This window comes from Ylistrum balloti, unplaced genomic scaffold (genome assembly GCF_031769215.1).
Source record: "Ylistrum balloti isolate Yb309-2 unplaced genomic scaffold, AGI_CSIRO_Ybal_v1 Utg369648, whole genome shotgun sequence".
Taxonomy (NCBI): domain Eukaryota; kingdom Metazoa; phylum Mollusca; class Bivalvia; order Pectinida; family Pectinidae; genus Ylistrum; species Ylistrum balloti.
In genome coordinates, this window is record NW_026781905.1 from 753,717 (window position 1) to 825,805 (window position 72,089).

The 72,089-nt window shown below is 35.5% G+C and overlaps 2 protein-coding genes across 2 annotated transcripts; both read right to left on the reverse strand.

Annotated features, from left to right (window-relative positions):
* Positions 1-3,466: 3,466 nt before the first annotated feature.
* LOC132556180 (multidrug resistance-associated protein 1-like) lies at positions 3,467-31,480 on the reverse strand. The gene is made up of 30 exons (XM_060220573.1): positions 31,406-31,480; positions 30,020-30,196; positions 28,665-28,793; positions 28,167-28,283; positions 27,630-27,691; positions 27,056-27,196; positions 26,543-26,794; positions 23,847-24,033; positions 23,213-23,533; positions 22,367-22,504; positions 21,555-21,701; positions 20,101-20,185; positions 19,516-19,585; positions 17,986-18,112; positions 17,338-17,514; positions 16,555-16,722; positions 15,249-15,438; positions 14,260-14,365; positions 13,528-13,675; positions 11,441-11,444; positions 10,999-11,058; positions 9,470-9,780; positions 8,837-9,036; positions 8,252-8,375; positions 7,689-7,790; positions 6,793-6,939; positions 6,353-6,511; positions 5,592-5,758; positions 4,725-4,919; positions 3,467-3,644 (listed from the first exon to the last, which is right to left on the reverse strand). The coding sequence occupies exons 1-30, from the start codon at positions 31,478-31,480 to the stop codon at positions 3,467-3,469; spliced, it is 4,464 nt and encodes a 1,487-aa protein (XP_060076556.1).
* A 17,971-nt stretch (positions 31,481-49,451) lies between these two features.
* LOC132555884 (uncharacterized) lies at positions 49,452-58,402 on the reverse strand. Its single transcript, XM_060220268.1, has 6 exons — positions 58,347-58,402; positions 53,002-53,129; positions 52,454-52,595; positions 51,454-51,559; positions 49,988-50,179; positions 49,452-49,565 (listed from the first exon to the last, which is right to left on the reverse strand). The coding sequence occupies exons 1-6, from the start codon at positions 58,400-58,402 to the stop codon at positions 49,452-49,454; spliced, it is 738 nt and encodes a 245-aa protein (XP_060076251.1).
* Between the last annotated feature and the right edge of the window lie 13,687 nt (positions 58,403-72,089).

Here is a 72,089-nt window from a genome sequence, read left to right on the forward strand (position 1 = left end):
AAGACAAATAAGTAGGTTAATTTACTGAGTATAATATATAATAATATTGGGATACACTCACCATTAACAACAAGACAACCGAACTGTAGACACCAAAATACAGAGACTCCTTTACACAGAAACATTTTGGTTTAACGAAGCACATTTATCGAGATGAATTGTAGATTGAAGTATATCAAAGAATCCATCAGATAAACACACATAACAAACAATATTCAATATTGTATAGCATGTCCAACGATATCGTCGCTTGTTTTTTCCTTGTTATTTGAGTTCCCTTGATCCGTTTCACTTTCTGCTGCAGTTGAAGTAAGCCGTGTCACTATACATCACATTAAGTGATACACCTTGCTGTGTCACCAATACTAATTAATTGTGATCTGGGTAGGCTGCCAGCTTTCTTTGTATATGCTGATTTCAATCACTGTAAACATAAGGAATGATTTTATAACGGCTGATTATTATTGAATTGGATGTTGTTATGATTTACAACTCTAGTATAGCAATTAAGTTATTATCTTCTGAACATAACATGACATTGAAATCAATTTCCTTTGATGTAAGATTATACGGAAATAACTTTAAAGTATCAGAGAAAATGGCTTTCTGTCAGCATAGCAAAGTATATAGGATCACCACAATAACGCGATAATGTTCCATGGTATTTATTTCTCCATATTGTGGCATTGGAATATCTTGGGATTATATTCAAACAAGTTCGAAACAGATTTCATAAACATTGCGTTATGCATTCACACATCATTTTTTGGAAAAACTTAATTATTTAGTTCAGCACTTCCGGTAGAATCTGAACCCGCAACCACATCACTGGTTAATTAGAAATATTTTCAAATTGATCGAGCTACAAAAAGATGTCTGTAGCGAGATATCTATTGCTACTAGTACTTGCTGTCAGGGTTACGGCTAACCCAAATTATAATACGGAAGAGAGAGAGAGAGAGAGAGAGAGAGAGAGAGAGAGAGAGAGAGAGAGAGAGAGAGAGAGAGAGAGAGAGAGAGAGAGAGAGAGAGAGAGAGAGAGAGAGAGAGAGAGAGAGAGAGAGAGAGAGAGAGAGAGAGAGAGAGATTGGCCAATCACATATTGTGTTATATCTGCTGTGAATTTTGGACATTATTTATTTTTTTCCGAGTTAGATAAGGAAATTAAAAAGCACCATACCTGTCATTGGTAATTATTAACTGCATGATGTATCTTTAATGTTGTTCTGTAACGCCTGGCTCATGGTTTGAAGTCATTGTTGTATTGATGTCATCATCATGATCCACACGAATAAAAAACATTATTTCAAAAGCGACATCGTTCTCAATTCTCACTTCAGTTTTTTAACACTGATAAAATTCTAAACCAGTCAATATCAAGATAATTTCTGCTTTGTGAAGGAGTTTAAAATCATAACACATATATCGTGAATATCTTAGAGAACGAAATCACATTCTATGAGGTCATAAACCCATTCATCTCCTCAACAGGGTCGAAATATTAGAATTTCATCAAATTGTCACTCATCACAATGGTTTGCATTAAAATGGCTACCGTCACAACCGATGACATCTGAGAGTTTAAGAAAACTAAACTGAGTCAGATTCTTTGCTTTTTATTGATAGTGCCTTATAAAATCTATAAAACGTCTCATTAATCATTCATTATCTTACCAAACCTCTTATCCTGTACATTTTTCACTAAGCACTACATTTGCACACATCATTCGCTCTTATTCGTCGTATGCCTGATCTCACTTTGACATCTTTATGCTAAAGACTGAATATATTATTAGCAAGGCATGTTTTATATTCTTGATGACACGTGTACCGCGCACTGTGTGACGAGGAATATAGCGACACGCCCGTTCCGCTTATTATCGGTGAAAACTAGTCCAAATAAAATCAAGCTAATGAACTGAAAAGCGCTTTAACAAAAATCGATCTTACAGCAATACAAATCGGTGTGAGATGATCTTTAATATCCTACAACTTGCGATAGCGTTTTCAGAAAACAGCTGCCACATATATTTCGCTGTATTCGGCAACGATTGAAAAAAGGTTAATTCAACAAAGGTACTTTCTGATTCACTTAAATATTAATTTTGTTTTATAAAAAATCCATTAATATATGTTTTATTATGCAATTTCATTTGTTCTAATGAACAAGTGTATTACGCTAACATTATGACTGAGTAGATAATTGTCGGCATATTGTGACCAGTTGGCGCATTTTCAGTGTTTTGTAGCACTATAAGTGCATGCGCCGTCTCCATCAAACAAACTCACTTAACAAATTAACTCGCATCGCATATATAGGGAAACTGTTCTTAAAGTGATCATACAGGCTGATGTTAAACAATATAGATTCCAAATGTCGAGTCACGTCGTGTCTCCCCCCCCCCCAATTCGACCCGTGGCCAGTACCTGGCGACTGTCCTACATAGGTCTCAAGCGACCCAAAGATGGAGGGCTAGTAATAAAGTTGGTCAGAAGCCTTAGCCACTCGACCACTGAGGTCCCATAATTTTAAGTAACTCGAGGAAGACAAACATAATTTGCAAATTAATGTGTTTTATAAACTATACGTATATTCCACGCATGCCGTGATGCCGTGGATTGCTTACAACACCTTGCACCTTATCGCCAACTGAAATTGCACATGTAGCTGTGCTTTCAGTCTAAATACAGGTAAATATAATAACAAAATCATTTCAGTTTTAAAATTTTATTTGGTTTAAACGACTGTAATGAACATCATATATGTAACGTATTATTCAGATGCAAATAAATTGTTCGTGTGAATTGTGCGCTATGATGTGGCTTCCTGTTAATTGAATATCACGGAAGCGTCAAATCATTAGATGCGATATATATCAATGCTGCTAGTGTCAACACTTTGGAAACCGAGAAGGGGAAGATCAAGTCGAATTTTAAAAAAAACAGAGATTTTTTCAGAAACGCTAGTTAGGATGCACTAACAAACAATGCAACCTGTTCGATATATCCGGTTACAGCAAAAATTTCGAGATATGCAATGTGTAAACAGCTCAATAACTCTATTTAAACTTACTTAATAGGTTATTGATATATCTGCCCACGAAATTAATGAAAATATCACCCACGAAAATGAACGATTTGTAGAACTCAAAACCTATATTAATAAAACTGTTCATGATACAACGATGCGAATTAAAATGAAGTTTTAACATGTTATTAAATATAGACACTTAATACACTACTCTAAACTATTCCTGCGATATTTCCATAGCGATTGTGTTTTCACAATAGCTGACGTTAAATTAAGACTTTCCTATCATTAGCAAATCATTTACCAGACACCAGTCGCTGCTTCCCTCGCAATAACTATATATAACTCAAAATATTCCCTTTCTTAAATAAGCACACATTGTCCAACAAGGGTTTACTGTCAGTACCAAATATATTGCCATATCCTCAAACATATCTAAATATTAGCCGTTTTTCCATTTTTCGTCATAATTCTATCATGGTTTTTGTCTGATTCAAACCAGTCCACAAGGCCAGCATCGTCTGCCATACCATAGAACACTGATCTTCGGTCCTCCAACAAGACCTGTGGGCGATCAAACTCAACGACCAGGCCTCTGTCTAGTACCATAACTCTGTTAGACATAATGTAAAATATAATGAACAATTCATATAGTTTAAGTGTTCAAAACCAAAATAGATAAAAAAAATCTTGAAATTTCTTAACTTCCTAGTCTTCACAAGGACTAAACTACTGTATAATGCAGTTAAACCTAAATTTTAAATATTGTCTGTAACTCTAAATTATTTAAAGGTGCTATTCACTTATGGGTCTTAAGTCCCAGCCCCACCGCGGTTTTCCCGGTTTTACTAGTGGGGGACTCTGTCGCTCGATTATAAATATACATCAAACCTCATTGTTAAACCACAATGTTAAAGCTAAGCAACTGAGCCCATAGGAAATAAAGGAATATTGATTTCATTTTTTTCTTCATTTTTACAGGTAGATGTTTTCTAGTTGTTCTATTTTCAAATTGTGCTAAAAGTCTTTCAGACATAGGTTTATAATTGTTTATATATTTATTTTCTATTTCAAAGAAAATCCAGACGTTAAATCTCACAGGCTGTGTTGACATATGAGTTCGATGATCGTAAGAATACATCCATGAATAAACGTGATATCAGTTGTACATGAAAGATTAATTATATCAAAGCCACAGGTAAAAAGTAATCAATACTTTTTAATCTATTAGGCAAGTAAAAGTAAGTCCAATATGTTGTTCGGTCTATGTACGACAGAAATAGCAAAGGAAATATCGATTTGTTAATATGATTTTAATTTAAAATCTAATTGGATGAAACAGGGGCAAAACTATGAATAAAATAAAGATTCACACGGAGACTCATGAAACTTAAAGGAATAGAACCTGGCGTTTCGGAAGCGTAAGCGTCTTCTTCTTCATCGATGACTTCTGATGTGTACATCTTGGTCAATTAAAGTTAGAAACTTCAGGGGTTCCCAAATTAGAACAAAGTAAAAAAAAAAAAAAACTACGCAGCAAACAAAAATAATTATTGTTGTTGCCTATCACAGTCTTAAATAGTGCTGCAACAGTGAGCTATAGAAATAATCTGTATATTGTTTTGATATTTTTGCTGTTTGGCTGTCGTACTCCATCACCTTGATTTTTAGTAGGAATCTGTGTTATAGTTACCTGTCGTAGTCCATGATAGTATTCAGTCTGTGAGCTATAGTAAGAACAGTACATTCCTCAAATTCTGTTTTAATTGTCTGTTGTATTAGCTCGTCCGTCTCCATATCGACGGCTGCGGTGGCTTCGTCAAGGATCAGGATTTTGTTCTTGTGAAGTAAAGCTCGACCAAGACATACCAATTGTCTCTGTCCCACACTGTGTATAAAAATAAAAATGATCAGTATTTGTTTGCAGCAAAAACATAACAGGAATTAAGAAGAGTATTAATAATTCATTATCTATTTGGGTTAATAGACCGCTGATACATTGGTACAGCATTACAATATCTTGGTTTTTTTTTTGAAACATGAATAGTTACAATAAAGATGTGAACGATGATAAGATGAAGAGTTTCGAAAAGGTGTTTTTTACTTAATCGTCAAAGCTCATCTTTAGCAATCTAGGCAAACAATTTCATGACTCTCAAATAAGTACCAGGTCACATGCTATTGAGCTTCAAACTTATCTAACGTCACAAGGAAATGGAATTTATTGAATTTTTCGGTTTAGCGACCTTTTCATCAGTTTCTTATATCAATTTTGACCAATCGCTATATCGCTTAATTGCTTCTATAGGTTCTTAGCATTGTTCACTTAGTTTACTTAATTACTGTATTATGCCACGTAACTAGTGATCATGCATTACTGTATCCAATGCTTCATTTGTATTTAAAAGTATTTTTCACTGTTGTGTCTCTGGAACAATTCAAATGGGATCTTTTCCGTGTTCTTAGTTAGCCTGTATCTCCCTAACCTTACCTAATGCATATAGTGATTACCTGAAGTTCAAATGTTTCCACTATACGGGCGGTTATTTTAATTTCTTACCTTAAGTTCACACCACCTTCGCCACATTGATAATAGATTGTGTCGCGTTGCTCGGAAACAAATTGTTTCAGATGAGCACTCTCCAACGCTCGCCAAATCTCTTCATCAGAAAAATTATCTGAGGGATCCAGGTTTGATCTGATGGAGTCGGCAAATATTACTGGATCCTGAATAAAGACATTACAATTCCTGATATTTAAAGAGCCGATGGAATGCAACAAGAAGTCATTTCTTGACTGGAAAATAATTAATTTTCGTGGGGGATTTTTTCCATTGAATTTGAAAGTACATTTATTACTCGAATTTAAACAAGAACTGTAAAAATAAGTTTAAGTATCCCTTTTCAGTAAATCAAGTGTCTATTTTTTTTTTAATTTTTGGACCACGAAAATTGACCCCATCGAAAATATATGATTTTACAGTGTTCCGAAATGCACGAAGTAAACGGCTGAATTATGATCAAATGAAAATCATAGCATGAATGTCAATGGTATATTCATAGTTCTTAATAAAAAACAACAAGAAAGTACCAACAGAATCTTAATGTAAATATACAATTTATGGAACAGATTTATATCAAGGTCTTTGAAAGTGAACAATGACAATGATATCAGATATTTCTATTGTCCTATGCAAATTGTCGCGGATTGACCAAGAGTCAGATGTTAAGTTATACGAAACTTGATCTATGAGTTATATAATTCACATCCAATTTACGGAACGTCTCTGAGGGTAATGGGATTTGACTGTTAAAGATATACCTGTGGCAGTATGGTAATTCTGGGTCGTAAATCGTGCAGACCGAGGTCGGCTATCCTCCTCTGGTCTATGGTGATACTTCCGGAGGCTGCTTCAGTAAGCCTGAACAATGCCAGAACGAGGGATGATTTCCCGGCTCCTGTTCGTCCAACGATACCCACCTGTTGTACAATAGTTCTTGCTTAAAATTCATCATCTACCTGCATGCAGCGCGGTTGTTAATAAAAACTTTCTGTTATTATCATGAAACCAACCAGCAAGGTAGATAAACATTTACCATTCATATGTTTTTATTCCTGTAAAGCAAAACATTCAATCTGAATTCTGTCTGGATAGTGTGGAATCTGATCCCTTAACTTTCCATCAAACAACCTCACCTTCTCTGAATTCTGTCTGGATAGGCTGGAATCTGATAAATTGACTTTCCATCAAACAACCTCACCTTCTCTCCACCGTGCATTACACAGCTAACTCCGTTAAGGACAAGCTCCAGGCCTGGACGGTACCTTGTTGAATAATCTTTAAACCGTATGGCACCATCTTCGGGCCAAGTCTTGTGAGGGCGATGGGCGGGGCTCTCCCACTCCGCCTTGCAAAACCACAAATAGATTCTTGCATTATTAAAGCGGAATTTTCCTAATTTAATCAAGAAACTTTTTTTATTCTTTTGGTTGTACAGACATTTTGAATGACGCACTGAAGGCTGTTTTGTTGAAAAAATCTGTTAAAAATTAATTTCACTTCTCTTAACAAAGAAAAGAAAAATATTTCGTTCTTATTTTTTTCATTTTTGACAATGATTCGTTTTGTTTTCGGTAATAATAATCTTCATTTATCAAGTATAATCCGCATTGATGGAACAGCCCGACAACTGGTGAAATAAAGAAATGGCACATTTTGGTAAGAGAGTTTGTCAGACTTGACGTTTAACTAAGTGTAAACATCAATGTTGTTGGTAAGGCCAATAGAGAATACACACCGAAACGTCAATATCATGTGATATTTTGAAATAACATTGGAATTTTACGGTTATGATTGCGTTTTATTATCGACACTGGATAAAACAACAATTGTATCGTGTAGGTGGTAAGCAGAGTACCCTAAATCCTCATGCTAACTCCTCACTATGTAAAAAAGCATCGGTGTGATAAAGTATGGTTTTTCCAATAGATTCGTACATGAAAAAGGTTACATTTAATATTTGTTTTCAGCTGTGATTGACATGATTATGTAAACCATGTTGCTTTCGTTTGTTAATATTTATTTATCTATTATTTATTTATTTCATTTATTTATTTATTTATTTTATTCATTTTATTTTATTCATTTATTATCTACCTCAGCAAAAAGTTCAGTGTACTCTTCCACTCGCTCAGCCGATACAATATTCATCTCCATTTCACTAACACTGTAAACACAGACCGCAATACCAGTCACTATCTGTAGGAAAGAAAATATGACGGCTTGATTAGAAATAAAATGGGTTATAGAATAAATTTAGATATGCCTTTATTTTTCTGAATAAAAGTATATGTATTCCTAAACAATACACTTTGTTACGAGCAATAACCCGTGTACATAAGAGCGCTCACCCATTAATTCATGTTACACAAAACAAATGTAGTAAGAGTTGTGTCCCTTAGACGTCATCAAAACCATCAATAGAAATCTATACCAGTCAACATGTTTTGCGTACGGAAATAACCGTTATTTTAAATATTTCGCAACTTTCTTTATTGATAATAAAAAGACTTTATCTATTTATTTCCGCAGTTCAGTATATACTTCTCTATGTCACAGATATCTTCAATTGTGATTCCTTAACAAAATATTAAATCTATGGTATAAAACAAAACCTGAAAGTAACTGCCTTGTATATGGTGTTATTAGAGCAACAGTACCTGCGATGCGTAGGTCAAGGAGAGACCAGCGTCACTGCCCGACACAGTCGGAGATAAAACTGTAAATAAAGCGGCGACCAGCACCAGGGCATTACTGAGAGATTCAGAAGTAATCCCAACCCACCTACAAAACAAATATCACACGTCTTTATCAAACCGAGCTGCAACGTCTTCTAACACAGAAGTATATTAGACCGTATCACAGTTCTTGACTGGTGTTTCGTGAAAAATATTAATGAAATGAAGGTTAGATAAGGTTCGAACCTGTGACCTCTGGCTTAGCCGATCGAAGCTACAGAATACGACCAGTGTTTAATAGGATTACATTAGGGCAACAGGTTAATTAAGAAATCATAAAATGTAAATATCGTTGTACATTACAGTATAACAATTTATTATAACAAGTCTATGCTTACAAGAGAAAGCAGTAACAGAGTGAGTCAAAACTCATTATCAAAGACATATATATGATTGTTTAATACCAAGTATGGAACGATAAGTTTTGATTGTAACAGTCTAATTTTAGTAAATATATCCTATTCAGTGATAGCGTTTATCACAAATTAGATATTAATCACCAGTTACCGAGAAGCGCTGTTTGCAGCGTGGTAGAAGGCGAGATTGGTGTCAAGCCTTCTCTCTGATTCCTGTATAAACCTGTCAACAGACCCGTAGGCTCTGATCACACTGGCCCCCGTGATCGTCTCACCGAAATGGTTGTACACTGGTGAACGTGTAACTGACTCTATCCTTTTCAGCTGCCTAGCAGTCGGCAAATAGAATTTCTATGGAAATGAAAAAAAAAAGAAAATTAGAAATGGAGAACAAACTTCTAGAAAAAGGTATTTATCAAGGACAATTGTATAATAAAGGAAGATAGAAATACATTTTCGTGCCTATGGTGCATGTATCTAATGTAAATAAAGCGGCTATTGTCAAACATCAAGATTGTCAAAACGATTGAACTTAACGTCAAGGCACCGTGAACTAAAGCGTTAGTACATACAAAGTATCAGATTGTTGTCATGAACACCAAAATAACATATGGTTGTTCTAACCAAGATAAGTTGTATGAACTGGAAATGGAAACGCGTGACAAAATGAAAACGGGGGCCATTTGCAACGTTAAAAACGAACCCTGTTTATATATTCAACGGGGTTGTGGTTGCAAATTTACCTCAGAGGAGTGACAAACAATTAATAATGTTAACTTCTTACCAATAGGACGATAAATAGGGTTCCTGCCGGGATGATAGCAATCAGGAATTCTGGTGTCTGTATACCAATAACGATAAACGTTACAAGTAAGTTAGATAAGTAATAAAGTAATAGTCTAAATGTCCTTGGGAGTCGGTCATCAATGATGTCAAGGTCACTGGAGAACCTGTTCAGTATTCTACCAATGGGTGTCGTATCGAAGAAAGACATCGGTGAACGTAAAATGCATTTGAGCATTGTGGAGTGGAAGTACTGGCTCGCTCGAACCATCCGGAAGAGATACAGGATCGTGAACAAGAACGTGGCAATTCCTGTTGTAACAGAAATCAAAACATTCATTAAATTATCACGACAGTATTGCATAATTTTTAAACAACAGGCAACATTTTTCTGAAATATTTTTTCGAAATATGTTATAAAATCGTTTTATAAATAAAAGGTGTTACGGGGCTTTCCATTAAAACTATTCAAACCCGTTTTAATTTTTTTTTTCAGATTTTCGTCAAAACCCCTCTAAAACAGCATGATGAGTATCAAAATTCGGACAAATCAAATACAGCAGTGTTACCTCCAAACATATATCTTTTGTAGGTTTTGGATACATTTTGCCTCTAAAGAATACCAGAAAACAATTTAAAACATATGTCCTTAAAATATTTTAATGGACAGAAATATTATTCAGTCAATTGGATATATTCAAGGAATACCATGGCGCAAAGACAAAATTGTCTTATCGTCGCAAACACTCTTAATTATTATTACATACGATATCATGTTTCTATACTTCGTACTATGCGTGTACTCTAGATATATTTAACTAAAAAGTTGATTTAATAGTCTCATTACAATATAATGAATCTTTAAGGATATTGTGAATACTATGTTCTATAACCTGATGTACACACGTGTATGTGAGGTATAAATGTATTGTCTATTATGTAATCGTGTATAGATGTTCTGAATGTTTTGTATACATATTCCATTTCTTTGGTACTCTTCATTTTGAAGGCAATAAAGAGGATGGATGATATTGTCACCTGTCCTCTAATAATACCAAAGACTATATGAGTGTTAGCGCAATGCCAACATTATTTTTTACACAACAAGAAAGTGTTGCTTTAGGAAACATTGACAATAAATGATATTCGCTTTTTTACACCTTGAATGTAATCAGTGATTTGCCTACTTTTCACACAATACATTTTTTACATATGCTATGAATGATAATTTTGAAAACAATGCAGAGTTGTTATCTAAAGTATCTAAACAATCCCCCCAAAGAAAAAAAATCAATAAATAACAACACCCCCACCGAAAAAATCCAAACAAAACAGAAACAAAACAATGAATATAATTTGTATAGGTATAATATTCAAAACATTAAACAGCAATGAACATTTAATTGATCATACCAAATATGGAATAATTGAGATAACGATGCAAGCGAGGCACGAGCAAAAACATTGATCTGTTGTAACAGGGCAAAATAACAACTACAATACTATAGATTATGATTGTATTAATGTTACCTTGTGACAGACCGATGATGAAGAAGGTTGTGATGTAGTAAGTGTTTTTGTCGGTAAAATCTTCACCATCCGTATCCGTGGAGTTTGTCGTTACATTGAAGTTCGGGAGAGTACCAACATCTGACGTCCAGAAGTCTATCCAGAAATTGATCAAGGCTCCTAATGTCTGTGATGCTGCTAGCAAGGCTATTGAAAGAATTGTCACCATGACACCCATAGCCTTCATGTACTCAAAGTACACTCGCCAGCTCACCTGTAGAAATAAAGAAAAGTAAGGTACACTCGCCAGCTCATCTATAAAAATAAAGAAAAGTAAGGTACACTCGTCAGCTCTTGTATAAAATAACGAAAACGTATGTGAAGTACAACCACCATCCAGCTCACCGGTTTAATATAGATTACAGGAAAATATGTATAACAAAGTAATTTGCCAGCCGCTCACCAGTCTAATAGAGAAAACATATACGTAGAGTGCACATCGCAGCTCGACTGACAACCTGTACGCACTGTATAGATAAAGTTTGTTCTCATTTGAGAACTTGACATTCTTTACTTAGATTGTCCAAACTTAACATGGCGGAAATTGTCGATGTAGAAGAATATTCTTGCCCTTTCTGAACACCTGGTCTTATTCAGCTTGTATTTGGTGGTCCCACAAGTGCTCTATAGGGGAAAGGTCCGTGCTGTATGGCAATCAGTCCAGTGGGTGGATATTATTGATGAGATAGTTGCGACAGATCCTCGCTTCATGGGACCGAGAAATATCGTGCTGTAATGTGATGTTGTTTCGCTGCAATAATGGAACAACATGGGGTCGACAAATCGCATCTCTATACCTAGCGGCAGTTAAATTACCCGTTACCACAACCACTGTTGATTTAACTCCATGTGAGATTCCTCCCCACACTACAACGGATTCACCCCTAAACCTATACGTCTCTACTACATGGCAGTCTGCACAATGTTCTCCACGACGTCGGTATACATGATTCACAAGTAAACAAGACCTGCCTCCACAGTCTCAATGGGAATATGCCGGTGGCATGTGCCGCCACCTAAGCCATACGATGCTGGTGACGAGGAGCGGTAAGGGGCAGACCTATAAATGGGTGACGTACCCGCAGACCAACTTCCCGAAATCGTTTCCTTACAGTTATTGTGTGGATAGGACGGTTATGAGTACCTATTGAATGAAGGACAAATTCGGTGGCAGTAAGGTGCCGATTGCGAGACAAATAAACCTGTCCTGACGTTGTGACACCTATAGGTAGGTTTGTCAGCAAGCCGCCCAATTTCCCTTAGACATCTAACAAGACGTTCTTCAGTGGAAATAGGGACATTGAATTTTCTGGCAACATGTATTTGTCTTTGACCTTGCATAATCATCGCAATGGCCTGACCCCTCTGAACTTCAATGAGCCGTGTCATTGTTTAATGTTATCACAGATCAATCAATATATCGGAAAATGATGCGACATGGTCTGACAAGCAGTGTAACTCAATGTCACAACACTGCTGTGTACGACATTGTCCCAACATTCGATACAAGACCACGTGCACGGTAACCTAGAGAGATTCTTTACCTATTTTCATTGTTTTTGAACAACGCGTTCGCAACATAAATGTCACCTCGAGTTTCTTTATCCCTTGAGTATAGTATAAAAACACACACGCGGACACCACCTCTAAATACAAATTTAGAATTAGATACAACAGAACCAAACAATGAATCAAAATGCCTCATACAGCTATTTCGTTTGTTCTTCTAGGACTCATCAGTGATGTCAAGGGTCTTCATTTTGAAGTCTATGACTAATGAAAATTCAAAGTAATCTAAGGAGCAAAGTCTAAATTGGGAGGTTAATGTGCCCCATAATTCAATAACGTACATAAATTCATATATTAGATAATTTTAGACCACTCTCCAGTACATGTGTATATTGTGAACTGTGTCACGAATGAATTAAAATATGGCTTGCAGGTTTTCAGTAAAGTTTTGACCGTTCTACATAAGTTCAACCAAACTATTTTTTTTTCATTAAGGATTATATGTTTAATTGCCACGTGCACAAATAATATCATCAATTATACCATAAACAGTGATAATATACGAGAGAGAGAGAGAGAGAGAGAGAGAGAGAGAGAGAGAGAGAGAGAGAGAGAGAGAGAGAGAGAGAGAGAGAGGGGGAGAGAGAGAGAGAGAGAGAGAGAGACTCTTTCAATGAATTAGGAGAACAGTTGCACGAGCGAAAATTAAAGTTATGGCTGCTTCTTTACGTCTTGTAGATTATTTCACAGTTATCTGCCGATAAAGGATGACAAACATCAGACAAATCTCATTACACTGAAACACGACATTTACGATTAGAGACGAGTTACGTCCCTTTGTTCACTTCATAAACTGGTAAATGCTTTAATGTAGTGCTTGTAATATCATTCATTTGCTAAGAATCAGTTGAAAACATTACAAATTACGTGATAGATTATGTTTATAATTATCCACATTGTAATTAGTAGTACACAAACCACTCCTTCTTTGGTTGTTTCCTCTGTAATTAGACGCCCGGATGTAAATCTTTGCTCCTCGTCACACTTTAGGAACGATTTTGACAGGGACATAAGCGACTCGACAGTTGTAGCTGATGTGGTACTGACAGTCCGCTTCCTCAGGGATTTCCTGGAAAACAAAGTAAGACAGCTGGTAACTTGTACAAGCTTAAAAATCACTGAGAAATATCAACTCAAATGTTATTGCATTGAATTGTTATCAGAATATTTCATTTTGACGACTTGACGAAGGAATTACCCCGGATGATTTAAAAAGACATTTTTCGTATGACGTCCACATATATTCTCCACCTATTTAACGATATAAAGTGTTACTCTGTTTAATAGTTGTCTGTTTAAAATAAGAATGGAAATTAGTATGTGGTCCAGTCCTTAAGTGATGAATGCAGTGATTATATAATTTTACCTGTGTTTTTTGTTTGTTTGTTTTTTACACTGAATATAGGGAAACATTCGCCCAGGGTTAATGCTCACTTCCTCAAATTATATTATTATATCTTTGTCCAGTGTTCACATTAGAAGCATAAGGATATATTTCAGATTTAACTTAAAATCCTAGCCACCCGTTTATTACATCCTGCTAAAAAAGAGTGAAATTGCAGCAAACGTTTCCTAGAATAAGTGTATCCATCCATAAAATAAATAAACAATTAATCAAATAAACAAATAAATCAACTCAAATTAACTACTCACTTGTGGACTTTTGTTAAGCCGTCCATTACCATGTTATCGTCTGACGTCAGACCGTCTGACGTCACCTGGTCCATCCGCTCTCTTATGCGTTCTTTAATTAGCCGCACTGTGGTCAAAATGACATACGCTGTATACATTGTAAGCCTTCGCTCTACATACGTTACACAGAATAACATATTTTATAATACGACAAAAACAACATTAAATATAAAAAGGGAAAATTAATGTTTTACACAGGCTTCGAATAAAACGTTATTGTATTAACACATTTACTCTAGCAATATACAAGCAATATTAGCTCCGCAGTATAGTTTTTGTTCACAATAAACAACGTTAAGATGTAAAAAGTCATATATCAGGATTGTAAGAATGCGTTCTTTGAATATTATTTTTTTTATATGAGCGTCAATGATAAGTTTTTGAATGGGATATTTATGGATGAGACATAACTAACGGCGTTAAATGTTTTGGCTAATGAAGTTTTTAATCATCCAATACGAAGGGAATTGGTAGATGATAAATTATTTCTCTCTGGGAAATGATCAGAACATATTTGGAAATACATGCCATGATGATATAAATGCAAACTATCCTCAATATAGGAAAACCTAATTACAACAAACTGTCGACAGATTCTTAAGGATCTTTAAAGAGAGACAACTTGTTTTTTTATCAAATTTATCATCTGAGATGAGAACAACTGAAACAGAACACAAACATAAATATAAGGTAGAAAATATCAGGCAGAGATGCCTTCCACAGTTTCCACGTTTATAGGTATCACTTTGGTTCAAAGTTCAGACGTTTACAAATTTGACCTATGACCCTTTAGTCTTCACCAACGAACACGTTTTCAAGAGTAGAACGTAATGATACACTTGGCAAAATATTATTTAAATCTCCCCAAACCAGTGGGGACTTAAACATTTCACTATATTACATTTTAATGTTTTTGTACTGTTTTATGTTTAAGTGTAAAGTTTAATTACCTTCTTCATCCGATTCGTCGTCGTCCGAATCTTCCCTCAATAAGAATGTATTTAGAAACTTAGAAAAAGCGCCATTGTTCTCCAGCAGCTGTTCATAACTACCAACCTCTGTAATACGACCATCGTCCATGACAATGATTTTGTCAACATTTGGTAGCCAATGAACTCCATGTGTCACAAGGATCCGTGTCTGTAATGTATGACATGATCATGAAACATGAAACAAAAATAACAAGACAATAGCGTTAATAGAATCACAACTCACCTCAAAAGCGATGAATTGAGGATCTCATACCACTCTATGAGGACAAAAGAGCAATAGCTTTTCCTAAACACTCCTGACTATTTTTCTCAAAAATCTCAATATGATATTGTTCTTGTAATCACGGTTATTAATACCAATAACATTATACTGACCAAATTCGATCAAATTATACTGTAGAATAAACAGATTAATATAAGGACCCTTCACAGCTTGTAAGAAATCAAAACCAAGCGTTCCGGAATAGTAAGCGTCTGCATTGTAATAAGAAACGTCGTCACTTTGTATTTAGTGTTTTTCTCATTGAATCATTGAAAGAATTTAGTTGCCTGGCCTGATACGCATTTCTAAATAAGTCAGCGTCTTACGACAACATTTGAATAACGATTTTGCAAAGCACAGTAAGTGATAAAATCAGTGATAAATACATAGCTGCAAATCAAGGGAGAGGGGGCTTAAAAATGGAAACCATGTGCAGTGGACGGACTTAGAGTTAAAAGTCTGGAATGTCTAATGTTTATTGCATTAACACAGTAACACAGACATTTCTAAAATAAGACAGACATGAATCAGGGAGTTTTTAAATATCTTATTTTCTGTGATTAAAGGACAATGACTTAAATACACAACATGTGTAATTAAAGGAATGACTAGATTAGGGATCCGGAGACTGGACTGGACCGGACCGACCGGACCGGACCGGATTTTATGTATATATCAATAAACCTTTCACACAGGAAAAATTGTTTGCAGTTGTGTTGAAAGGCGAGATACATGCTGTGGATTACTTAAGTGTTGAACTGCTTTCATGAGGCGTTCATTAGCGTTAGCCCTTCATATACCGTTATCTAGTTTGCATTGATAGTCCATGAATGTCAACAGATATCATTTCAATGTTTTTATTTACTATTTCCCGTTTTGAGCTTATCACTTACAACATTTCTGATATGTTGGCAGTTCATGAACTCGTAATACACGAGTGACTTTGGTTAGGTTAAATCTTAAATATAGTATCATTTTAATGTGATGCTATAGAATGGTTACCTTTCCTTTAAGTAACCCGTCATTGCCAATCACTTTGTCAAAGATGGCTTTGCCCACGTGACTGTCCACTGCGCTGAGCGGGTCGTCCAGTAAGTATATGCTTGAGTTGCTATACACTGCTCTAGCTAAACTAACCCTCTGTTTCTGACCACCACTCAGGTTTATGCCCTATTTAAAATTAAAATCAAGAAATAATGTCTCAGTATCATCAAACATTGGACAAAAGATACACAAGTGAATTGATACAAATTAAGAATCTTGTACCGCTCTTTCGTCCTTCTAGGACACTAATGGCTGAAAGTGTTGAAACCATGGCGATGACTGCGGAAAATCCAAAAAGGTCAAACTTAAGGTAAAAAACCAGTTCCCAGAATTCTTATCGGTCTTAATTTTAAATGTTAAATTTTTTTTAATGAACATCAAATAAAGGTGTGGACTGTGACCTTTGTAGCGAGATAAATTTGTATCAATTAGCGGTATTCTCGTTCGGACATAAAGCTGCAGTATTTCAACCTATGAAATTCCTCATCTCCTGAATGATTTAGATTTGGATAAAAGTTTTGAAGGTTTGACAAATCTATATATTAATAATCTAAACCAGTAAGAGGTTATCAATTACACAGGTATGTGACTCAGGATTATTTCACCGTATTCTTTAATCACTTCCACAAATTGAAATCTTTGCTTTAAAACAATTCCAGATATTTCACATACTAGTCTATGGCAAATTTCTCAAAGATATATGATTCAAATAGATTCGTATAATAATTTTGACCGATTTACCCTCTGCCCTATTTCAGTCTGGTCCCCGGCGGAGAGTATGGCAAGGTCCGGAAGTAGTTGACACGCCTTGATGACTTTACGGTAACGCCTGTTCCGGTATTGACTACCGTACAAGACGTTGTCCTTCAAGGTCATGTTCTGTATCCATGCTTCCTGAGGTACATACGCCGTCGTACCCTTGAATTCAGTATTAAATTGTATATACTTACATAAATTCAAATTAGCGACGCAAACTTGATTCATCACTGACCCAATTTTTTGCATAATTTTTAAATGTGGTATGTTAGATCAATTGATCATTATAAATAATAATAAATTTTATTTTTCCCGTTTTCATGAAATTGACCTCTATTATAAATTGAGCCTTCTTAGAAATTGAAATGAGATCAACATGACAGCGATATAATAACTCAAATACCACATGAAACATGGACTAAACATAATGTCTGCCTTTTGGTCTTTAACAACACAATTGAATTGGACAAAAATGAAACAACTGCATACTGAACACAATATTTGTTTTATTTTCTGTGCAATGTTTTGACATCGTAAATAGCTCTTGTAAATTACTGTTAGGATATTATCATGAATAATTTTAAGTGAAGTAGTTTTTCAGTTATATAACAGCTATGGTTGTATAATATCTACCTTAAGTGCAACGCGGCCGTGTATCCTTGACATCTCGCCAAGGAGTGCAGATAGAAGCGAAGATTTACCAGACCCTACTAGTCCTACCACAGCTACCAATTCGCCCTCACCAATATTCAAGTCAATACTGAAAAAATATATATCATGTTGTGTTATGTTGAAATCACCGCTACCAATTCACCCTCACCAATACTCAAACGTTTATACTGAAAACAACAGACGTTGTTAAAGTCTCAATAACATCACGAACTCTCCCTTACCAAACGTAGACAATGAAAAATCACACATTGTTAGAGTTTCACCACCGCAACCAACTCTCCCTTACCAAACGTAGACAATGAAAAATCACACATTGTTAGAGTCTCCCCACCGCAACCAACTCTCCCTTAACAAACGTAGACAATGAAAAACCACACATTGTTAGAGTCCCACCACCGCAACCAACTCTCCCTTACCAAACGTAGACAATGAAAAATCACACATTCTTAGAGTCTCACCACCGCAACCAACACTCCCTTACCAAACGTAGACAATGAAAAATCACACATTCTTAGAGTCCCACCACCGCAACCAACACTCCCTTACCAAACGTAGACAATGAAAAATCACACATTCTTAGAGTCTCACCACCGCAACCAACTCTACCTTACCAAACGTAGACAATGAAAAATCAAACATTCTTAGAGTCTCACCACCGCAACCAACTCTACCTTACCAAACGTAGACAATGAAAAACCACACATTCTTAGAGTCTCACCACCGCAACCAACACTCCCTTACCAAACGTAGACAATGAAAAATCACACATTCTTAGAGTCTCACCACCGCAACCAACACTCCCTTAACAAACGTAGACAATGAAAAATCACACATTGTTAGAGTCTCACCACCGCAACCAACTCTCCCTTACCAAACGTAGACAATGAAAAATCACACATTGTTAGAGTCTCACCACCGCAACCAACACTCCCTTACCAAACCTGACAATATGTAAAAATCATACATTGTTAGAGTCTCCCCACCGCAACCAACACTCCCTCATCAAACCTGACAATATGTAAAAATCACGCCTTTCGAGAGTCTCACCACCGCAACCAACACTCCCTTACCAAACCTGACAATATGTAAAAATCACACATTGTTAGAGTCTCACCACCGCAACCAACTCTCACCTACCAAACCTGACAATACTGAAAAATCACGCCTTTCGAGAGTCTCACCACCGCAACCAACTCTCACCTACCAAACTGACAATACTGAAATGTCACGCGTTTTTAGAGCCCCAAACTCTCTGACACCAGTACCTTTATCATAAGTATATCAGGCATTCCACAGCGTTTTATAATGACAAACAAACACGGTCTCAAGCATCTGGTAGCTGAGTAGTACAGTTAGGTTTCGGATAAAAAAGATTATTTTTACACCCTTGTTTTTCTTTATACATCATATCTAAAAGTAATATTCTCAACCAAATATATTATAAACAACAATGCACTCCTTTGAATGATTACATAAGCATAGGTTACTTACTTGCGGAGAGTTGGTACAGTGGATTCGATGTCCCAGGTAAATGAACCATTCTTAACAGAAACAGCATCATCTGGGTTAAGATACCAAGACAGTGTTAATCACAAAATTAATTTAAAAATGCGTTTATTATACAATTGATATTTTTTTGATAAGATTGGAATATATTTTTATTTTCCTGCCATCTTTTTTGAGAAAATGAAAGGGTTTGGTTACTTTCTTGTGTTTGATTCTGTGTTCTGCTGCTGTTGGCTGTGTCGAAATTCTAATAGGCAGCTCTGACTAGAGAGGACGACAATAACAAGAAATAAGAAGAAAAACTATTCGGTTCGATAGTTTCCTCAACTTTAAAGTTTGAATAGATTCGTATGCCAGGTGTCGTCAGTGAAGCAGAAGACGCTTACCAATCCGGAGCTCATGGCCTTATTCCCCTGTTCGTTTACGGGAGTCCCCTTGCGAATCGTTTTTTAATTCATACTTTTATTTTTTTTTCATTGAACTTATGTTTGAATTTCGTTAACATATCTGTATTGTCTTTTATGTTTTCTTGATCTTTGTGGTATTTTCATGTTGTTATTGTTTACATACCAGCGTCAGTGACACGGTGAACATTATCCGTACTGATGTCCTCACTCCACAAAAACCGCTGTATTCTTCCTATGGACACTCGACTCTGTAAGAAAAGGATACAAAAATTGATAAGAATATATTGCAAGTCATGTTGTTTTTAGTGATTTGAAAAAATATCTATTCCGCTCATTACTTTCACAGCTAAAATACAGATTTAGTATTGCCCTGATATTCTGTTTTTTTATCAATAAACATTTAATGACATTTGAATGAAACTTCCCCTTGCGATTGCTAGTGTATATCTTAACTCTTCACTGTAATTCATTGGTATTTTAGAACTAAAGAGAACGAAATGTAACTGGACATTTTAGATTTACGTCGATAATAAATAAAAAGAATCAAACTGATTGCATAGAAAGACAAAACAACTGTGGAATGCTGTAATATTAATTGTTTAGCTCTACTGTAACTTTTATCAAATGGTGCTATACAGTTGTTTGACTTTTTCACAACCATTGAAGATATTTGTTATTTTTCCGTTTAATATCACACATAATTCAAGAGGTATTAGATATAACCTTTCATACGAGTGAATTATATATGATATTTATCGGGAAACATTTGGATTTTCTTTTCGTTACACTTTTGAAATGGGGAAAAACGGTCTATTATAGAATATTGACATGACGTCATTTTGACCCCAAATTTTCCTGCATTTCGTCTAATATTTGCACGTGGACTCGCATAACACACTATAAATAAGTAGAAATGGTTTGTATTATTAAAATTTCAGGTTGTGCTTCCAGCAACAAAAATAAATGAATAAAAAAATAGAATAAAAAAACATGAAAATTTAATTTTGACCTGATAAAATAGAGTGATGTATCTTAAGGTGATATATTTACAGTAAATATAACTTTAGAACGTCATTTCATTCAATGCTCATCAAAACATTCAATACTCTAATTACTGTTTAAGATTTGTTATCATTGTCGAAACACCTGTTTGTGATTCATATATACCACACACATGTTACAGTTATAGCTTTTGTATTTGCCTGTATAATTGCCATTAAGAGATAGAGTATACAGATAAATGTGTAGTGATGGATGTTGGTTACAGGGACACCTGTGTGTTTACCTGTATAGTTGTCATTAAGAGATAGGGTATACTGAATACTGTGTAGTGATGAATGTTGGTTACAGGGACACCTGTGTACTTACCTGTATTATTGCCATTAACAGATAGGGTATGCAGGATACTGTGTAGTGATGGATGTTGGTTACAGGGACATCTGTGTGTTTACCGGTATAATTGCCATTAACAGATATGGTAGACAGAATACTGTGTAGTGCTGGATGTTGGTTACAAGGACACCTGTGTGTTTACCTGTATAATTGCCATTAACAGATATGGTAGACAGAATACTGTGTAGTGCTGGATGTTGGTTACAAGGACACCTGTGTGTTTACCTGTATAATTGCCGTTATGATGTAGGGTACGAATGATATTGTGTAGCGCAGGAAGTTGACTACAGATAGCACCTGAAAGGCATCAGCAGCGTCTAGATGCTTGGACGGATTGGCAATCACAAAGCTAAGAAACACCACAGCCGACAGCTAGGGCAAACATAATATATACATATATATATATATATATTCTTTATATTATCAAATACCTAATTTCATTTTCCATATGGCAAAGGTTAAATATTACACAATTTAGAATACCATACACTTTTCCCTACAGTTCAATTCTGGCCTTAATGTTTAAACCACAAGTATGCATTATTTACAGAAGCCTTGTAATCAGCTATGATTTACTCTGCCAAGTTCATTTTCAGCGTGTCTTCTTTCGTATTTTATTCTGTCCTTTAGAATAGCGAAAATTAGGCGCTCTTGAAAATAACAAAATTTAGTGTACTGCTTCTCTTACAGTACATCATTTCATTCGAAGGATAAATCTAAAACTATACACTGATGTCAATATGATTATATAAACAGACACATTACTCTGTATGAAAAGACGTTTGATGTATATAAGGGGTAGAATACTGATATACTTTTTTAATCATTTTAACTGATACAGCAGAGATATACTTAACCATTTTAACTGATACAACTGTGATAAATTTTAACTGATAGATATACTTAACCATTTTAACTAATACAACAGAGATATACTTAACCATTTTAACTACTACAACAGAGATATAACCAACCATTTTAACTAATACAACCACAAGTAATCAGAATAAATTATCATTCAGAAAGACGATACTCACCAGGATGGGGCTCTGTACCGAGAGAGTAACCGTGTAGGCAGAAACGGCAGCAAACTTTTTGAGGAATTTGATTTCTTTGTCACGTATATTTATCAACTTTTTACTAAATATACTCTCCCAGGCAAACATCTTCAAGACCTGTGTATTAAATTTGGTGTTAGTGTGTCACAATGAAAAGTCTTCAATACGAAACTGACAACTAGTGAAATTATCATAATAGTGATTTTTTATCGTTTTATGTTTTTAAAATCAGTTACGAGAGCTGGAAAGAAGAAGTGTATGATACAGGTCATCAATTGGATGTAAGGGACATAACTCTAAGTATGGAAAGAAACGTGCTGTTTACTCGAGTGTCTTTGTACAGTCTTTTTAATGTAATATTGTGTTCCTTTGATTATTCTAATCTATATTTATATTCCATTTATGTAAATATTCTATCCTTATTCAGATAAAATATACAATAGCTTTATCTTCATATTTTACGTGTGTTTCATTCTTAACGTAAATATACATATAAAGAGATATCTGCAAAAATACGACTGTTTCGTTTCCGGGAGAAAATTAAGTTGTTTCCCAGTAACATAAAAAAAGAAAATAATGCCTAAGTCTTTTAAAATGTACTACTATCTGGAGTTTATATTATATTATATTATGTTATGTTATGTTATGTTATATGTTATATTATATTATATCATATTATATTATATTATATTATATTATATTTATATGTTATATTATATTATATCATATTATATTATATTATAGTATATATTATATTATATTATATTATATTATACTATGTTATATTATATTATATTATGTTATAAGAATTAATTGTGATATTACCTTGATTCCTCCTAAAACCTCGTTAAACAGTTTCATCCTCGAGCTTTTATTTTGAAGTATATTAAGTTGATATCGCTGCTGAAATCGTCCGAGAATTATATTCGACGATATGAACAGTGCCAAGACAACCAGGCAAGGAATTATACTTTCGCCGACGGCGTCCGATATCTCGTATATGCTGATAGCCATAGATGAAAAAAATGGCAGTATGAAATTATAGAATATAAATGAATCCTGTATCCGCTGACAATCAACAGACATCAGGTTCACGATCTGTCCCACAGTGTAATCCTTTTTCACACTATTATCCATTCTTAATGCCTGAAATAAAAAAAATAGGCACGTGACAACAAATGATTGTAACATAGTTTGATACATGTCACCATTTTAGCAATCACGTGATTACAGTACATTGTATATGGGTATATAGATAGACCAATCAAAAAATATTCTCGTCGTTAATATCTAAAAAAAACTTTATTGATATCCGCACTATTTTGATCAAAGTCGTCCATCAAAATAAAAGTAATTGTGCTTATATGAAATTACTTGACTTGCGCAGAATGGTGTTGTACATATTGATTAAGGTATACTCATGAATCTATCTTTATTATCGTTTTAATTACAAACTCACCTTTCTATAAATAGTTCCAATCAGAGCACTTTTGATTCTGAGAGCGAGGGTAAGCGCCAGATGCGTACTGACGTTATACATAAACGTGTTACATTGCGAGGCGGCGTAGAACAAGAATGCCAGCATCACACCGTTCCATGTAGGGTAACCCGGCTCGCCTTTGTTACCGACGTATATCACAATATACCTGTGAAAAAATATCCGCATTACACATTACTGATGAAATAATGCAATATAATTTATTAATGAAAAAATACAATATAGTTTTTTGGTGACATAATACAATATAATTTATTGATGACATAATACAATTTGAAGAAAACATTGGATTTTGGTAAAATGTAACAATAATGATTACGTGTAAATCAAAACAATAATGTTTACAGACTCACTCTCTGCTCTATTTACATACTTCTATAAATAAACATTTTGTTTCTAAACAGAATACACTGATATTCGTTGTCAGAAGAAATCGAAATGTTCACATGGACCAGGAATCACCGACGAAACCGGAAGTGAACGCATCTACCGTACTAATTTTTTATTTATATCATTAACCTACGTGTCTTTTGTACAATTTATGTCAATAATGATTGTTACGATCTCACGTACGATGTAAAATATAAATACAGATGAACAGTACCTTTTAACATCATTACAGGTATAAAGTAGTATAAAGAATGAATAAAACTGCGGCATACAGATGTCTCTCTCTAACTGGTCTGTGAAATAAGGTGGGTGGATCACGTTATCAAAATCAACATAGACAAATGTTAAGGATTGTACAATAGACACATTTGTAAATAACATATCTAAACAGTTGGTTTTTTTAATTTTTATTTTTTAAAATTATGCATGATACATAAAATAATAAGATATTACACACATACCAACATTCAACCATATGACATCATCATCATCATCATCATCATCATCATCATCATCATCATCATCATCATCATCATCCTCACATGTATCATTATCCATATTACCATCCGTACCATCATCATCATCATCATCATCATCATCATCATCATCATCATCATCATCATCATCATCATTATCATCATCATCTTCATTATCATCATCATCAAAACACCAAAATTGTCATGTCATCATCATCATCATCATCATCATCATCATCATCATCATCATCATCATTATCATCATCATCTTCATTATCATCATCATCAAAACACAAAATTGTCAGTGATGCTACATCATACAGCTGATTCGTCCTTCTAGGACTCGTCAGTGATGCTACATCATACAGCTGTTTCCTCCATCTAGGACTCGTCAGTGATGCTACATCATACAGCTGTTTCGTCCCTCTGGGACTCATCAGTGATGCTACATCACATAGCTGTTTCGTCCTTCTAGGACTCGTCAGTGATGCTACATCATACAGCTGTTTCGTCCTTCTAGGACTCGTCAGTGATGCTACATCATACAGCTGTTTCGTCCTTCTAGGACTCGTCAGTGATGCTACATCATACAGCTGTTTCCTCCATCTAGGACTCGTCAGTGATGCTACATCATACAGCCGTTTCGTCCTTCTGGGACTTGTCAGTGATGCTACATCACACAGCTGTTTCGTCCTTCTAGGACTCGTCAGTGATGCTACATCATACAGCTGTTTCGTCCTTCTAGGACTCGTCAGTGATGCTACATCATACAGCTGTTTCGTCCCTCTGGGACTTATCAGTGATACTACATCACACAGCTGTTTCGTCCATATAGGACTCGTCAGTGATGCTACATCATACAACGTTTTCGTCCCCACTAGGACTCGTCAGTGATGCTACATCATACAGCTGTTTCGTCCTTCTGGGACTCGTCAGTGATACTACATCATACAGCTGTTTCCTCCATCTAGGACTCGTCAGTGATGCTACATCATACAGCTGTTTCGTCCTTCTGGGACTCGTCAGTGATGCTACATCATACAGCTGTTTCGTCCCTCTGGGACTTATCAGTGATGCTACATCATACAGCTGTTTCGTCCTTGTAGGACTCGTCAGTGATACTACATCACACAGCTGTTTCGTCCATATAGGACTCGTCAGTGATGCTATATCATACAACCTTTTCGTCCCCAATAGGACTCGTTAGTGATGCTACATCATACAGCTGTTTCGTCCTTCTGGGACTCGTCAGTGATACTACATCATACAGCTGTTTCCTCCATCTAGGACTCGTCAGTGATGCTACATCATACAGCTGTTTCGTCCTTCTGGGACTCGTCAGTGATGCTACATCATACAGCTGTTTCGTCCTTCTGGGACTCGTCAGTGATGCTACATCATACAGCTGTTTCGTCTTTCTGGGACTCGTCAGTGATACTACATCACACAGCTGTTTCGTCCTTATAGGACTCGTCAGTGATGCTACATCATACAACATTTTCGTCCCCACTAGGACTAGTCAGTGATGCTACATCATACAACATTTTCGTCCCCACTAGGACTCGTCAGTGATTCTAAATTATGAAGTCTAAGAGACGACTGAGGAAAACAATAAAGTGACCGAAAGAGAAGTCAAAATCTCAGTCGGTAGATGCAGCAGGTAAACAGATCAGAGATAACCTAAGTAATCTTTAAACAATATTAACAAAAACCTCTCAAGTGATCCTGTCATTTCATTATTTAAATAATGAAGTTATACTGGATTGCAACCTTCACTCTCTCAATACTTACTTGAGAATGACTGGCTGTGACAGAAGACAGAGGTCGGAAAGGGCTTTAAGGGTGTTACACTGGAGCCACAAAAGGCCGTAGGTTTTGAATATTGTCTTGAATAGGGATGGCTGCGGTGGCTGAATTTTCTCATCATACTGTAGATGTTGCCTTTTTCCTGATGACCCTGACGTCAGTAATGGTGTATCTTCTGACGTCACTTGACCATTGTGGGAACTCTTATTCAGTCGACTTTGTTGCGTTTTCTGTTCTCTGTTCATTTAAATTCAAAATATAAACCAAAATATTTATTTACTCGCTTTTCGAGTTCACATAAACAAATGAATTTTATGTGTTTTCTTTCTACCGTAGCCAGCGTCCTTTTTCTTGACGCTATAACTCCATTATTACTTATATATATGACTGTCAGATTTTAATTGGCAAAGAAAAACAATTATTCGAGGTGTCTAAATGAAGGCATGTCGTCACAACGACTTAATTATAAACGTTAGTAACAATCAATAAATAGCGTACTTGTTATACTGTGTCAGCTTATTCAGCTCTTTGTTCCACGTTAAATGGAGTTCACTCACAGCATTGTTACATTTCAAGCGTTCCGTTTGTGCCCAAAGGTCATATGTAGCTATCTTCTTCTTGTAAGCCATGACAACAGTTCTAAAAAATGTGGAAATAGAGCATCTCTCAGACCGAAAGGATAGGACGAGGATTTTATTCTAATTCAATGGTTTTTCGTTTTATATTTTAGGAACAATGGTATATGAAATATTTGCGGGAAACATGTATCAGTATGAAGGGTAACGAGCTGATATTATTTAGGTGAATATCAAACCGTCTTACAATTTTGTTATAAGTACTGCATATATCTGTGTTTATGAGAAAATTAAAATAAAAAAAAAAACTTTGGGGTGTCAGACGTTATTTAGTGAAGAACTCGTACATAATTGCCTTGTATAATCTAACGCTGTGTCAGGGTTTTTGCTTTTGATATTAAACTATGTAATCAATATCAAATTTCAGCCAAAACTTTTAGAATATGAAAGTTTCATATCACGTGATATTTATTTTTAGCGGGGAGTTGTATACATACGGCGTCATCCAGGCGTATACGAGATTTGCCAGGGTCGACACGTCAACATCCGGGCACCGATACTGACAAACACCAGATGAAATTTAAATAAGATCGACTACTTTTTTAAATAATTTCAGATTCTCAGCTGTTCTCCTTAAACATTTAGGTGTCAATTTAGAAATATCTTTACAAAACATGAAACACTGTAACAAAAGTAGCATTCTAACTGAGAAAACTGTCAAAAGCCGACAAAACTTTTCAGTGTCTGGAAATCCAGTTTACTTTAAAAATGCTGACGTCACTTCTGTATAAAGATATCGTTAAGATTCGGTTTTTGATACGACATACGAATACAAAAATGATCTGATTCATTTCCTTAAAGTATCAAAACATATAATTTGTTACTTCTGTAAGTCCAGATTCGCAATAAATATACACGCGACATTTTAATTCCAACCTCCTCCACCTAAAAGTGTAGAGAAAAAAACAATATTTTCTCGACATGTCGGTCAAGCTGTTAACACACTGCAATAAATAGTAACGCTGGACAGATACCTCATTTTCAGACTCTCGGAGGGACCGCTTGTCTGCGAAGCTGTGGAGGATAGTCAGGACCAATATCAAAACGAAGTAGAAAATTTGATACACAGCGTTGCTGCTGGAGCAAGAAATCTGAAAAGAAAGCAAAAACAGCATGTGTGATAGACATTTAGTAAACAACGCACAAAATAAAGAAGAAAAAAGAGAGAAAAATCTTCAAAGAGAATATCGTTATGGCAACAAGATTTTAATTCAAACTTAAACTCGAAAGTAGAATATAGATTGAAAGCGTATACATTGTATTAATCTATTAAATGACTTTTGATTCCCAATAGATAACTGCCGAACTGATGGTAGTAGAGAGGTACAATATTACACACGAGGAATAACACCACATAGGCGAAGATAACTGCCGAACTGATGGTAGTAGAGAGGTACAATATTACACACGAGGAATAACACCACATAGGCAAAGATAACTGCCGAACTGATGGTAGTATTTTTTTAACTTACGTCATATGACAGTGTAGATTGGAGCGGTATGATATTACACACGAGCAATATCACCCAGTAGGCGTAGATAACTGCCGAACTGATGACGCCCCATCTCCTCACTAACTGAATGAATATTCCCACGATAACCTGGCACAAATATCATATCATTGAAGAAAAATAGAAATCAACGGAAATAATATTTACATAACAGAGTACACATTGAAGAAAAATATAGATGCCTTAATTATGAAGCAGGGGAGGTAATTGGGGAATTCCAAAAATCTTTTACATCAAATACTGACTGAACAGATTCACAACAAAGAACGTCTGTTTTACACAATAGGTGATATATATTATATAGCCTCGCTGTTTTTATATTACTGGCCCCACTTGTATAAAACATCTCAACTTGAGATTTCCTCAAGTCGAGATTTTCCTCAGCTGATATCTCCTCAAAAACGGCTTGTATAAAATTTTCTCAATGAATAGGAGGAAGTCATCGGCTAGGATGTCCTGAAATTCCTTGAGGAATTTCCATACAAGATATTTCCAAGGAGATATTAGCTGAGGAAAATCTCGACTTGAGGAAATCTCAAGTTGAGATGTTTTATACAAGTGGGGCCTGGTGTCTTGTTAAAACCTCCATTTCTTTGACCTGAAAACTGCGAAAACTGGGCAGACACAAAACTGACTTTATAGTACATGTAATCTAGGTACAGTCTCATAAGTATTACTGGTGTTCGATTTACACTGTATTTATGTATATTGGCTACTTAATTCCGTTTCACATTCAGTTAAGGTCAAGACCAACAGAAAGTGTGAATCTAATTCATGCAACGTCACGAATAACATATCTATATACTTACAAATGAGACAACAGATAGACCGTATCCGATGTAATATGACGTCATAGCCGATCGCCCACATCCTCGGCCGTTTCGATAAACCGAGAACGCCTGCCCAATCGTCAGTATTATAAGGGAAATACAAAGCACCTGGAATATTGTATAATGTCGAGATAAAAAACCTAACTCTGCTGATTAATTTTTCATTTTTTTTTCATATTAAACTGAGTTTTAGACGTAATTTTTTTCGATGTTTTCATCTATTTTCCAAAAGGACAAAGACTGAGTGAAAAAATACAATCCAAATGGTGTTTCTACTGGTTTTCTTTTTAATTTATAACATTTTAAAAAATGTATCAATAATTTTTTGGAGCAGAGTTGATGTTTTCGGAAATTACAGTGTTAAAACGAATACAGATACAGCTTTTACAATATACTTAGTTAAATACATAGAAGTCTCAACACAAATTCTGTCGAATTCAACCCAGAAAATAAAATTAAAAAGTATTAGTCATAAAGAATTCTCACTGATTTTGTAATGCTGAAAGAAGTCAGAGGTAAGCGAACTTCCGGTGGACGTCGAAAGATGACCACGACATACACCGGAAGTGTCACACACAGCCAGACGAACGGCAGCCATTGTAGGATTGTGGTCTGGAAACACGTCGTGAACTTTGGGGCAGCAGAGCTCAGGACATCAGAGGTCTTGAACGTGGAAAATTACCAATTAGTTTGATTTCTCCTAACGGTATGTTATGGCTTTAATATAATAATTATTTTTTTGTGAAATATTTCAACTGTTAAAGATAAATCGACGATATTGAAGTTGTATTACTAAGATTTGCTACAATAACATAACAATTAATTATCCATTCTTATAATACAGATCTAGACTTCATGAATAACTTGACAAAGGAATCTAATTATATTGCTATATATATATATAAATATATGTAGAAAACACTGGAAAACACATGATGTAATTTCTAGGCATGAACGTGTTTTCAGTGTTTAACTTTTTTCTATATTTACTGGGAACGGAGAATTCACCACATTTTCAATATATATATATATATATAAATCAGATTTCATTCAAAATGACGTCTAATCAGGCAGGATATTCCGGAGGGGGGAGGGGGGAGGTATGTATTTCAATGACCTTAATCATCTTTATGCCACATGGTTGATTACATATCATAACGTTGATTGATATTATTCAAATATCAGTATATCTCACTGAAGTTTTAACATGCTTGCTTAAAGCTTTTAAGTTTTACGTTTAATTGACTAACATTGTATTTATGTTTAATAAGCAAAGTCTTACAGAACCTTTCTTAGTGACTTATCCATATCAATATGTGTCATAAGACCGTAACACCATTTACTGAACAAATTATTACTGTATTGTACAAAACCTAGTCTGCTCTGTCATCGTATATTAGGCTTTGTACCATTATTATTCTATATGTTTTTTTTTTTCAAAAAATGCAAAATTAGCATTCGTTGACCCGTATAGATGCGCGCGAGGGGTCTGTGTGGGCGGAGTACTTGGGGAAAACCCATGTGGTCGGGCGATCCTACCCCTTTTCACGTAAGTTCTGGGAATCGAACTCCGGACGCCCGGGTGATAGGACTTTATATAAAATAAATACTTAAACATCAATTTTATATACTAAGTCATAATTACGGTCCAGTCATGATAATATGTGAGGGTTTGGTAACATGTCCACTTTACTCTGATAGAAGCAGAACAAACTTCAAATATAGAACGAGTTCATTTTGTTGGTGATACAGCTATATGTATGGAGTGCATGAATCATACATATATAATACATTAAATGTATTTCAAAACTACGGCAAAATTGAAGATAATAGGTAGTTTTTTGTAAAAATGTCTTTCAATAGATTATTTACCCAGAATGGAGAGTCCCCGCATATGTCTGTAAATAAATAAATATATTCTTCATCAACGACACTTTCACCAGTCATGTTTTCTTTATATCACTTCTCCAACTGACCACACCGTTATATGTATTGTGTTGTAAACCATAAGCATTAAGTCCAGGTGACACATCCAGGTAACATCAGTCTACTGTAATACTACTGCTACTGTCTTCAGAAGAACTGGGGTACTCCCTCGCTGTCTTTAGACCTGTAGTAAGTTATTCACGTTCAGGATTTGGAATAAATATATATCACATACTTACATCAGCCGTTGAAATGACACACAGTTGATTCACCAGATATTTGAACTTGTCACACGTTAACTTTCAATATGTATTACAATGACGAAAATCCTGCTGACTATTTTATGCAATAGCATTCTATAATTTGTATTCTGAACCTATGGGTTCATACCTGGATACTCCCGTAAAACATTCATAGATGCAGAAGGAACGACCGCCAAAATTATTCACAGACACGCACTTATTTCACAGACACACTACTTTCACAGACACACTACTTTAAGACACACACTACTTTCACAGACACATACTACTTTCACCGACATACACTAGTTTCACCGACACACACTACTTTCACAGACATACACTACTTTCACAGACACACACTACTTTCACAGACACACACTACTTTCACAGACACACACTACTTTCACAGACACACACTACTTTCAAAGACACACACTACTTTCACAGACACACACAACTTTCACAGACACACACAACTTTCACAGACACACACTACTTTCACAGACACACACTACTTTCACAGACACACTACTTTCACAGACACACACTACTTTCACAGACACACACTACTTTCACAGACACACACAACTTTCACAGACACACTACTTTCACAGACACACACTACTTTCACAGACACACACTACTTTCACAGACACACACTACTTTCACAGACACACACTACTTTCACAGACACACACTACTTTCACAGACACACACAACTTTCACAGACACACACTACTTTCACAGACACACACTACTTTCACAGACACACACTACTTTCACAGACATACACTACTTTCACAGACACACTTCTTTCACAGACACACAATACTTCAATATTATTTCTAGATTCCATGCGGGAATAAATATTTAAAGATATAAATGATGAAAGGACCTATAATCTAAATAATTTATGTTAATATTGTGTTAATACAATAACTACACACATTATATTTTTATTTTCAACAATATGCAAAAAGTCATTATCATTACAACAAATACACAAATTAAATATTTCCTTACAACACATTTTGAACATTAACACATCAATCTTGTTTATTATTTTAATTAGAGTGTGACGTTTCAATGACTAAACGGTCACCTTCATCTTATAACACAACTAGTAGAAGATTAGCTTCCTCTTAATCTTCCTAAAGCTGCATCTTTCAAAGATCTGTGATCTGAGTATAGTATATTTGTAAGCTGTCGCCATCTTTCAAACATCTGTGATCTGAGTATAGTATATTTGTAAGCGGTCGACATCATTCACACATCTGTGGTCTGAGTATAGTATATTTGTCAGCTGTCGACATCATTCAAACATCTGTGATCTGAGTATAGTATATTTGTCAGCTGTCGCCATCTTTCAAACATCTGTGATCTGAGTATAGTATACATGTCAGCTGGCGACATCTTTCAAATATCTGTGATCTGAGTATAGTATACATGTCAGCTGGCGACATCTTTCAAACATCTGTGATCTGAGTATAGTATATTTGTCAGCTGTCGCCATCTTTCAAACATCTGTGATCTAAGTATAGTATATTTGTCAGCTGTCGCCATCTTTCAAAGATCTGTGATCTGAGTATAGTATATTTGTCAGCTGTCGCCATCTTTCAAACATCTGTGATCTGAGTATAGTATATTTGTCAGCTGTCGCCATCTTTCAAACATCGGTGGTCTGAGTATAGTATATTTGTCAGCTGTCGCCATCTTTCAAACATCTGTGATCTGAGTATAGTATACATGTCAGCTGGCGACATCTTTCAAACATCTGTGATCTGAGTATAGTATACATGTCAGCTGGCGACATCTTTCAAACATCTGTGATCTGAGTATAGTATACATGTCAGCTGTCGACATCATTCAAACATCTGTGATCTGAGTATAGTATATCTGTCAGCTGTCGACATCTTTGAAACATCTGTGATCTGAGTATAGTATATTTGTCAGCTGTCGACATCATTCAAACATCTGTGATCTGAGTATAGTATATTTGTAAGCTGTCGACATCATTCAAACATCTGTGATCTGAGTATAGTATATTTGTCAGCTGTCGACATCATTCAAACATCTGTGATCTGAGTATAGTATATCTGTCAGCTGTCGACATCCTTCAAATATCTGTGATCTGAGTATAGTATATTTGTCAGCTGTCGACATCTTTCTAAGATCTGTGATCTGAGTATAGTATATTTGTCAGCTGTCGACATCATTTATCTAGTCCCTATTTTCCCTAAGATCTATATTCTTTACTGTTTAACTTATGCTTCAAATTCAGCTTTCAACCGCCGATGTTAAGACCTTTCGCGTGCTTCATTTCGATTCAATGAAATCGTGACAAACATTTTTAGAATAATTCATTTCCTTCCTCTTGTGAAATAAACCAGCTAAGTGTCTGTAAGTATTTCTAAGTAAGTATTATGACGTAATACCCCTACAGTACAATAAGCAGTACTATCCGTATAAAATATACTGAGGTACGATAGGTTAACACGTAATTAATATTTCAGATGTAGAATCACGTCTGCGGTTATAAACGCCACAGTGTCTTCTCCTTAAACATGCTGTACGATATTATACTCTAGGTAATATAATGTAACCCACTCCACGTCTGTAACATTGAAGAATAAAGCTGTACTTACCTTTGTAAATGAGCGGTTTCTACTCGAGAAACCAGATCTAGTTAAGTGGGTCCATAGGTCCATAAGTGTCTTTTAAACAAGAGTTATCGAGATGACTGAGTGTCTTAAAAATACGAGGCTCAAAAGAAATGTCAAGATATTTACGTGTCTTCTAATAAGAGGCTCAAATATATGTAAGGATGGCTTAGTGTCTTAAAATTACGAGACTTAAAAGAAATGTCAAGATATTTACGTGTCTTCTAATAAGAGGCTCAAATATATGTAAGGATGTCTTAGTGCCTTAAAAATACGAGGCTCAAAGAAATGTCAAGATGTCTAAGTGTCTAAAAATTAAGAGAAATTTCAAGATGACTAAATGTCTTAAAAATACGAGACTCAAATAGTTGTCAAGTTGTCAAGATGGCTTAGTGTCTTGAAAATAATTGGCTCAAAGAGAAGTTAAGATAACAAGTGAAAACAAACGAAATCTTATTGGTATATAACTGTACGTAACAGTGTAGAGGTATTGTATCATATTCTATTTCTTTGTGTGATATGAACTGCTCGTTAATTCCATTGTTGTGTACCTGGTTCTCCTTTGAGAACGTGACATGACGTACTTAGATTGACCAAAGTTTACATGGCAGGTGTCGTCAAGGAAGCAGAAGACACTTACTCTTCCGGGACATATTGTCTTATTCTTCTTGAATTTTTACAGGAGTCTCCATGTAGATCTTTTTTTCTTGTTCATTTTTTGCCCTAGGTTTTAAGGAAATTTGTTTATGTTGTCACGTTGGTATTTTCTTAATGTTTTCCTTTTTTCAACATTTCATTTTAGACAAAGTTTCAATGACAACTTAACAGGATGTACAGGAATGTTTGTAGTCATCTAGGGAAACTATATACAGTCAATAGGTAAATGAATTCACAGTTTGAAGTGTGGTATCTTTAAAAAGACGTGCCCAGAATATCATTCCCAAAGTCTATAAGAAAATTTGAATCTGTCTCCTATAAACAAACATGTCATCAAATTACCAAAACATGTTTTTCTGTCCAAGACGAATATCAATCATCCAGTTCTATTGGGTATGAAAACATCAATATCAGGTTTAGCTATCATGCTTCTGGAAGAATTCTTTTGCCCTGCGTCTCATATCACAGACCAGACACAGAGACCTGTACTGAGGAATGAGGAAACCTCTGTCACTCCTGAATACATGCAGACCGTATTCTCCTCTTGTTTGACATTTAGAATTTTGTGCATTGACGTTTCGTCCGAGACAGTTCCATATATGGTCAATTTGCATCATATCTGGTGACATCGCCTGTCACAGCAATGTCTCTAACATTTCCTGTTAGGTTTGGTGTATGACGCTGTATTTATCGAGAAATAACAGAATGGTTGACATTTAAACGTGCAGGTGCTTGCAATTATATCCTACCAAATTTAAACATTCAGAATGCTTGCAATTATATCCTACCACATTTAAACATGTTTTATGATTCCAATTTCATCCTACCAAATTTAAACATTTAGAATGCTTGCAATTATATCCTACCACATTTAAACATTCAGGATGTTTTTAATCTTTCAGCGTTTACTAGTTTTAGACGTGTTATTTTTAATATAGTATGAACACATGTATAATTTACTAGTTATACTGTTGCAAAAGTGACAATGCAATAATTCCATTTAAAACGGGTTTAGGTAATTACTCTGTAATGTCGAGTTATGTCCCTTGTTTATGTATAATGAGTAATATATATTGATCGCGCCGTACAGAGTGACATGCCTTTTTGCACGTATTTCAGAGTGTCGCCGTTCAAAACACATGCTACGTAATTTATCTTAGCTGATTGTCTTGTTTTTTTTTTAAATCGTCGTTGAAATCGAAATAAATACCTCTCATGAAAACCAACAACCCGGCTACAGACCATGTGGGCGGACGGAAGGATGTGGCGCCCTCTGTCTGGATGCTTCCAGGTCTGGAAGTGACGATATAAATCGCCTAATGGACATATTATACTCTCAAGGAGAATTTCAATATTTAACAAGTAAATATTCCTTTGTGGTTTTGTTCCAATCACAGGAATCGCTTATAAACTCTTTGATATTATTGATAATACTATTCTACCAAAACGTTTCACCTACTAACACGAAGTATATGACCGTTCACTTTGCAGTTGTCTCCCTTCACTTGTATTGTACCGAATTTTGTTTCTCAAACTATCGACAGAGAACAATTAATTTCAGTTACAATAAATCTACAGTTTTATTCAATGAAATTAGAACGTGAATAAGGTAATATAACCCAATGGTGCGTGTCTCTTCTTCTTATTTTTGTTTACCTGTTGTTATTTTCTTATTGTTTTAAAAATCTGTAAATAATTATAGATGTAAATTATAGTTAGGAATTTATTTTTCAAAATTCTACATTTCATTTGACTGATATTTGCTCCACGTGACAGTCTACTGTCTTGTTAACCTAAATCAATGAATTATCTAATGAAACCATATATGGTAGATATTTACACGCCTGACTACAAAGTCGCTGCCTTTCTATCAAATCATCAGATTATCAGGGGAGATAATCACCCAAGTTATCAACCCATGAACGTTATCAAAAGCGGGAAATGTCTTTATCATTTAATAGGTTTCTTGTAAATTAATGAATATATTAGTTTTGTATAATCTGCTGTGGTGAAACCATAGATAAGTTTTAATCCGAATAGAGATGTCATATGACCTTTATTTCCGTTGTTTATTTCGTATTTCGTATTTTGAGGACTTATATATATATAGCGGGAGGTCGAGCGGTGTATTGTAGCCAATTAATTATATATGGCATGTACCGCATGGACTATTGTATTAAACCCTTCCTAACTACCGTGTACTAAACGACTATCTAAGTGAAGGGAACCTATATTTTTTTAAAGATATACTGCAAGGCGCCAAAATATCTAAAACAATTGAATCACAGAGTTATCGGTCGTGCATTTGAATAACATATTCATGAAATGTTTCTTTCTTGGAAAGCTTAAGATCAGGCCGGTGTTTGCTGTTATGGTTGTGGCCGCCAATTAAGACACTTTACCCTTCTTTCTATGGATGGCATGCGATGGGCCTTCCATATGTTGTTCAGTAAGATATTCATCAGCTATCTAATATATACTATGTGAGCAGGAAACAGTTAATTTGCATTTTTCCTGAAATAATTGACGGTCATGTTTGAGATATACAGGTATAGCAGATTGCTTATGGAAAATACATCATTACATGTATATATATTTATAAACTACATAACAATTACATTAATAGTAGAGAGATGAAATTTGTTTAAATAAAAAAATTCCTCTGATTTCTGACATTTGACATTTGATTGTCATGGTTACCTACTGAAAAAATGCTAATTATGCAAAAATACTGCTTATTCCAACCTAACACTACAACTTTCTAGAAGAAATTTAATTCTAAACACCTATCTTAAAATCAACAATACTGTCGTAGTAACAAAGTATTTACATTTCAGCAAATTCCAACTCGGAAATCCTTCATATCATGACCACATGTAAACACTATAAAAATTTCACTTCCTGTAAAGCTAGTTTTTGGTGCGTAGACACAGATTCGAGACTAGCCAAATAGCAATCTCCAACACAAAGCTAAAATATCATTATGAAAAAAATGAAACCCTACATTGTCCGCTTTAACATGACAAGACCAATTTTAGCAAGGATTATTTTTTTTTCATTTTTAATTAAAACCTTTATAATGGGGTAATCTAATGTGTGATTACACACTGTGTGTTAACCTCATGTTCAATCATTGGAATGGTTTTCATATTTTACAAGTCAGAAAAATTGTCAGTGACTTTTTAGATTATCATACTGTGACAACTGATACACATAACTTTCCCACTCATTTGTATACTAAGGTGGAATTTCGCGTTCAATGGCCTCCTACGACTTCACTGTAACCTATTGTGTTAGGAAAAACAACACATTGTGTACGTGGTCCATTCAGATGTGTTATGGACATCTATTATGCGTCCTGTGTGACCACTAGGGTACTCTTTTCAGCAAATGTCAGGTTTAGTGTCAGAAAATGGTGATTCAAAAGAATATTGACGGTTAGAAGTACTTTTCCTTCCATTTCAAGTAATCAGCTAAAGTGATAAAGAAGTTTTGACATCGAGACCGTGAGAAAATGGCAATATTGATCAGCTCCCATTGTCTCATGTTGTACAGTAACATTTGAGGCCAAGGTTCATCACTATTTGATTGTAATGCATAGCGAATTGATCAGCCTTAAACGTCAGAATTCATTTATAGAACTCTGTCGTTCTAAACGATTTAAACATATTACTGTTTCCGTAACAAAAGGCATTACATTCAAGCGTAGTAACGACTACTTTAAGAATGTGGACCGAAGTATTGTTTTTAGATAACAACGGGATCGTTACTGAGGTGATTAATTACAAATGTGAACTTCAATTTTTTATCAAGATATTGATTTTGAAAACTGGACATATTCGATTACGTGGCATTACTTACTTGAATTTACATGGCGCGTGTCGTCGTTGAAGCAAAAGACGGTTACCATCCGGAACACCTTTTTTTTTGTACTTTTTTAAAAGAATCTCCAAGTAAATTAATTTTGTTGTTGTTTTCATACATTTGCTACTGACTTTGTTTTATTAAATCGGTATCAACATGTATCTTTGGGGCATTAGTTTCGGACTTTTTAAGAATCATTTCCCACTAGCTATGTTATGGCCACGAATTCACATCAAACAAATACATATATGAATTCATATGTGTTAGTACTATAACATGTATTTAAAATCTGATCGGTTAAGTTTTTTTTTTCTGAAAAATGTCTACAGATCCTACCCCAAATTTTGCTCACCTGAAATGATCGATGTGTTTCGGACATGTGACTGTACACCCGTTTCTGATGACATCACTTAACACAAAGACGCTTGGGTTTGCTTAGTGTGAACCAGAAGTACGTATTTGTTTAATTGATGAAAATGAAAATAAAAATAAAAATAATGGTGCGAAAATGATATATATTTGTGTTTATATCTTTTCAAAAGGGTTAGATTTATGTGATTATTGTTAGGTCCATTTTTTTCTCAAATGAGCAATATTTGTCGGTAAACTACTCTTTTTTATAGCAAAGACTTCTGTCTACAACTCGCTAGTTAAATGGAATGAGATATGAATCATCAGAATTGATAATCTTAACAAAAAAAATAATATTTTTTGTTTCAAAATGAGATTTGCATGTTTGGACTTCCGACTTTCACGCGACAGAAGACAACAAAACAAAGGCATCCAAAGGTGGATTAAAAGGTTATTTAATCATTTCTGGACGGATGTTCCACATGTAAAAAAATAGTCCTAATACACAAATATGCTAATGAAATATATATTCATAATATTTCCTGGTCAATGGTTTAAATAGCATTTCTTTTATTCTGGGGGTGTGACATGTTACAGCAACTGGGTGCGAGGTCACACAGGTCAAACGTTCATGTGATACAGCTCGACAAAAATGACAATTCCGAAATACATAACTGTCCGGAACCGATGTCGAGACGATATGTATTTACGAAACACAACAGAATATTTAAGAATAAGGTCAAAGCCCCCTAGTGTACCTTAAAGTGAATGTGAAAATATCTTAAATTTATATATTAAATTGATATACATTTTAAAAAAATTTCGCGATACGAAGTTTTTTCAAGATCTTCTGATCGGTGACAGAAAAACACTAGGGATGTGGTTTTTAACAATTTTATTACAATAGATTATTATCGGTGTCGTTTGGCTTTATGATACCGGAAGTTAGTTTGTATCGGTGTCGTTTGGCTTTATGATACCGGAAGTCAGTTTGTATCGGTGTCGTTTGGCTTTATGATACCGGAAGTCAGTTTGTATCGGTGTCGTTTGGCTTTATGATACCGGAAGTCAGTTTGTATCGGTGTCGTTTGGCTTTATGATACCGGAAATTAGTTTGTATCGGTGTCGTTTGGCTTTATGATACCGGAAGTCAGTTTGTATCGGTGTCGTTTGGCTTTATGATACCGGAAGTCATTTTGTATCGCCATTGATGTCACGGTCTTTTGTATTTGATGTTACATATATAGCTTCTCGGGTGGAATTCGTCACGAATTAAGTGAAATTTTGCTGCACGCGTAAACGTTGTACGATCGTATGGGTAAAGCAAAGACATTTTGTAATTTATTTTTTAAATCACATGTTTAAATTTAAACAGCGGAAATTACAACCGGTAACTCCCACTAAACCAGTGTCTGTTTATAAATCCAGACTTGGCGTGGCAGATTATATTTGTCTCGGTTACCCAATGTTCCTCCAGGTATAGAATGTCTTGTAGACCCGGTTTTATTTGTCGAGATACATTGAGAATATCCGTGACAGACTGTGCTTATTTTGAATTGTTCCCGGATTTAGCAGCAGAACAGAAGATTTAAACAACGTAACACGGAAAACCTCTATATCTCCTTAGTTAGGCGGTTATAATATTGTCCACGCCTCTTGGGTCGATTTACTGAATAGTGTCAAGATATCAATAAACTTAATGAAAATAGTATTTGAAAATTGTGCGTATTCCGTGCGCTAACAAGATGACGAACAAATTGACATGAGAGCTTACGGGCGTAGTGCTTTCATTGGAAGGTTTTAATTCTGTGACAGTTAGCGCCGAAGTGGTCACGAAAAGTATTTCAAAGTCAGATCTAATCATATTAACGTCTTGAAGCCAAGGTCGGGCTCAGTGCACGATAAAGTCTCAGTATCATGAATGTCACAGTTCTGTCTCATCGTTTCCTTTTTAAAGCGCTATGTGACTACATATATAGTAGACATTTACAGTAGATATGTACAGTAGACATGTACAGCAGACATGTACAGTAGACATGTACAGCAGACATGTACAGTTGACATGTACAGTAGACATGTACAGCAGACATGTACAGCTGACATGTACAGCAGACATGTACAGTTGACATGTACAGTAGACATGTACAGCAGACATGTACAGTTGACATGTGCAGTAGACATGTACAGTAGACATGAACAGTAGACATGTACAGTAGACAGGTACAACATACATTTACAGTAGACATGTACAGTAGACATTTACAGTAGACATGTACAGTAGACAGGTACAGTAGACATGTACAGCAGACATGTACAGTTGACATGTACAGTAGACATGTACAGTAAACATGTACAGTAGACATTTACAGTAGACACGTACAGTAGACAGGTACAGTAGACATGTACAACAGACATGTACAGTTGACATGTACAGTAGACATGTACAGTAGACAGGTACAGTAGACAGGTACAGTAGACATGTAAAGTAGACATGTACAGTAGACATGTATTATAGACATGTACTGCAGACATGTACCATAGACATGTGACATGTGTAGTCGATGACGTCATTGGATTTACCTGACCTTTGTCGTCGATGATAACTTTGACTTTGATTTACCTGACATGTGTAGTCGATGACGTCATTGCCTTAGATTTACCTTATCTTTGTCATCGATAACATTTTGACCTAGATTTCCCGAACCGTCCATGCAATAAATACTCTTTAAGATCTGTTCAGAACACCTGACTTTGTTTTCCATAACTGTTACACACGATGCCATATCTATCATCACGTGATCGATCGATTTGCTTTTGAAGTTTCATTTTTGTCCCTAAAACATTCTTTTGAAAATGCGATGGCACTAAATCAAATTCATAATTCACAATATAGCAATATTATTAAAAGGAAATACAGATCTTACATTCTCGGAAGCAATTTTTATTTTAAAACTTGTGAAGACTTTATAAATAAAATTAATGTTCTGTTCTCATATAAAGGTATGTTCCATTCCATTCTCCCGGCGAATTCCATAATATCCCCTTGGAAACCCACCAAAGGCAAATTCCAACTCGTCAAATCTATCGCTAAACAAAACCGACAAGGAACACAAATCAGAGAAATAGAATCGGAACATTATCACGTTTTGAGTTTTAGTTACAAAGCACCGAGAACAGAAATACCCTCATCGACCAGTCTCGTTCCCAGCATCAATTACTTGTAAATCGTAGATTTTGATTACTTCTTTGTCTCACTAACGAGTCGGTGTTAATATTTTAGCCTGCAAGCAGAATGTTTCACAACACGACGAACACAGCGGAGCTGTTAAATACTAGCTACTCATTTAACGATTCGTTATTTGTCACAACTGACTATATACTCTAAAAATACTTCACCTCTCTTTTAGAGATTAAGGCCCAAACATGCTTACTATATAGACAGATATTATTCGTAATAAAAGAGGTTGGCATATCTTCGATATATATGAATAATCGATATCTCAGATTAGATTTCTTAACTCGACCTGACTGGCAGTGTGTGGAGTTCTCTTAACACTATTTTGGTTATTGAATGTTGTTGTATCAAAATTCTTCCCTTTCTGTCTGTTCTGTTTCCTGAACTTAAACAGACATGGGAAGGGAATCTAGACAGTATTTCACTTTATTGAAGATATAAACACGATCATGAAGACAAATTGTAGGAATTAAACGACTTCGTTATTTTCAGACAAGATGAAGTCGAAAGCTAGAAGCTGACTTTCTTCACCAGGTGTTTGACAAGATCGTCCATCACAGTGATGAACGCAGACTTCTACAATACGCTACAACCTCACCGATGATCATTCCAGGAATACACGTAAGTCCAGGTTTAGGTTCATATTTGTCATGCTGTCAAGTGAAGTGAAGAATCTCACTGACATTCAACTAGAGAAAGTACATTTTACAATATGCAAAATGAAGAACTGAACTCCTGAACATGAAAACTCGTTTATTCAGGTTCAGTTGTGTTTGTCCAGCAATTTAATGTCTCAGTATTAGTTGATAAGAGATTTCAAGGGAATCCAGAAAACGATTGAGAGTAAGTAATGAATGAGAGTATCTACACAGTCCTCTTATCGTCCTGAAGTGGGTTCCAAATTCCCAGTTCTGTTTAAGAAAGACGGAACTGGGAACCAGATTCTAATTCTGTTGAAGAAAAACAGAACTTGGAACCAGACACCAGTTCCGTTTAAAAAAAAACTGAACTTTGAACAAGATACTAGTTCCGTTTAAGGTTAAATGTCAAAGGTTAAAGGTTAAATTCAAACATGACCCGTTATACTTATTGGTAGTTGGTATAAAGTTTTTACCACATCTAACACTAACAGACATGATATTTTGTCTTAGTTATCATATTTCTTTTAAATTGTTACTTTTTTCTCTTTCTCGACCGATTATATCATATCTGATTGATGTGAACGTATCACAAGAAACCAGGTAAACATTTATCTTAAGTAAATAGTATTTTTTGATGTTTTCTTGTCTTTGTTCCCTTATTTCGTTTTTCTGAAGCATCACACCACTCCTGAAATAGTCAGAGCATTTAAGTACAAACGAACTTTGAGAAAACGTTAAAATTTGTACTAATATTGCACCTGACATTGTTACATCATCAACGGTCTCTTTACATGTGGTACAAAGTTCTTATACTGCGTGGTTCTATAAACAAACTAAAGTATGTCTCTTCTTATTCATGGCGATCTATTTACTGCGAGGTGTTGGAAACAATCAATGTTTATTTATCTGAACCATTTATATGTTATTTTAGCAAAATAATTCTATGAAGTAATTTAGTTTGAAATCCGAATGTACAGATAGAAATATACCACTACACTGTTCCTCATTCACTCACAGTATTCAAATCCAGACTTAAAACGCAACTCTCCAAACGTACATTTGATGTGTAAATAGTGTTTTAACTGTGTTGTAATTAGTTTACGCTAGTATTTGACGCTTCCGAAATTTAACCAATACTTATTTGTATCATAGATGTATATTTGATGTATTTTGTATATTTCTGTAGTAGAAATAAGTTTTTAAAACATGGCATGCAAAGGGCTTTAGAGCTGACCTTTTTAGCAGTATAGAACGCTATATTGATATTGCATATTATTATTATTATTATATCTAGGTTATAAGTAAGAAATCTGATATTTGTTTACATAAAGTCTTTGATGTGCTACAGCTAATGTTACGTGTAGTTAATTAACGAAATGCTACCGGACAGGTCAGCATAGGTAAACCATATGTAATCAGTATATACTCATATATATCAGGACCTTATGTCACTTTTATAACACTTGTTTGTTCCATCATATCTAATATCTAGTTAAATATGGTCTACCCATCTGACCTCTATCTGTTATGATATATAAAAGAAAGCCCTACCATGGGTAAAGTTGTCTCCCCTCATACATACCCCTGTATGTATACACTAATTAATCTACATTTGTACAAGGAAACTGGACTTAATTGCTACAGAACTACACAGAAGTATTTATCGTTATATAAACCTATAATTCAGATATAAAAACGGTTACATTTATATGTTCTTTTCTTTAATATCTTTATCATAAATAAATAATAAATATGTTCAAACAATTTCACAGAGTTGAGAGCTGCAGATCGCAGCAAGACGACCAACTGAAACATCCCCGTGGTAGTCTGACACTCCCCGATAAAGTAATGACGTCTGATTCAGCGATTTCTTCAGTGATGGATAAACAGTCTGACATTTCCACTTTACGTTAGTGGGGTCAGATCTACTGTTCAGAAAATATCGGTTCTTTCTCTGATTTGACAACCTGGCATTTGGCGTGAAAACAGTGACGTCACATCGGCAGAACAGTCTCATCACATCTATAGATCTGCCTCATCCAGTGATTCGTCCGATACTATACTTGGCAGTCTGATATCTCATCTTAGACCAGTGACGTCACAGCTACAGAAATTATTGAACTGCATTATCATTAGGGGCCAACGTTGAAACTATGACGTCGTAGCATTATAACTCCCAAATCGAGTGATTCACGCTTTAAACAGTTACGTCACAGTTACAGAACTGTCTCGCCTGCTGATTCCATTGTTGAAACATTGACACAACAGCTATAGAACTGTCTTGACTGCTGATTCCTACGTTAAAACATTGACATCACAGCTACAGAACCGTCTCGACTGCTGATTCCCGGATTAAAACATTGACATCACAGCTACAGAACCGTCTCGACTGCTGATTCCTGGGTTAAAACATTGACATCACAGCTACAGAACCGTCTCGACTGCTGATTCCCGGGTTAAACATTGACAACACAGCTACAGAACCGTCTCGCCTGCTGATTCCCGGGTTAAAACATTGACATCACAGCTACAGAACCGTCTCGACTGCTGATTCCCGGGTTAAAACATTGACATCACAGCTACAGAACCGTCTCGACTGCTGATTCCCGGGTTAAAACAGTGACGTCACAGCTACAGAACCGTCTCGACTGCTGACAGCTACAGAACCGTCTCGACTGCTGATTCCCGGGTTAAAACATTGACATCACAGCTACAGAACCGTCTCGACTGCTGATTCCCGGGTTAAAACATTGACATCACAGCTACAGAACCGTCTCGACTGCTGATTCCTAGGTTAAAACATTGGCATCACAGCAACAGAACCGTCTCGACTGCTGATTCCCGGGTTAAACATTGACATCACAGCTACAGAACCGTCTCGACTGCTGATTCCCGGATTAAAGCATTGACGTCACAGCTACAGAACCGTCTCGACTGCTGATTCCCGCGTTAAAACATTGACGTCACAGCTACAGAACCGTCCCGACTGCTGATTCCCGGGTTAAAACATTGACCTCACAGCTACAGAACCGTCCCGACTGCTGATTCCCGGGTTAAAACAGTGACATCACAGCTACAGAACCGTCCCGACTGCTGATTCCCGGGTTAAAACATTGACCTCACAGCTACAGAACCGTCCCGACTGCTGATTCCCGGGTTAAAACAGTGACATCACAGCTACAGAACCGTCTCGACGTTTACAACATACCTGTTCATTATTACATAATAGTTCTATCGTATATTCCCAACATGGCATTTTTTACGGCGTGTTAGCATCCTGCCTGTAATTCTGTCTTTGTTCCAACGAAACCACAATTGTTTTTCTACAGCATGACTTCCAATGTCTTCATACGACGCCATGTTTTCATCCCTAGAACCTTTTGGCCAATACTTATCCTTTAAAACCACGCTTTCCGCACATCCATTTAACTCACAGTGGCTTCTGTAGGGTCTCTCAAAAACATTGTTATAATGTTCATTTACAAATAAAACAAAATCCCCTCCCATTTGTTGACGATACTAGAAATCAATGACTCGGTTTGACGAAATGGAATCCCCACAATTTTGTTCTCCATTTCAAAGGAGGTCGATAGTATCCGAAGCCGACGTCACTTCCGTCAACCCCACCAGCTGTCTGTCGAACTACCATGCCTGAAGATTTAAAGGTAAAAAATATTTTGAACTCGCATTACGTAGTCTATAGATAAGTTTGCTTTTATCTTCGCGAATTGATTCAAAGTGAATACAGATTTGTATCCCCAGGTGATGAGGGTCGCTTAGGAATACGCGACCGTCTCACTACTTTTCCAATGTGTAAATGCGCGGTGTTTGTTTACAAGCCTCTAAGTGATTAATTTTTTTCATCTGTTGAATATGTCTGTACAGAATCATAAATCATAAACCTCCAGTACTCACCAGACTTGGCCTTAAGAAAGCCTGGACTCCATTTGTCATTATTCATGTGTGCCTCCACCTTAGTCATTGTTGCTTTACGTCTGGCCAGACCTGAAAAAAAGAAAAAAGATAGATATTAATCCTGTAGGTATGTCTGAAAAAACAACAACAAAGCAGATAATAATTGAAAAAATAAACTTTCAGTTTTAAGATATAATCCTTAAAATTAAAAATAAACGATTCGTTAGAGAAGTAAATTCCGTATTAGTCCTGACATAAAACCGTTTTGATATAAATACCCTTGTCGGTGTTTGATTAGACTGTCAACTTAGAAAACTGTTAGAAAAGGACATCGAGTGAATGTCATTTGCCCTATAGATTTTTTTCTTTCATTTTTTTTTCAAATATTTATTTTTTTAAATGTCTACAAACGAATTATTGAAATAGGCATTCATAATGTAGATCGTCTGGTCTGACAACTTACCCATTTTAAACTTGTTGTTTTCATTTCCATCGCAAAATCCAAGTTTACGGCAAATAGTTCCTCCACATGCTGGATCCACGTTGTCCACTGCCTCACTGGAGCTGTCGGGTTTAACCTCCTCCATATTGGCGGAATTGCATACACTTCCGGATCGTTCGACGTCACTTCCGGTAAAGCTCGAGATATCGTCCAGAGTAAGTTCTTCATTAGGGAAGATTTCCTTAGAAAACAAGGATTATATAAATAACATTAAATAAACAATGTGTAAGCGATTGCAATGTAACTAATACTACGATGTTTAAAATTTTCTAGGTATGTGAGTCATTAAATGTGTGTTTGTGAGTTTTAACACCCCTCCTCCCCACCCCCACTCTTAAACTAGAGAAATCCGTGTTGATACATCAATATTCGAAGATTTTAATGCAGGACATGTTTCAAGACGGAATATAGATGAGAATGAAATAAATTGCGCTTGCAGGTTGGTTAAAATTCTCGAACGTCAATCCATGTTCTTAATTCTCAAGTAACAAGTCCGTGGTGTTTTTGTAGGTCTAGTATAATGATATACAGTGTATTAGATGCGATACTAGCCCGCCAACATAATAAAATATTTTAACAAAGTCTTGAAAGTCAACTATGTCAGGTAAAATCAGAAACGTATTTCTAATTTTTCAAGTTGTTTCAAATGCTAGAAAATGCATGTTTGTATCTATTTCAATATCTGGTTATTATAATTGCCTATAAATTGATATTTTCTGTACGATGATTATGTAATGTTTTGGACTGAAATACTTTATCAATTATTATTAATTAACGTTGCTGTCTTTCATATTGAATCGAGTTTTTAAATCGTCGATATAAGTGATCCGAGAGAGAGAGAGAGAGAGAGAGAGAGAGAGAGAGAGAGAGAGAGAGAGAGAGAGAGAGAGAGAGAGAGAGAGAGAGAGAGAGAGAGAGAGAGAGAGAGAGAGAGAGAGAGAGAGAGAGAGAGAGAGAGAGAGAGACAGAGAGAGAGAGAGACACACAGAGAGAGAGAGAGAGAGAGAGAGAGAGAGAGAGAGAGAGAGAGAGAGAGAGAGAGAGAGAGAGAGAGAGAGAGAGAGACACACACACACACACACACACAGAGAGAGAGAGAGAGAGAGAGAGAGAGAGAGAGAGAGAGAGAGAGAGAGAGAGAGAGAGAGAGAGAGAGAGAGAGAGAGAGAGAGAGAGAGAGAGAGAGAGAGAGAGAGAGAGAGAGAGAGAGAGAGAGAGAAAGAGAGAGGGAGAGAGAGGGAGAGAGTGGGGGAGGAGACAGACAGAGAGACAGACAGAGAGAGGGAGAGAGAGAGAGGAAGTGGGGAAAGAGAGAGAGAGAGAGAGAGAGAGAGAGAGAGAGAGAGAGAGAGGGGGGGGGGGGTGGGCTGGGAAAGGGCGTTGTGGTAGGGGAGGGGGTCTCGTCACGCTGATGAAATTTACCGGTAATGGAGCATTGATGTTCATGACGTAGGTGTCCGAACATTGATGAACCAGCCTGTCTGTCATGTCCTGAACATTCATGTGTCGGATCCAGTTAATAGCCTTGACTCTGCTGTAAAAAATAATAAAAAACACACATTGCTGTATCTTGAAATGAATCACACAACTTGTTTACGGTAAATGACCCTCAGCATCAACTGTTTATACCGATTTGATTTTTACAAACTCTCTTTCTGTGGTTCAGTACTTAAGACCCCTAGTATCAGCTCTATGTCACAGTCACAGTATTTTCATCGTTCGACATGTGAATATTACCTAACGTACATCAACAAGTGACCACCAATTAGTATCGTTTATATTTGAATATCAATGACATTGATCGTGACGTCATAATACATGACGTCAAACTTTAAGGACGATCACACTGTGTATATGTGAGTGATATTCAGTTATTACGCAGGTTTTGACACATACTGAATAAAAACATTCACTTTGGGTTCTTACTTTTCACGTTCGCTCATTTTGCTGATGACGTCGAGGAGACAATCTTCAAGGCCATATTCAACCTTGTCTTTGATCTTGTCTGTGATAACACACATCAGGTCGGCACTGATCTGTAGGTTTTCAGTGTAAATAATGAATACAAAGGATTACGTGAAAAACACGATAACGTTTATGATAACACAATGAAAATATATTCTAACGAGCGGAGACAATGAAAGAGACTAAGGCTAAAAATCACATTAATAAAAATGTCCCGGATGTGAAACAGGTTCCTGCAAGGACAAAAATAAAAATTTAAAAAGTCTGAAAGACTACAAGAAAATGATAACCTCTCCCGCCACCGCCCACCTCTTTTGCTTATAGGAGTTTGTCACATGTGACCTTTGAACCTTTAACCCTGACCGATGACCATCTTCATTTGAGCGGATGTAAATCTATCCCTTTCTGACAAAAGGCATAAAATTCAAAGTAATCAAGTGTACAGTGTAGGAGATATGGGGATTTTACTTAACACCGGATCAACAATTCTTACGTTTTTGATTTGGGACCTAATACTCTGCTCCAGCTCGGAGTTTGTGAGTCGGGCTGACTTGGCTCGATTCATCTCTTTTTGTACACGATCTCGCTTCATTTGTAGGAAAATAAGCATCCTTGGCTTGAGCGGCACTGATCCGTGAATTTGCTGTAATAATGCTCCCAGTTTCTGCTCGTGTTTGGCGCTTTCCTGTCAACAATAAGAATTTAAGTCTGGAAAGAAAGACAACGGAAAGACACACCCACGCTAGGTTTCTAGACTGGAATCAAACCCGGGTCTCAGGTGTGATAATTCCCTGACCGTTTAAGAAGTTCCTGGTGACTAACATATACATGTATATATGTACAAGCCGCACCGACCCGATCCTTTTATCGTAGTATTTAAAGTGTTAGCTGTACATTATCTCAAGTAAATGGGAAAACTGAATCACTTTCCTTTTTTTATTTTCTTTTTAGAAAGATGTAGATGTTTGTTTAACGAAAGCAGCTTGTTGTTGCTGTCATCTATATACGTTTTGTGACGTTGAACTGTGATTCGTGATCAAAGTGTTTAACTTGGTCTTAATTCATCGGGATTTTTTATTGAGCCGGAGTACCTCGGAACATGATAGCACAAAAGACACGTGTGAAATGAATAAAGTATGTAGTGACACTTAAAATCAAATTAAATATTTCTTTTTTATTTATTTGTTTATTTGTTAATTATTTCCATTTATATATAAATAAAATACTCAACATATCTCAAGGTAAAATGATTTATAATTAACAATTATTGATAATATCTAATAAGGGTTGAAAAGGGAGGTAACTCCATAACGTCTGATCGACACTTTGTTGTAAATAGTTGGAATAAAACAAGAAATAAAGAGACAGATGTGCGGATTTATTTTATTTCAGCATATGGCAGGAAACATAGCAGTCATAACAACGTACTTATTTTATCAAATATGACTTTACAATAATCCTAATGCAGTCTTTCTTGTCGCCTAGAGAATTTAGATTTTTTCTTCACTCAGTGAAATAAATACAGGTCATGACGTCAACAAAAACAACTGAATACCATTTCGGAAAAAATAATTCCGGTAAAATGCTATCTCGAGTGGGCCGTATTACCGATTATCCGATGCATTTGCTAAAGCAACGCATTTAACAATGAAGAAAATCCATTGTTTTGTCATTCTCAAGTCTCTCTAGACATCACAAGTAGTCCTATGGTGATAAAGTACGATAATGGATTTATTCATCAAGTACCATGTTCAGCATTGATCCCACCTTGGTTCCTAGGGGAGGAAATTTAACTAACATTTGAGGTGATGGAGGTAATGATGACGTCAAAAAGAAACAATCGTATGACGTCATATGCCGGCACGGTCGATTGACTGGTGCCGGAACTATATCATATATCATTAACAGGAACAGTAATACATCATGCTAAAATTAAGTGGTAAAAGAATCATGACTCACCCGCCTGTATTTCTCGTCTTGTGCCATTAATTTCCGGTGTTTCTTCACCAACTGACGGAGATTTCTCACTTGGTTTTTGAGTTCCTTCACAAGGAGTTTATCGAAGCTGAAAGTTTAAAACTAATATTAAAACACGCACTGCTGAAGAGCGAGAGAAATGCGCCGAACACTTGGAGATGCAAACTAATTTTTTAGGACTTTAGTCCGATGTAAACTTTTTTTTCTATCTTTGTCAGTTAATGGTCACGGGTGAATGCTAACAGAGGGGCTAAGGATGGTAGCTCTACATCTGACCTGAATTAACTGCTGTAGTAAAACTTTTTCCACTATCAAGTGTCGATCCACATAATAGTAAGTTCCGCTATTTAAACCGGAAAATAAACAAACCGGAAATTGTATGTGCTTTGGCCCTATTAGATAATATCAATTTTCTCGTAAAAAAGTTTTTGGCATAACGAGTTTGCATTTCTTGTTTCATGTTTGTTCGGGTATTTTGTATTTGTTAACCTTCTATTGTATCTATTCCAAATGGATAACTGAAAAGATATTTTGTGAGTGAGGATATTTTTTAAACCAGTTGATAAGTCTAAGTTTACAGTCCGTTCTGCGAGAACGTTTCAGCGAATCAGCAGTTGAAGACTGACACAGTTTCTTTTTGTCGGATCGTAATTTACACCAAAAGTTTTCCACAAGAATTAGGATCAAGCTGTGCTTACTACGACATGTTTCAACAGCCATAAGTTTTCATTATTTACGTTCCAAGGACATTACGGAGGGCGTGATCTGGCAGTCGTATTATATATATATATATATTTATTTATTTATTTAGGGTGTTACAATAAATCCGTTTACAGTACGCGGTAACATTTGCAATAAAGCACTTTTATGTCTGTCTGTCGTACTGTCGCGCTGTCTGTCTGTCCGTCTGTCCGTCTGTCTGTCAACGCGTCAGATTAGTTTTCGTGTTTCATTGTGATTTATGTGTATTTAATTAACTTACGTCTCCGTCTTCCGCAGAGCTTCTTTCTGAACCGACGTTAGTCCTGGTAATCTTGTTTGATTCGTGCGACAACATCCTGAACATCCATCTGCTACCAGTGTTAGTATGACATTCTGTAGGATATCATACAATCCGTCAAAATCTACAACAGATCCAAAATTATAAATTAAAACCCGCGCAGCAAATACATGTTACACGTTATCAGCTACAAATGTCTAGCTAGCAATTAAAAAGAAATTGCATATGTCAAGCAAGCCGCCATATTATACATATACACAACAAGGCGTCAATTGTACAAATATTGAACCATCCGTCAATTGTACAAATACTGAACCAACTGTCGATTGTACTAATACTGAACTACTGAACTATCAGTCAATTGTACAAATACTGAACCATCTGTCTATTGTAAAAATACTGAATCATCTGTCAATTATACAAATACTGAACCATCCGTCAATTGTAAAAATACTGAACCGACACCAGATCTTAAATAAAATTCAAAACCGACAACAGATCTAAGATAGTTCATAGTGGTCAAATATTACCGATTTTTTTCGTGGTCAGTTCCATCATGACCGCCCGACAAACGGCCACTTTGGACACGTTCTGGACACAACTTCGTCCTTCCTCCGTCAAAGAAATAGCCTCAACGAGATCCGTAAATCTGTCGATTCTGGAAAAAATGATTTTAAATTGAATCACAAGTATCATATTACATGTTATATTTGTGGAGTTCACAAACACGAAAAAGAATGGAGCGATCCCACACGAATGATAAGACATGGGAATGACTTTACATCTTTATCAATACAATATTGTAATTATTAAGTCATATATCTAATAATTTGGACATTAATTAAAACCTGATGGTTTGATAATGACACATGTAGCTAATAGTTCACGGCAATTATAGAACATGCCATAGTAACGAACAGTTCGGTGGTTTGAAGCACGTGAGGGGTATAATTGTGGGAGGAGACTGGGGCGTATACACTTCTGGTAAACCAACGTGGTCCGGAAGGTGACCCATATCTTTTAATAAGGAATTCGAACATCGAGCAACATTCTGAAAGACAAGTGAGTTAATATTGCGCCAGTTATCATCAGTTTTACTTATATGTTAACCATCAAGTACTGGTGTACTATTTACGATTTCTCAGTGACACCAGAGACTTTCTCAGTATCTGGGATAATAATGACCATCATTTTTGATAAACAATTCGTCAATTTGTCTTCATAGATGGAAAACCAAAGTCTGATTTATTTTGTCTCTGTTGTAGCATAGACCATACTAGGAATGACGTAATAATAAACATGACGTCACAACAACGTAAAAGAAAATTGAGAAAGCACAAAAATAAAAAAAAAAAACCCACAAAAAATCATTTGTATTCATACTCTATGATGTTTCCGGCTTTTGACATCAGCGTTCCTGCCCTATTAAATAGATAACATTTATCCATACACCTGGTGAACTGGGAGTATTTGGTAAACATGTGACTGACCGTATTTCTGTCTCGTAAATTAAAACTTGGATCATAAATTCAATGTGCAATGATTCGGAAGCCATGTAAAATTAATGAAAATTATATTTAAATCTTTAATCGAAATATTACGAGTTCCTTTCAGCTGTTTATTTACACCACACTATCCTAGGTATATTTCTATGACGTTGCTTTAGTTCGCGTTGCTGTTTCACAAGGTGATGATGTGACAAATAGTATACATATGTTTCTTATAAAATATATAATAATGTACCATTTTAACGATAATATTATTGTTGTTGTTGTTGTTGTCGGTTGTTGTTGTTGTCGGTTGTTGTGGTTGTTGTTGATGTTGTGGTTGTTGTTGTAGCTGTTGATGTTGTTGTTGTTGTTGTCGGTTGTTGTTGTTGTTGTCAATTGTTGTGGTTGTTGTTGATGTAGCTGTTAATGTTGTTGTTGTTGTTGTCGGTTGTTGATGTTGTTGTTGTCGGTTGTTGTTGTTGTCGGTTGTTGTTGTTGTAGGTTGTTACTGTTGTAGATTGTAACTGTTGTAGGTTGTTGTTTTAAGTTGTTGTTGTTGTCGTGGGTTGTTTTTGTGAGTTGTTATTGTTGTTGTAGGTTGTAACTGTTGTAGATTGTAACTGTTGTGGGTTGTTGTTTTAAGTTGTTGTTGATGTAGCTGTTGATGTTGTAGCTGTTGTTGTTGTTGTCGGTTGTTGTTGTTGTTGTTGTAGCTGTTATTGTTGTTGTTGTTGTGTTGTTGTTGTTGATGTTGTTGATGTTGTTGTTGTTGTCGGTTGTTGTTGTTGTAGGTTGTAACTGTTGTAGATTTTAACTGTTGTGTGTTGTTGTTTTAAGTTGTTGTTGTTGGAGCTGTTGATGTTGTTGTTGTAGCTGTTGTTGTGGTCGGTTGTTGTTGTTGTTGTAGCTGTTATTGTTGTTGTTGTTGTCGTTGTTGTTGTTGTTGTTGATGTTGTTGTTGTTGTGATGTTGTTGTTGTTGATGTAGCTGTTGATGTTGTTGTCGGTTGTTGTTGTTGTAGGTTGTAACTGTTGTAGATTTTAACTGTTGTGTGTTGTTGTTTTAAGTTGTTGTTGTTGTCGGTTGTTGTCATGGGTTGTTGTCGTGGGTTGTTTTTGTGAGTTGTTATTGTTGTTGTAGGTTGTAACTGTTGTAGATTGTAACTGTTGTGGGTTGTTGTTTTAAGTTGTTGTTGATGTAGCTGTTGATGTTGTAGCTGTTGTTGTTGTTGTCGGTTGTTGTTGTTGTTGTTGTAGCTGTTATTGTTGTTGTTGTTGTCGGTTGTTGTTGTTGATGTAGCTGTTGATGTTGTTGTTGTTGTCGGTTGTTGTTGTTGTAGGTTGTAACTGTTGTAGATTTTAACTGTTGTGTGTTGTTGTTTTAAGTTGTTGTTGTTGTCGGTTGTTGTCATGGGTTGTTGTCGTGGGTTGTTTTTGTGAGTTGTTATTGTTGTTGTAGGTTGTAACTGTTGTAGATTGTAACTGTTGTGGGTTGTTGTTTTAAGTTGTTGTTGCTGTCAGTTGTTGTCATGGGTTGTTGTCGTGGGTTGTTTTTGTGAGTTGTTATTGTTGTTGTAGGTTGTAACTGTTGTAGATTGTAACTGTTGTGGGTTGTTGTTTTAAGTTGTTGTTGCTGTCAGTTGTTGTCATGGGTTGTTTTTGTGAGTTGTTATTGTTGTTGTAGGTTAGAACTGTTGTCGGTTGTTGTTTTTGTTGTTGTTTTTGTTGTTGTTTTTGTTGTTGTTGTTGTTGTTGTTGTTGTTGTTGTTGTTGTTGTTGTTGTTGTTGTTGTTGTTGTTGTTGTTGTTGTTGTTGTTGTTACTGATAACCGTGTAGTATACCATAAAAGACGTATAAGGATTTATTGCGGTGTGAACTTTTGTTTATTTAGTAGTACAATACTATTTATGTTATGATAACATGTATATTAAATACAAACATTTGTGTATTGTATTATGTGTTATGATTGCACATTGAGTAATGTGTTTCTCAACACAGAGCAAACTATATAATTATTATTGTATATAGAGAAGTTCCGTCAAAAGAGTATTTGTTTGATCGTTTAGAGTTCAGGGCTCTTCCTCAAAATCTCACTTTTATCAAATTTCACTAACATTTCTAAATTTAAAAAGAAATAACGCCACTACAGTTTATCTATGGGAAGGTTTTGTTATAGCTTAATACGTCTGTAAAAGGTCATTGTTTTGGGTTTAAGTAAGATATTTTCTATTATAAATACCTTTGACATTAGTAAATAAATAAACAAATACGTAAATAAATATGTGTTTTGTTTAATTTCAAGTTCAAAGGTCACATATTCGAATCTTATTCTTGTTGTAATATCCACTCTCCCTATCGTGTTATTGTTAGTGGTATGGGGTCTCACCAGCGTGAAGGATCGAAAACATTGTTAAATGGGAAAGGGATGAAACTTGGATTCCTTAACCGGGAGGACACATAGTGATGTTTTATCCATGGATACAAACATTATGACTGTAACATTACGCACAGGAAGTGTGTTAGTATAGAAGTTTATTTACAGTTGATCACATCTACATCTTGCCTCAAGAAAAAAGTTCGTTCAGAAATGCGAGAAACCGGGTTTGAGTCCCGGTCTGGGTCTTTTCTGCTTATAAAGCAACAAGACGCAGATTTTGCTTCACTTGTAGGGGTAAACACAACGTAGCTGTGGAATAATTGGATAAGTGTGTAATCTACAACACAGTAATCAGTATATTGTATATGCAGTAAGACACTAAAAATGCTACCAGCTTGTCAGACTTAAGGAGGCGCTGTGATCACCAGATTGGAGACAAGTCGTTTGATGTATTCTCCGGCTCCACTTAAAACCCATGATTCGGAAAAGTAGCTAACATTTAATAGTAAAGCTACTTCATGTTCCAGGAAGTCAAAAACGACTGTTTTCTACATATTCTAAAAGAGATGTTCTCTAAATATCACGTAAACACGTGTTCCCACGAAAAGATACCACTCCCTTCTTGCTGACTGACAACATCTCCGTTGAGTTTGGCGGATACAACATAATAGCAGCATGTGTACGGAAACTGACCGTGAACCTGTTTTAGCTGCATTGCTGTTGTTTTTCTTTTCACACAGAACAATATGTGGAAATTCCTATCAAAACAGGTCATAAAGATCTTGCAAAGTCCTTGAATTTCACTTTCAGATATATCAATGACATGATTACTTTAAATAACAAGAGATTTATCGACTATGTTCATCGTCTATACCCACAATAGTTGGAAATCAAAGACACTACGGACTTTTCAACACCAGCCGCTTACCTCGATCCTTTCCTACAGCGAACCAACATAGGCAGCTTTCCACCAAGCTGTTAGACAAACGACATACGCCTAAACTTCAGTTTTCCGAATATAAATGTCTCATTTCCGGATCGGAAATCCCTGCATCTCCAACTTTGTATGTTTTTGATGTTGTCTGTATTCCGATATTTCAGGTTTGTGTCCCAGTATAACGATTATGATTTTAACCAAAGCGCCATCGATAAATTTAACACAAAAAGTTGATATACATTTTTAAAAACAGAATCAAGCCGGATATAAGACTGTGCTGTTCTCACTGCATGATCGTAAAAGGCGACAGAATATACTTGATGTTATCTTTTTTACCCCTTTTAACACTATTTTCCCTACTATCTTTCTTGACATTTCTTCGCTTGGAGTTTCATTTGAAAGTTTTCCCTTCTGAGCAAAGCTTTGGGTTATGTCCCCTGGTGGAGAAATACCAAAGTCTTTAAAAATGGTAGTTACAACTGCTTGCTGCTGGTTCAGCATTTTGGTAGAGTAACAACTAGTTTGTTCGTTGTCAGTATAAAGTGACCGAGTGGGGGTATGATAGCACTTTAAAATCGGCTTCACATCCATACTATCACCTGGAGTTTTAGGGATACATATTGCAGCCATCGGAAAATACAAGCACCCAACACATACAATCACCCTGATGCATAGAAAGCCCACCTATGTATGACCACCATAGATGTTGATAAAAAAAATATGCCACAACCGACCTTCATCAGGAGTTGAACCTTAGACCTCTGGTTCTGGTGTCTCAAAAGTTAGTTGGAGTATGTCAGCGGTTAGTGAAAAATTGAAACTGTTACCACTGAACAAACATATATCAATTACAAACCTAACACAGAACATATCAATCTGACCTGTCTCAACCAAACTACAGTTGTGAAACAATAAAGAAATTTCCAATTTTCTTTAACTCATGTTTGAAAATCTTCACTAACCTATGGTACTCTCTAATCAACAACTGTAACCAGTTGAGCAACGTAAATTACTTATAAACTATTTTATGTAAATATTCTACTGAATATAAAAAGTTCCGAAAATCACTTACGTCCTTGACATGGATCTTGCAATTTTCTCGATGTCTGGAATGAATATTTTCTCCATTACCATTGGTAAATCGCTAAATACTCTTCTGAACAATACAACTGTGCTTAATCGCAGGTTACAGTGTTCCGTAGCTAGGACGCAACAACTTGTGACGTCATAAAAAGCATGACATCACAATGCAGTAACATATTGTTGCGCCCCTAACAACAGAATCATTCCCCAGACGTAGTTATCTGCCGTAGTTGTCTCTGCTTAATAAACACCTTTTTTACCGTATTTTGCAATAAATATGAACCAAAGCATGGAAATTGAAATATTGACACAAAATTTCACGTTATAATTGATTTAGACATACATTGAAATACACATATTTAAAGTATTCAGAGTATTTTTTTTCAAATATTTAACAGTACCACGTATTTCAAAGTTAGAATTTAGTTTTAAGCACAAATAATGTATTCACTGAACTGAGGGAATGTAGAAACCTGATATCCATGGTTCCGAATGACGTGTCATACTGATGCTACTTTCAGAATGTCCGATTCCGTCTTATTTTGTAATATATACGCGGTGTCACTTAGATATCTGGTCTTACACTCTGAACTGATAATCATTGTGTTGGTGGTTTTCTGATGTTGGGATAGATATCTGTCTTGAAACGAATAGATTTTATATATAAACACAAAGTTTTAAAGCGTGCTGTAACTGCACATCTGTTGACGAGTAAACAAATATTCAGTTAAAAAAATAAAAAAAAAAAAAAAAAAAAAGAAAAAACAAAAACGTAAAAAATAAAACAAAACAAACAATAAACATTGAGGATAATTATGGCGTCTTCCGTTGGTGAGACGGAGGTCAAATTCCTGTCTCTTATTCATTCGGTCATTACAAGAGGGTTTTGATGAATTACTACCGGTTTAATCATTTTATTATTACTATTGTAAAGAATCCAAGATGATACATTTTAGGTGATTCCTGAATAATGTGTAATACTGTCAGAGCTTATCCCTGTTTAATTACATATTAGGAATTATAAAATGGGTAGTTAAGAACACGTGCATTATACAGCAGTACGTATGAGAGTTAATATGGTGTTTATCTGAATTAAACTAAGATCGGAGATAATAAGACGAAGTGTTCATGTTATCTGAATTAAACTAAAATCCGGACAAAACAAGACGAGGTGTTCCGGTTATTTTAGTTCAAATACAATCCGAATACGACAAGATGAAGCGTTCCAGTTTCTGGAGTAAACTAAGAAGTGGACACAACTATTTCGGGAAATATTGAAAATGGGGTTAGACTAGTGTTTGCACGCGCCATTACTTCACAACAAAAACAGGAAACAAACTAAATGTTTGTATATATTGTTAAATATTCATTTAAGTAGAGTATTGTATTAAAAGACCGATTTGAGTTTCATTTTAATCAAACAGTAGGTTTGCTATATCATTTGTACTCTTTCGATAAACAAAGACAAATCCGGGCCACCATCTGAAATACTCTTATATGATCCTTCTGCAGGTATGTATACTTTTAAAAATCGACATCATATTTCGTTATCACTACATATATCATATGTATTTCGTCATAACGAGACATCTTTTCTCGTAATCACCAGATATATCATATGTATTTCGTCATAACGAGACATCTTTTCTCGTAATCACCATATATATCCAGTATTTCGTATATATCGTTATCATGTATGTATTTCGTCATAACGAGACACGTAATCAGATATATCATATGTATTTCGTCATAACGAGACATCTTTTCTCGTTATCACCAGATATATCATATGTATTTCGTCATAACGAGACATCTTTTCTCGTTATCACCAGATATATCCTATGTATTTCGTCATAACGAGACATCTTTTCTTGTTATCACCAGATATATCCTATGTATTTCGTCATAACGAACATCTTTTCGTAATCAGATATATCAGATATATCATATGTATTTCGTCATAACGAGACATGTTTTCTCGTTATCACTAGATATATAATCTTTTCTCGTAATCACCAGATATATCCTATGTATTTCGTCATAACGAGACATCTTTTCTCGTAATCAGATATATCATATGTATTTCGTCATAACGAGACATCTTTTCTCGTTATCACTAGATATATCATATGTATTTCGTCATAACGAGACATCTTTTCTCGTAATCACCAGATATATCATATGTATTTCGTCATAACGAGACATCTTTTCTCGTTATCACTAGATATATCCTATGTATTTCGTCATAACGAGACATCTTTTCTCGTTATCACTAGATATATCATATGTATATCGTCATAACGAGACATCTTTTCTCGTTATCACCAGATATATCATATGTATTTTTAACGAGACATCTTTTCTCGTTATCACTAGATATATCCTATGTATTTTCTCGTTATCACTAGATATATCATATGTATTTCGTCATAACGAGACATCTTTTCTCGTAATCACCAGATATATCCTATGTATTTCGTCATAACGAGACATCTTTTCTCGTTATCAGATATATCATATGTATTTCGTCATAACGAGACATCTTTTCTCGTAATCAGATATATCATATGTATTTCGTCATAACGAGACATCTTTTCTCGTTATCACTAGATATATCATATGTATTTCGTCATAACGAGACATCTTTTCTCGTTATCACTAGATATATCATATGTATTTCGTCATAACGAGACATCTTTTCTTGTAATCACCAGATATATCCTATGTATCATAACGAGACACGTTATCAGATATATCATATGTATTTCGTCATAACGAGACATCTTTTCTCGTAATCAGATATATCATATATATTTCGTCATAACGAGACATCTTTTCTCGTTATCACCAGATATATCATATGTATTTCGTCATAACGAGACATCTTTTCTCGTTATCAGATATATCCTATGTATTTCGTCATAACGAGACATCTTTTCTCGTAATCAGATATATCATATGTATTTCGTCATAACGAGACATCTTTTCTCGTTATCACTAGATATATCATATGTATTTCGTCATAACGAGACATCTTTTCTCGTTATCTTGATATATCATATGTATATATCGTTATCACTTGATATATCCTATGTATTTCGTCATAACGAGACATCTTTTCTCCTTATCACTTGATATATCATATGTATTTCGCCATAACGAGACATCTTTTCTCGTAATCACCAGATATATCCTATGTATTTCGTCATAACGAGACATCTTTTCTCGTTATCACCAGATATATCCTATGTATTTCGTCATAACGAGACATCTTTTCTCGTAATCACCAGATATATCCTATGTATTTCGTCATAACGTATGTATTTCGTCATAACGAGACATCTTTTCTCGTAATCACCAGATATATCATATGTATTTCGTCATAACGAGACATCTTTTCTCGTTATCACTAGATATATCATATGTATTTCGTCATAACGAGACATCTTTTCTCCTTATCACTTGATATATCATATGTATTTCGTCATAACGAGACATCTTTTCTCGTAATCACTTGATATATCCTATGTATTTCGTCATAACGAGACATCTTTTCTCGTTATCACTTGATATATCCTATGTATTTCGTCATAACGAGACATCTTTTCTCGTTATCACTAGATATATCATATGTATTTCGTCATAACGAGACATCTTTTCTCGTTATCAGATATATCATATGTATTTCGTCATAACGAGACATCTTTTCTCGTAATCACTAATTATATCATATGTATTTCGTCATATGTATTTCGTCATAACGAGACATCTTTTCTCCTTATCACTTGATATATCATATGTATTTCGTCATAACGAGACATCTTTTCTCGTTATCACTTGATATATCCTATGTATTTCGTCATAACGAGACATCTTTTCTCCTTATCACTTGATATATCATATGTATTTCGTCATAACGAGACATCTTTTCTCGTAATCACCAGATATATCCTATGTATTTCGTCATAACGAGACATCTTTTCTCGTTATCACTTGATATATCCTATGTATTTCGTCATAACGAGACATCTTTTCTCGTAATCACCAGATATATCCTATGTATTTCGTCATAACGAGACATCTTTTCTCGTTATCACTTGATATATCCTATGTATTTCGTCATAACGAGACATCTTTTCTCCTTATCACTTGATATATCATATGTATTTCGTCATAACGAGACATCTTTTCTCGTTATCACTTGATATATCCTATGTATTTCGTCATAACGAGACATCTTTTCTCCTTATCACTTGATATATCATATGTATTTCGCCATAACGAGACATCTTTTCTCGTAATCACCAGATATATATGTATCTCTCGTTATCACTTGATATATCCTATGTATTTCGTCATAACGAGACATCTTTTCTCCTTATCACTTGATATATCCTATGTATTTCGTCATAACGAGACATCTTTTCTTGTAATCACCAGATATATCCTATGTATTTCGTCATAACGAGACATCTTTTCTCCTTATCACCAGATATATCATATGTATTTCGTCATAACGAGACATCTTTTCTCGTTATCACCAGATATATCATATGTATTTCGTCATAACGAGACATCTTTCGTTATCACCAGATATATCATATGTATTTCGTAATCACCGTAATCAGATATATCATATATATTTCGTCATAACGAGACATCTTTTCTCGTTATCACCAGATATATCATATGTATTTCGTCATCATCTTTTCTCGTTATCACCAGATATATCCTATGTATTTGTTTTTCGATATATCTATGTATTTCGTTAACGAGACATCTTTTCTTGTAATCACCAGATATATCTATGTATTTTCATCGTTATCACCAGATATATCATATGTATTTCGTCATAACGAGACATCTTTTCTCGTTATCACCAGATATATCCTATGTATTTCGTCATAACGAGACATCTTTTCTTGTAATCACCAGATATATCCTATGTATTTCGTCATAACGAGACATCTTTTCTCGTTATCAGATATATCATATGTATATCGTCATAACGAGACATCTTTTCTCGTTATCACTAGATATATCATATGTATTTCGTCATAACGAGACATCTTTTCTCGTTATCACCAGATATATCATATGTATTTCGTCATAACGAGACATCTTTTCTCGTTATCACTAGATATATCCTATGTATTTCGTCATAACGAGACATCTTTTCTCGTTATCACCAGATATATCCTATGTATTTCGTCATAACGAGACATCTTTTCTCGTTATCACTAGATATATCATATGTTTTTCGTCATAACGAGACATCTTTTCTTGTAATCACCAGATATATAATATGTTTTTCGCCATAACGAGACATCTTTTCTCGTAATCACCAGATATATAATATGTTTTTCGCCATAACGAGACATCTTTTCTCGTTATCACCAGATATATCCTATGTATTTCGTCATAACGAGACATCTTTTCTCGTTATCACTAGATATATCATATGTTTTTCGTCATAACGAGACATCTTTTCTCGTAATCACCAGATATATCCTATGTATTTCGTCATAACGAGACATCTTTTCTCGTAATCACCAGATATATCATATGTTTTTCGTCATAACGAGACATCTTTTCTCGTAATCACCAGATATATCATATGTTTTTCGTCATAACGAGACATCTTTTCTCGTAATCACCAGATATATCATTTCGTAATAGCTGTTTAGTTATTTATATGATAATTTGATACGTTATCCAATAATAATGAAATAAGAAAAATATGATGACACCTATAGGCTTCAGTAGGGTATCAACCTGGACGAAAAAAAAATAAAATAAAACACATTATAAACCTTGCTAAATATAATTGACCCGTCATTCAACGGGCGACAGATCTGTGTTAGCTATAAAGCCTACCGCTGTGATTATTCTCTATTTGGGTCCTACTTAAATGTCATTAACAGTTACGTCAAACAATTCAGTTTAATGATCCAGGTGTCAAACGAAAACTACAAACCCTCGATAAAATCAAAATAACTATTGTTTTACTACAAATCGATATACGATCTGACTGTATTTGTAATCTGCTTGGATACGATTTTTATTCAGTCTCTTTTCCTCTTCATTTAGATTCAAGAACCAAATTGAGCATTCTTAACAAAAACAAAACGAGTTGTTACTGACGTCAGAGGAAACAGGTCGTATTTATTTTAAATTTTTTAACGATTTGACACGAATTACCGTCCATGATTAGTCTTTGTAACCTTATTTATGTATAATTATTGTAAAGTTTGAAAAGGTCCTACTCCACTTTAGCAAAGTTAACCGACATACGTCATCTAACATGTCTGTTGTCATCGTTACAGGTGAACGATAGTACTCCGTGTGGGAACATCATGACGTCACTTCATGCAACACAAGAACGGAATCTAACGGAAAACGATAGTTTGATACAAAGCTTGTTCACGGAGATGTGGGTCGGACCTTTGTCTGACAAAAACCTTGTGGGAGCTATATCGTTTTTTGAAATTTGATATCGTGGATTATCAAATATATGGGTAATAGTTTATTTCTAGTCAAACGTTCCAAGGTTTTTTTTGTGTGATAAATATAGAATATTGATTCTTACTCTGAAAATATTATTGCATTCTAACTCGTTAGTAAGGCTTTTCTAAGCTACGTTCTAATCTGACTGTTATGTAAGCCAGGTGAACGCAGTAGTCTAATCGATGGAGAATTGAGCTAATACACTATTAGGTGAACAGAGGAGGTGTGAGACTCATCGATCACGTTCTTAAAGGTTTATGCCTCTCTGCGAGCCGACATCTTTGACCTTTCTTTGTTTTGACATTTCAGCCGTTTAGCTGCACACTTTCCCCTACTGTTCTGTATGGAATGCGTGTTGCCCCCCGCATGGTATTAAGAGATAATCACCAGCTTTATAAAGAACAAGGAGACCCTGCCTCAAAATGACTGACTGTTCACGGGAGCGACTACAAACAAACAAAGTACATCAGCCACACCATCATTACACAGACTCCCCGCCGGTGGAGCCTAAAATGGACTTATCCTGATTGCAGGACATTTAATTCTTCCTGTTTTTTTTTTATTCCTTAATGAAGCATTGCTTAGAAATAATTATGTATCTATGGTAATTAGTATACATTTTTGCGTTTGATGTGTTGAGAATCTTTATCTGAATTTGTAAGAAATTTGGCCGAATTCTTTTTATACTAGATTTGACAAAATATACTAAAACAAAGTTCAAAATACTCAAACTGATGAAAAAGGAAAAATATGATCAAACGATAGATGCATGCAGATTCCCTTTAACATTACTAGAATAATAAGTCCAGGTGTTCCGGAAGAGTAAGCGTCTTCTACATTATCGACGATAAAAAACCCGCCATTTAAACTTTGCTCAAACTTAGCCACTATATGTCAAGTCATCAAATGAAGATAATGTTTTAGCAAAATTTCCGGACATAATTACTAACATCGGAAAAAACAAAAAACAAAAAAAAAATTTACAACGTTGACCGAATGTACAAGGTAAACTATGAAATAATTGAATTTCGAAAAAAATATACAAGGTAGCACCTTTGTTTAATATACAGTAAACTAAAGCTGTTAAACACTTTTTAAAAGGCGGCGACAACACATAGTTTTGCTGTCTTGGTTTTTATATAAGCGCATGCGTATTAAGGCTGTTGAGGAGAATTTCTTACTTTGTTTTCGGAAAAAAACTAGACTTTATAGTTTTGGAATATTTGTTCAAATACTGAGTTTTTAAAACTCCATTATACCCGAAGAAAATTTACAGCGTTTTCATCTTTAGAATATCATAACGAGTGCTATCTCTTTATTGTTATTTCTTCAGATGTCGGAAATTTGATGATCCAATGTTTTATTGTATACTTGTTCTAAGATTTCTCATAAGTGATCTGCAGGAGTTATTTCCCTTTGTTTCATCTTACGACATCCGAGATGGACCTAGATCGGTTGGTAATGTAACAGGTAGAACAGATTTTACAATCTGTAGATTCCCATTGATTTCTTTTGAAGAACTGGAATTTTTCTATAATGGATGACCATAACTGACAATGTAGAAAAAATGTTCATTACAGATTGTAGTAACATAATATTCAGAACGAAAATAAACTTTATACATGTCCAGACACTTGTGTAACATGGATTAAACAGTAGTGAAACAATCCATTCTGTCGATACAGTGAAGAGAATGTTTGCTGTGGGGATGAACCGAATATACTTAGAATATCCATTATGAGGGTTCCGACATACTGAATTTTCCATTTAACCTAAGTTGTGTAAATTGGGCTGACATATATTAAACACTGGGCATCTGTACACTGTTTTGAATAGCTTAAAGGAAGTCGATTCTGCTCAGCTGTTGTAAAAGAAAGCTCTGGTATCTAAATAAATATATGATACAGTTTAGAAATTGTAACAGTTTGAAAAGTATAATTTACAATCCCTATTTCCTGACAACATTTATTATGAGAATGCATACCCGTCTCAATATTTAACTCCAAATTGCTGCTACGGAACACGTCTATGTCTACTATACCTAATAATGGAGGTATGCGTTTCGGTACGATTACTGGATTTATACAAATCGTACGTTCTCAGTGCATTCTAGTTGTTACATGTTTTGGTAGATTTTGAAATTATCGAACAAGACAAACATCGTACTGCTTATCCTGGAATATCTCCTGGCCAGGACACCAGTGACGTCACAGTATCATGTGACCTCACAGCTCAGCTGCTACTTAAAAGGTCTGCGAATTTGTAACAGGGTAAACCGGAAATCCAGCAAGCAGCCACACTGCTTTTTAAACACCTTAACGAAACGTTTATATTTGTGGTTTTTTTTTAAAATAAAAACTCAAATCGTGTCCAATGTCTTTTAAGCAAAAGATCTAGATTATTGTCGCTCACTGGTTCAACCACGGACTTCAACTTTGCGGTTCACTTCACACGAGTTCATTCAAGGTCATTTCACTGAAGTGACATTGGACTCATTTCTCACACTCCCTGGACATATGGCTTTTTACTGTTAGAGAGAAACGCTGGTTCTTATGTACCCTATTGACCCCAATAGAAAAGTTCCACGAGTACCCTATTTAGTTGTTTCAAAATCGCCTTCCGTAAATTTTGATTTCGTTATCGATGCATGTAGCGTTGTGACATGCTGATTTAACTAGCTCGCGCACTGATACTGCCAAACCCAGATAGTCTGACTACCAGAATCTCAAGTATCAAAAACCACTGACTTGAATTTGAGTAGAGATCGACGAATTTTAAGGTTTCTAAAGTGAATCACTTTCGTCTTGTCCTAATTAATCATGCGTCGTTACTTTTTGTAGCAGTTTTTTTTAGACAATGAGGCATCCGTTGAAGAGAGAATATGACAGCTGCTAGAAAAGCATGTCATCTTTGCACGTTAAAAGCAAAATCATATCGTGTTATACATCACAATATGATGTCACGACTCGTGTGTCGTTCACGTCGGATTAATACGGAGAGGATTAAACAGTACACCCCTGTTTTACAGTGACGTAGAACTGATCTGTGACGTAGTTATTGTCTATACGCGTAATACACATCTGGCACAAGTTAGTGACTAGTGAAAAATGAAAACATCCCCCCACCATCCCCGAAAAAAAAATAAATAAAAATTAAAAAATAAATCGTACAAAAATGAGAAGATTCTTTGATATTTTACAGCTGTAGGTTTGTTACTACAATTGAGACAGACTCTTTTGAGTATTATTTTCGCTTTGAAAGCCTGTGTTTTGTTTTTCAGTCACAACTAATATTTTTTGACTAACCAATCCGGTTATCTCTAACAAGCCATTAAGGAGCAGATCTCATTGTCTTGCAACTTGGCGGCGTTAATGATAGATTTCTCGATGTTGATGGCGTATAATTCAAAAATTTAAAACCTCTAAAGACCGATGTTTTCAATTTCCTATTATAATGATGATATAAAGCGGGTAAGTGTTGTTTATACAGTTTTTTTTTTATCGACGAGACATTTTGTCCATTTGGTAGAACCTCCGACATTTCCAACCAAGTTTTCAATTTTTGACAGTCAAGTAAATTTTAAAAAGATTGCTAAGATTTATGTACAGTTCATTGTTATTGCTTCCTTGGTACCAACTTATTTGCATAGTCAAAGCATTCAAAGCAAAACTTACAGAATTTTAGTACTTACATGCATATTTTTATTAATTAATTTTTTTTTTGTGAAGATAATACAGTAATTCAGGAGAAAATTCCATATAAGGATTCCGTAATTTAAGTACAGTTTTAGATTGATATTGAGGAGAAACGATTCTCAATTTTTACCTACGGTTTTAGATAATCATATATACAAATGCTAGGCTATTATCTTTTCCTATTGAAAAGATCACAGGAACGGTGACTCCAGCTGGACTCTAACAGAACTCCAGTAAATTGGAAAAGAAATAATTATAGTCATATTGTCTATTAATAATAGTATCTAATTGAACATGCAATAAATGAATGTTGCACACAACATATTTATTTCCTTTCATATTTGTTTATTTACCGCTGTATCAAATCAAGTTTTTATCCGTGGATCCTTGAGCTTTTCCCTACTTCCCATGCTCTGTCCGAGGGGAGTATACACAGCACATTCAGCAATTTACAATAAATTACCCAATAACATATGCGCTGGCTGGAACACGCAGAGTAGAATATCTTGTCTAAACGATACAACTCCCCTGCCATGCCGGAGTCGATCTCTTTTGAGGTCAAGGTCCTTCCGCTAGACCACATTGTCTGTGCATGCACATGAATTAAGACGGAGAAAAAATTACGTTATATAACCATAGGGAAATCATCCCGGGTGTCATCCCTCATAACTGACTAAGATGATGGGTCACATTTTCTTGTAGGAGTCATTTGGTGTGTTAAAATGACAGGTCGGCAGGTCTGATGCACCATTTTCACCGCCTCGCCCAGTAGCTGTCTATTGTACATGTGTCTGTCTAGACACTAAGTTCACTGACGATGGTTTTGATTTAAACATATTTTATTGCATAAATTGTATATACAAATGGATTGGGCACAAGTTTACAAACTTATATAAAGCCCGTTCCAAGATAAATAACAGACACATATAAATGCAAAAGATGACCTATTCGAAATTTACAAGATACAATTATATATACAGAGAGAGAGAGAGAGAGAGAGAGAGAGAGAGAGAGAGAGAGAGGGGGGGGGGGAGAAAGAGAGAGAGGGGGGAGAAAGAGAGAGAGAGAGAGAGAGTACATCTACAAATGTAGTGAAAAAGGAACAATAGCGATATGGTCTAACCCAACCCAGGTGACAATCACATTCTTTATACTATTCCACTCTTCCTAGCGTTCAACTTGTCAATGTCTATCAAAAACCGTGCCGTGCCACCGATGTCCTTCTCCTTGGTCCATGCTGATCCTTCTGGAAATAACATATCTCAACCGATTGTCACCCGAGTTGGGAAGGAACGATTATAATTTACTATAGAGTATAATTTAAAACCGGTTTGTATTTATAATAAATCTTTGGGTGGATTGGCATATAGTTTCGTTTTCCTGGTTAGTCAGCTCGGAGTTTCCAAATAATAGAAGGTGGAGGTCTAGTGGAATGAAATCATTAAGCTCACGATAAAGTTGTAGGCGTTGGTAGGCATAATTATTACATACAAAAAAGAAGTGATGAGCATCTTCGATATAGTGTCCACATTGACAGTGTTTATAATTAATTAAGTTAGCATGAAACAAGTCATTATTTAAAGTACTGGATCTGTTACGTAATCTGGCATGCAGGATGTTAGTTTTTCTATCACCAATAAGAAAATAGGGCGGAATTCGAATGTCTGTGTTTTTACGGAGAGAGTGTTTAAAGACCGAATATGTTTCACTTTGTCGGATATCGTGATCTAACTGATTCCAAAGATGAATAGTAGAGGGAAAGAAAGAAGATTTTGTGAGTTGTAGACGGTAGTTTGGTATGGAGTAATTATTGGCATTTCGAAGGTTATAGGGTGAATTTTCTGAGACTAAGGGGGGAAGAAGAGTGGATAAATAATCAGGTGTTAAGTTATTTTTGATTTTATAAAAAAGCTGCAATTTCCTTCTAGAGCGTCTAAAGCAAAGTGGTTCTAACCCACATTCAGAATATAAGGAATCTCTGCTCGTATAAGATGGTACCCCGTAATCACACGAGCAGCCTCTAATTGAAGTTTTTCTAATTTGTCTGACGATGGTTAGGGAATATCATTCTATATCTTACATGTCTCATCATGTTATCACTTACCGGATCCCAAAACCATAAACAAAACGGGAAATCTTCAAAAAGGACAGACTATGTTGGAAGAAAAAGGCGCGAAAACAAAGCTTACACTTGAAATAAAATTTTAAGTTCGTTTTTGCGATTTTTCATCTTTTCGCTATTGGAAACTTGCAGATTTTCGCTATTTACCGTTGGCAGGTGCTTTTTGCGTTTTGGCGAATGATGTCTTTGAGTGTTGTCAAGCAGACGACAAAGCTTATTTCAATAAAACGCGGATCCTTTACTATATTGTGTGGTAGTAATGACTGAAAGTTTGTAACCGTTGTTTGAAATAAGAAATCTTATCATGTGTACATTCAAGGAAATACAAAAATGTGTGAACTCATCCATTTGCTACTGCAGCACGCATGACAATAGTAGCAGAATGGAGTTCGTTAAACTTGCGACATTTAAACCAGCCTTAATTATTTTACATTTACATATTAAATCTTTTAGATATTAACGATTTCAAATTTATCTTTTTGTTTTCATGTTCGTATTTTGTCGTGAGTTTTGTCTCAAACACACTTTACATTTGTATTAGTAGTTTAATTGGTTGGAACAAAAGAGACAACCAAGCACAACCACCCATTGTAATGTACAGACCTAACAATAGTCGTCATTATAATTACCTCGTACAGTTATAATATTAGTTACGTGAAAGTGACTAATTGCAATTAAGTTTGCCTGTTTCGTTTTTTTCTGGTCGTTAAACTATTCTAAAAATACTACACCATACCGGGAAATCTACATATAACGAGTAACAATCTGAAAAATCGGCCGCTAGTTAGCTTCTCGTACATTTTCATCGTCTTTTGATGTTATTTTGCACCGCGAGCGACATATCCATATTATGTTAGCCATCCCCCTCGCAATGCTATTCCTGTTACCAGTCATCCTCCAACGACATGCTATTATCGCCATCAGTCATCCTCCTTCACTATGCCATTCTTGCTATCAGCCATCCTTCCACACAATGCTATTCTCGCTATCAGCCATCTTCCCACGACATGCTACTCTCGCCATCAGTCATCCTCCCTCACTATGCTATTCTCGCAATCAGCCATCCTTCCACACAATGCTATTCTCGCCATCAGTCATCCTCCCTCACTATGCTATTCTCGCTATCAGCCATCCTCCCTCACTATGCTATTCTCGCTATCAGCCATCCTCCCTCACTATGCTATTCTCGCTATCAGCCATCCTTCCACACAATGCTATTCTCGCTATCAGCCATCCTCCCTCACTATGATATTCTCGCTATCAGCCATCCTTCCACACAATGCTATTCTCGCTATTAGCCATCCTCCCTCACTATGCTATCCTCGCCCTCTGCCGATATTCCACTCTCGCTCTGGAAAACCTTATGAAAGGACGTCGCCACTGTTCAGTAAAAAATCACGTCATTTGT

What these genes read in the sequence shown, in the direction of transcription:
- LOC132556180 (XM_060220573.1), bottom strand. Translation starts at nt 31,480, where the DNA reads ATGACTGGTGAAAGTGTCGTTGATGAAGAATATATTTATTTATTTACA. An exon ending in GCGGGGACTCTCCATTCTGG is followed by an intron (nt 30,197 to 31,405) that starts GTAAATAATCTA and finishes TCCACGTTCAAG; the next exon opens with ACCTCTGATGTCCTGAGCTC. An exon ending in ACACTGAACTTTTTGCTGAG is followed by an intron (nt 6,940 to 7,688) that starts GTAGATAATAAA and finishes TGGTTTTGCAAG; the next exon opens with GCGGAGTGGGAGAGCCCCGC.
- LOC132555884 (XM_060220268.1), bottom strand. Translation starts at nt 58,402, where the DNA reads ATGGAGAAAATATTCATTCCAGACATCGAGAAAATTGCAAGATCCATG. An exon ending in GCAAGATCCATGTCAAGGAC is followed by an intron (nt 53,130 to 58,346) that starts GTAAGTGATTTT and finishes CATTTTTTCCAG; the next exon opens with AATCGACAGATTTACGGATC. An exon ending in AAGACGAGAAATACAGGCGG is followed by an intron (nt 50,180 to 51,453) that starts GTGAGTCATGAT and finishes TATTGTTGACAG; the next exon opens with GAAAGCGCCAAACACGAGCA.